General features: G+C 42.5%; 5 protein-coding genes and 1 long non-coding RNA gene across 11 annotated transcripts; 4 read left to right on the top strand and 2 right to left on the bottom strand.

The window, feature by feature from the left end:
- The first annotated feature begins 4,109 nt into the window (after positions 1 to 4,109).
- Positions 4,110 to 6,417, top strand: LOC142379430 (caspase b-like). The gene is made up of 3 exons (XM_075464587.1): positions 4,110 to 4,249; positions 5,326 to 5,592; positions 5,672 to 6,417. The coding sequence occupies exons 2-3, from the start codon at positions 5,328 to 5,330 to the stop codon at positions 5,830 to 5,832; spliced, it is 426 nt and encodes a 141-aa protein (XP_075320702.1). The 5' UTR covers positions 4,110 to 4,249; positions 5,326 to 5,327; the 3' UTR covers positions 5,833 to 6,417.
- A 1,448-nt stretch (positions 6,418 to 7,865) lies between these two features.
- LOC142379429 (uncharacterized) lies at positions 7,866 to 9,977 on the top strand. Its single transcript, XR_012769683.1, has 4 exons — positions 7,866 to 8,457; positions 8,532 to 9,109; positions 9,205 to 9,549; positions 9,637 to 9,977. It is a non-coding gene; the product is annotated as an uncharacterized LOC142379429 (long non-coding RNA).
- A 745-nt stretch (positions 9,978 to 10,722) lies between these two features.
- On the top strand, positions 10,723 to 21,250 carry gpr108 (G protein-coupled receptor 108). The gene is made up of 18 exons (XM_075464032.1): positions 10,723 to 11,108; positions 11,346 to 11,465; positions 12,920 to 12,970; positions 13,144 to 13,235; positions 13,327 to 13,397; positions 13,519 to 13,790; positions 13,882 to 13,944; positions 14,035 to 14,136; positions 14,214 to 14,347; positions 15,176 to 15,251; positions 15,359 to 15,432; positions 15,518 to 15,635; positions 15,718 to 15,848; positions 16,271 to 16,314; positions 16,397 to 16,446; positions 16,791 to 16,874; positions 17,231 to 17,352; positions 19,639 to 21,250. The coding sequence occupies exons 1-18, from the start codon at positions 11,013 to 11,015 to the stop codon at positions 19,724 to 19,726; spliced, it is 1,788 nt and encodes a 595-aa protein (XP_075320147.1). The 5' UTR covers positions 10,723 to 11,012; the 3' UTR covers positions 19,727 to 21,250.
- A 1,835-nt stretch (positions 21,251 to 23,085) lies between these two features.
- Positions 23,086 to 28,475, top strand: soul5l (heme-binding protein soul5, like). The gene is made up of 7 exons (XM_075464031.1): positions 23,086 to 23,188; positions 24,043 to 24,102; positions 24,901 to 24,982; positions 25,082 to 25,202; positions 25,299 to 25,438; positions 26,254 to 26,417; positions 26,849 to 28,475. Coding segments are annotated over exons 1-7 (1,059 nt in total). The 5' UTR covers positions 23,086 to 23,186; the 3' UTR covers positions 27,339 to 28,475.
- A 1,046-nt stretch (positions 28,476 to 29,521) lies between these two features.
- LOC142378989 (calmodulin-regulated spectrin-associated protein 3-like) lies at positions 29,522 to 46,315 on the bottom strand. Of its 5 annotated transcripts, none has more exons than XM_075464023.1 (19): positions 46,079 to 46,315; positions 42,164 to 42,441; positions 41,793 to 41,933; positions 40,502 to 40,591; positions 40,114 to 40,149; positions 39,521 to 39,568; positions 38,430 to 38,568; positions 37,926 to 38,065; positions 37,365 to 37,458; positions 36,992 to 37,043; positions 36,689 to 36,750; positions 36,567 to 36,597; positions 33,962 to 36,413; positions 33,569 to 33,690; positions 33,156 to 33,442; positions 32,954 to 33,053; positions 31,642 to 31,754; positions 31,402 to 31,520; positions 29,522 to 31,291 (listed from the first exon to the last, which is right to left on the bottom strand). In XM_075464023.1, the coding sequence occupies exons 1-19, from the start codon at positions 46,212 to 46,214 to the stop codon at positions 30,959 to 30,961; spliced, it is 4,773 nt and encodes a 1,590-aa protein (XP_075320138.1). In that variant the 5' UTR covers positions 46,215 to 46,315; the 3' UTR covers positions 29,522 to 30,958. The 5 variants fall into 5 exon arrangements, with proteins under 5 accessions (XP_075320138.1, XP_075320143.1, XP_075320141.1 ...); XM_075464028.1 differs by having other exon boundaries at positions 33,962 to 36,311; XM_075464026.1 differs by lacking the exon at positions 39,521 to 39,568.
- Positions 46,316 to 49,370: 3,055 nt separating this feature from the next.
- lpar2b (lysophosphatidic acid receptor 2b) lies at positions 49,371 to 68,518 on the bottom strand. Of its 2 annotated transcripts, none has more exons than XM_075464029.1 (5): positions 68,134 to 68,518; positions 60,118 to 60,601; positions 58,889 to 59,383; positions 55,072 to 55,331; positions 49,371 to 51,399 (listed from the first exon to the last, which is right to left on the bottom strand). In XM_075464029.1, exons 2-5 carry the CDS (start codon positions 60,371 to 60,373, stop codon positions 51,298 to 51,300), a joined length of 1,113 nt encoding a protein of 370 aa, XP_075320144.1. In that variant the 5' UTR covers positions 60,374 to 60,601; positions 68,134 to 68,518; the 3' UTR covers positions 49,371 to 51,297. The 2 variants fall into 2 exon arrangements, with proteins under 2 accessions (XP_075320144.1, XP_075320145.1); XM_075464030.1 differs by lacking the exon at positions 68,134 to 68,518 and adding an exon at positions 61,528 to 62,039.
- Positions 68,519 to 69,668: the final 1,150 nt, after the last annotated feature.

Raw genomic sequence — 69,668 nt, 5'->3', positions numbered from 1 at the left:
GATACGTCCAGCACATAATTCACGAAGTCCTCATGGGCGCCCATCCATAATGTACACAGTACCTCAGGTGTATGGAACCAGAGACTATCTACACAGCATGTTTTTCCCAGCCAAAGGCAATGATTCGGCCAATGCTTTCCCATTGTTGCTGTCCAAAATCATGATGCAAGTAGGGCACCTTAAAGTTATTGCCCATTGTGCACTGTTCATAAAAGTCCTGCCAAAACTCGGAGAGGACATCCCTCAAAACTCCACCATCATCAACAGCCTTTTCTCGCCTTCCATCAGGAAGCACCACTTGAATACATATGTCCTCCTGAGTGACACTTGGATCACAAAAATGTGAAATTAGTTCTTTCAGGATTTGGCCACGGTGAAGAACAAGGATTTTTTTAATCCCATCTCTCTGAACAATGGGCTCCTCCAAATAATCAAAGTGTGAAGAAGAAAGCACTGGACTAGATGACTGTGGAGACAGCGGAAGGGTGTCATCAAGACTGAGACTATCTGTGTTAGAAATGTGTCCTGTGAGAAAGGTAACAGTGCCACTGTCTTCTAAAATGTCAACATTGATTGCTGCATCTAGCTCTTGGACACTGGACAAATCACCCATGTCAACAGTAGAGTAAACTAGGTGAACATTATCACTGCTGCTGTTTGTCAGGACACTGCTGTTTCCAACATATATGACATCAAAACTTTCTGGTGCTTTGGATTGAGTCAGTGGTGTGTGAACCTGAGAGTGAGTAGAAAAACTTAAAGCTTCTTGGTCATTTCCACTGGGGTTGTCTGGTTCTGAGTCACTGCCACTGTCCTTTTTTTTGGTTGTTAGGTAAAATCGCAAAAGAGGTAGTTTTGTCTGCTCATAAAGTTCTCCAACGGTAATATGTTCATCGAGTGAATGTTCCTGAAAATCTGTCATATCAAACTCAAAATCTGTGATTCTTCCCTGTGAATTTCTTTGAGACGGAAAAAACAAACCCACTGCCTTTTCAATTAACTAATTTTTTCTACAGTCCTTTGACACATTAATTTTTCTTGTTCCACCACCTTTCTTTGTCCTAACTTGAAAAAACTTCCCATCTCGAGAATTCAGCCATCCTATCTCAACTTTTCGCATACTTTTTTGAGCATTTCTGATGGTAACATTTTCTGAGACCTGCTTCTGATCGTTGCCTTTGTTTCTTGAAATCTTGGCTCTCAGTCGGTCAAAAAGTTTTGATTTCTGGCCAGCAGGATCATTTCCCCTCCTTCTGCAATATCCAAGAAGCGCCAGTCGATTGCCATAAGATGGGAGATACTCCTTAAGCTGCTCATCTGTCATGAGCAGAAGGACACTGGAGTCAATCTAGAAAAAAAAAATGTTAAAACAGTTATTTAACCTATAAATAAAAAAGTTTTAAAAAAAAGTAAAAAAAAGGCCAAATGATAAAACTTATCTTTCTTCACCATGTCTCTATAATAGTGTTGTATGATAACTGCTAAATGGTACTGATTTCCTCAACAATCTAACTACCTTATCCTTTTCCAGTCGTTGTATGACTTCCTCTGAAACATCCCGTGATTTTAAGAAGTCACATATCTCTTCCATCCTGTGACAGTTACAAACAATAAGTAATGAATAACGTCTAATAAAATATAACATTGCAAAAGATTTATTATGAACATGATAGTAGAGTTGGATGATATTACTGAAAAATGATGCAAGCATTTCATATCAGTTTATTATTGATTAGTTGTTATTTTGTTTTGTTTTTGTATCTGAAATGCTGCCAAACTGGTGATGTTATCTTTCCTCTTTTATCCACAGCTTTCACACCTTTATTTATTTATTTATTTTTTAAAGTTATGAGGCACGGTGGCGAAACATGAAACTGCTGCTCCGCAAGTTACTCAACAGCTTGTTGCTAGTTCACCAGTGAGTGAGTGAGGGAGTTGAATAATGCCATCAACCTAGCTTAGCTGGCCTTGAGAGGTTGAGTGGCTAAAGCCTTTCCTCTGCCTACATCCTCCAGAATGCTCTGTGGTTCTGGATCAGAGAATATTCTATATATTGAATATTCTATCAGACGCACCATCTATTAATATTGATCACGTGTCTATCGTGATATATATTATTGATTTATTGTCCAACCCTACATGATAGATAGAAATATTATTTCAGACTCAAGATCCAGCCAAAAAAAAAAAACAGGATAACAGACAACCAAGCAGCTATACAGATCTGCAATCACAAAGCAATACACAAAGAAACTACATAAAAGTCCATCCATCCATTTTCTATACCGCTGAATCCGTCGGTCGGGTCGCGGGACTACATAAAAGTAATAAAGAAAACTCTACCAGTGTCTCCACAACTAAATGGTAAAGTGTAGAGCTTAAGTTTGAAAGTTCTGTGTTTACATTTTTCCCCTGAAACATTTTAATGGTTGAACACTTCCCAAAATGAAATTCTCATCGTTGTAAAACGATCAAGTACATGAACATCATCAGAATTATCTTAGTTTTGATCTTAATTACTTTCATTTAAACACACAATATGATAAATTGTATTTTTACAAGAGTTGCAATTTACCTCTGTTTAGGTTCACGTCAAAGGAACCTCCTCTGTCTGTCTCTTTAGGCCCTTCAGGTATCCTGAAAGTTGAGTAAAGTTAAACAGTTAAAATTTTCAACAGGGCCTGCCTGTTTTTATTTTTTGTTCTTTAGTTCCTTGTTTTTTAATTTCCCTTATTTTTAATTGCTTTTGTAAATATTGTCAATCTAAAGCTGTAGACCTCCGGCATTAGCTTAGCTTAAATGTACATGAAACTGTTAAGAAAACAGGCTGAAAACTGATGCATATCACTTACATATTTTACTCTTGTCTATATATTGACAAAAACAATTTAACGGGGAAGATAGTGAATCACATTATGCATAACAAAACATGTGCATACAACAAGCTGTGGGGTGTGTTACCTCCTAGCTCGTGCTTGTATTTATGCCGCAAAATAATTACTAACTTGTTGAATTCTTGGAGAGCATTAACAAACTTTTTTTCACACTTTGAAATAAAAACGATCTAATTAACGGACTACTTAAAAAAAACAATTAAATAATGTCATATAACAAGGTTAACGCGCTTTGACGGTTAACCTGCGGCTAGCTAACGTTGCTATGAAAACGACCGCTGTACACACCACCACACGATCAAAAAGCATTTAAAACGAAAGAACCTTAGAACCTGGCAACACTAACCGAAAAACTATCCAGCAGCTTTTTTTCTGATACTTACATTTCACTCGTTTACATATTTGATAAAGCCAGTCTGCAGGCGTTTCCGTGGCGACACAAAACTAACACAACTATAACCTTGGAAATCAAAGAAGGCGTACCTAGATCCTATGCTTACCTTGGATTTAGGAGCATATAACTGGGTGCTGGAGTACGCTGTTTTTCTAAGGAGACTTGTCTCTCACTGCTCCGGTATCGTGAGATAGAAAGTCGAAATTATGACTTTGAATCTCATAATTATGACTTTCTATCTCATAATTATGACTTTGAATCTCGTAATTATGACTTTCTATCTCATAATTATGACTTTGAAAGCCGAAATTATGACTTTGAATCTCATAATTATGACTTTGAAAGTCGAAATTATGACTTTGAATCTCATAATAATGACTTTCTATCTCATAATTATGACTTTGAATCTCATAATTATGACTTTGAAAGTCGAAATTATGACTGAATCTCATAATAATGACTTTGAATCTCATAATTATGACTTTGAAAGTCGAAATTATGACTTTGAATCTCGTAATTATGACTTTCTATCTCATAATTATGACTTTCTATCTCATAATTATGACTTTGAAAGCCGAAATTATGACTTTGAATCTCATAATTATGACTTTCTATCTCATAATTATGACTTTGAAAGTCGAAATTATGACTTTGAATCTCATAATAATGACTTTCTATCTCATAATTATGAATTTGAATCTCATAATTATGACTTTGAAAGTCGAAATTATGACTTCCTGTTGGTCTTTTATTTTTTCTTTCATGGCGGAAATGGGCTTCCATATGTTTGTCTTTGTTAAAGATTTTTTTTTTTTTTTTTTTTTTTGTTTACGTGGAGCTTTCGTTATGTGTAAAACTGCCTTGAACGGTACAAGTTGTACAACCCAAACCTGAAACCGAAAGTGAACCAATACACCATTCTTCTTTTTATTCTTCGTATCCGCGGCTTGGCGGTGATTCGGTAAGTTTTGCCTATTTTTGACCACAACGCTCATCTTGGGGCAATCTGCGATTTTATGAGTTATGAATTTTATATGTTTTCACAAAATGAATCGGTTCAAAGTGCTGCTGAGCTGGGCTGAGGTGCAGACAGTGAACCTGACCGTGGAGGGTTCCACAGGCCTCGAGCTCGCATCACATTTGTATTATTTGTATTAAGTTTTTATTTGTAACTTTGAACTTTGGCACAAAGTAAGTTTAAAAAAAAAAAGTCCATCAGTCAGGCGTCAAGTATTTAATGATAATAAAAGGTTATGTCGTCAAAACGCTTAAAACCTATAAGTGTGGACTAATGTGTGTGGCAGATACAGATGTGGCTTTTTTAAAACGGTGAATACGTTGTTATTACGTTTGGACTCCTCTGTACTTCCTGATTCTCACAGCGCGTGGCAGATTGCATAAGAAAACTGCAACAGTCCAGCCACATAAGTAACCCTGCTATTTGCTACAAACTACAAAAATGAAAAAGGGAATCCCACAAAATACGATTCTCACGCCACAAATGTGCGAGATATCCCACCAGCGGAGGAGGGCACTTCTGCAGGAACCTTTTACACAAGCTTGATCAGGAAACAGCCCCGAAATAGCTTTCATTTTAGACTGCTTATTTATTTTTTTAAATAAAATGTTATATTAATTATTAAGGTTTAAATTGATATGTATTAATATTCATACATTCTTTACTTTCTGAAATTATGGATGGCTGCTTAATCTTGAGTGCAAAACCTGTCACCTTATTACATCTCTTGACTAATGACTTTGTCATGCTAAAAATCATGAAAACGTGGTCATCTACTGTACAAACATTCATCCCTGACAGAAGGCTGAACACTGGAGAAGTTATTAATGACTGAGTCATGTTTGTAACTGGATGAATGTGAGAAACCCTTCTTTTGCGTGAGGAAATAATGGCTGAAAATATTACTGCACAGATATGAGAGCGGTGTCAATCCTCTCAAATCCACTCGTATTAATCAAAGTATGTTTGAGGTGTTAAAGGGAAACTAAAAAACGAATGCCTCCCTTCTGTCTGATCAGACATGGTGCCTCAGATGCTGCTCATTGAAACTCTGGAAGGGATATATGAAAACGACTTCAAAAAATTTAAGTATTATCTCACGCTCGAGGTCCTGGACAGCTGTCGCCCAATTCCAAAGGGCCGTCTAGAGACAGCCAGCCGGACGGAAACTGTGGACCTGATGACACAGGCCTATGGTGAAGAGATGGCTGTGACGATCACCGTAGAGATCCTGAGGAAGCTGCTCATCAACGACGCTGCAGACAAGCTGAAGAGGAAATATGCAGGTAGTTGGGACTTTTATGGTCAACTTCAAACCAATATGCAATCTTAACTAATTACCTGCATCTGTCTTTTCACTCACAGCGGGGTTAAAACCTGAATCCTCCTCCAGCACTGCTGCACACCCACCTCCAACACCCCCGTCTTCCACAACCTCAGTATCAGCTCAGGATGGAGCTGTGGTCTTCGCCCCGATGATCACCTCTAGCAGCCCTGGAACATGGAACATCACCATCAACAAATAAGCTTTTTTTTTTTTTAACACAGTGAAATTACTTAAAGGAAACAAGTCATATTTCTAACTATTTTGTTATTCAGAATTAATTTTAGCACTTGCTTTTGCATAAAAACCATCATGTAAGCTCCTTACCTCTGTAAATTGTGTCAGATAACAGCTGGCGGCCAGTCAGACAAAACTGCATTTTCTCACAGTCTGGTAATAGATTTTTTTTTTAACATGCGTCATTTTTCAGAGCAGATTAGCTTTTCTGAGAAATATATACATACAGTATATAAGAAACCATTTTACAGATGAACTCAACAAAAGGCCTCACAGTTTTATGTTATTTTCTTTATTGCCAGCAGATTGGCTCCAATGTGCAGGATATGCAAAAATGCTCCTGAGATACATGATAGAAGGGTGTAAGATGCGAGCAGTGACAGTACACAGATACAGGGATAACTGTGCCAAGTGACAGAAATGTGTGATATGTGGCAGTAAAGTCTCTGTCCAGAGGAGTGCAGTCCTAGGAAAACCAAACAAACACCACAGACCATTTAAACTCCAAACTTCAACCCTCTGTTTTAATAAAAAAGGGCATGACATCAAAGCTGAAGCCAGTTTCTTCTTTTAAATTCATGTGACTAAAATATCAAACACCTCGGTTTTTCTCCCTATTGAAGGTGGGACTTTTTTTTACTTGTCACAGCCCTAGTGACTGCAGTACAGAAGATGCAGCTTATAGAAGATGTTGAAAGCTATATTCTGGTCCATTTTTACCAGAGAGACAGTTAAAGGACCGTAGATCTTGATCGAAGACACTTAGATTATCAGAAGAAAGGCACAGGGGTTATCGATGACAGTAATGATTTTTACTTTCTGTTTAAATGTCGGTGAGAGCATGAGCAACAGCAGCTGCCATATAGAGATCTTGCTATGTTGTATTAGACTTAAATCTTCATCGAGCACAAAAACTTTTTGTCTTTTATTTTTCCTCCTGTTAATGCAGGGTCCTCTGATGAAATTTGTGAGCTGGGTGAGTTGAAAAGGTTTCAGTGGAACCCCTCTGTGCTGTTGCTATAGGGATGTCAGCCCATTCATAAGGGCTGTAGTAAATGGAGTAATCATAAGAGACACCATAGGAAATATGTGTTTGTTTCTGCCAGTGGTCTCAACACCTGCAGAAGACCCTACCTCTGCCACTTCTGGGGTAACCCCTGCACATAAAAACTATATAAGTACCATCGCGCGAATTCGCGTCTTGTCATTCGCGCAGCGGTATTCGCGCCATTTGCGCCACCGGCTCGAATTCGAGTCTATTCCCGTCTTTGCATTGACTTTGTATGTAATCACGTCGCAAGAAAAATTCGCACTGCGTCCGGTCTGAACGCACCGTAAAGGCTGATTCATACTCGGCGCAAACGCGCAACTGTTCTGGCTCGAGAACCATTAATGACGTCATCGAAAGCGCCCTTCACAGTTCCTTCAGCTCATAAGCGCAGTTTGCGCCGAGAATGCGTCATATTTGCAGTTCTCTCCAGACCAGCGAGCGTCACTGTTGAGGAAACAAGCTGAAAAGCACACGAAGAAAGCATACACAATGCCACCTGTGGTGTCACGTCAGCAGAGGCTGGCACATCTGATGCGGAATGAATTTACTCTGGGTGTAGAACTGTATATGTATCTCAGAGCTAAGCGGCTGCGGCAAAAACAGAAGAGAAGGTGGAATGTTCGTCCTTTGCAACAAGACGAACTTTGTCAAACGTTGTCCCAGTGTAACTTCATAGACGTGTCGTACAGATGTTTGTAGAGGCGCACCCTCTCGGTCACCGCGGTCTCTGCAGTGTTCATTTTTTCTTTTTCTTGGTCAGCTGTTTCTGGTTGAGCGCGCGCGAAGTCAGAAAAAAAGTTGTGTGCGCGACCTTGCGCCGCGCGAGGATTTTCTAGCTTGCGAAGGGGGGCGTGGCGGAATTTTGGGACACGTGACCGTTTGCGCCATTTGCGACCAGCTAGTATGAGCGAGGTTGCGCCGAGTATGAATCAGCCTTTAGGTGACGTTTGAGGCCTCGCGAACCAGTCTCACCACGTGACCGGTTCAGGAAGCGTTCGCGGCTTCGCCCGTAATTCGAAATATAATTGCCAGCGAAACGCAATGGATCTATCCTCAAATTTTGGACCTTATTGTGCGAATTTATTATCCACAGCTAGCTACCTTTTTGTCATGGCTGCAGCAAAAAATATATATATTTTCTTCTGTCTGTGAGCATTTTGAAATGATTTCTCCTCATAAGGTAGGCACATAATAATAATTGTGTGATATAGAATAGAATAGAAATACTTTATTAATCCCATAGGGAAATTCTTGTTGCATGGCAACAAGAACAAAGAATAAATAGCATATATATTAAATATTATGAATAAAATAAATAATATTATTTATTATGATTATTTACTTATAAAATATATAAATTATAAATTAATATAAATGTGATATTGCATTGCATAACCCTTGTACTAATATCCATATTCCACATTCTGTCATTTTAAAAGTGTTTTATGTGTTTATACAACAATAACACCTCATCTATGCTGAGGCATTATAGAGCCCTGCCTGAAAGCAAAGAGACCAACATCAATGAACCAAGCTCAGGTAAGCCAGGTAGCCTAAGTCTCTTTACTATATTAATGTATATACTATACAACTGTATTTTTTTTTTTAATCAGGAGAGAAGAGTACTGTGGATGAGGCCTTGGTTGATATGGTGATAGAAGACTCACAGCCCTTCTCTATTGTGGAGGATAAAGGGTTCAAAAAGCTTGTTAAAGCTTTGAACCCTAACTATGTTCTCCCCACAAAGCAGATATGTATGTGAGCTCATGAAGCATTTCTTCCATTTTACCGATATTTACCAAAAATGTTCTTTCTTTCAAGCTATGGTGGACGACAGATACCAGAAGTCCAAGGAAAAGGCCAAAGCCTCTGTGTCCCAAACAACAGCAGTTAGCTTGACAGCAGATATCTGGACCTCAATAAACACAGACTCAAATCTAGCTGTGACCTGCCATTTTATAGATGCAAGCACCTCAGTCACATACGGCTTAAAATAAAGTTACTGGCCTTGTGACTGACGGTGCAGCAAACATGGGTGCTTGTGCCGAAGCAAATCATTTGCATCACTCATATTGTGTGGAACATTGTTTGAATCTAATTGTTAAAAAGGCTCTTGAACAAAACCCTGTGTGATATCTGGCCACAATCTCGGAAAATTGTGAGTTATTTCAAGAGCAGCACCACTGCAACGGTGAGTTCTTTATCTCACTGATGTATTCCTGATGGCACACTTGTTTAAGTTGCTGCTGCAGTGACGCTTGAATCAATCACTTTTTGTTGTCCCAGAACTAACATTAATACAAGAGGTGGATACCCGCTGGGAACGCACCTACCGTATGCTGCAATGCATTTATGACCTGAGGGATCCTGTTGGAGCTGCTTTGGCTGGCTTACGCACAGGCATTGTGCCACTTTTATCAAAAAATGATGTGAGAATCGCAGAATGTCTGAAAGTTTTGTCACCATTTCATGATGCCACAGTGGAGCTATCTGAGGAAAAAAGGGTCTCAGGATCCAAAGTTATTCCCCTGTTGGCTATGTTACACCATGCAATGGAGGAAAACTCCAGAGAGACTCTCATCCTCCTCATCCTCCTCCACATCATCCTCATCAGAAGCTTTGGGACTCAAGGTAATCGATGTATTTTAATTGGTGTATTGCATGTATTTTCATTGTGTCATTATATGTAGTCACTTACAGTCGGCTTGTCTGTTTTAGGAAGCAAACTCTGGCATCGTTTGGACGCCACAGTCCAGCAGAGAAGAATCCAAAATGAAACCGCGGATGCAACAGTGGAGGTCAAACACACCCTGCGGAACCAAAAGTCAAGAGATCAGAGGACCCGCTACAATGGGGAAAAATATAAAAAATGTACACTACAACTTGTATAAGCTTGCTGTGAAGATTCTGTGTACCCAGCTTCATATGTGCCCTGCGAAAGGGTATTTTCAAAAGCAGTTGAAATAATCTTAAAAAAAGAAACCGCCTGAAGCCAAGCATTGTTGAAAAGTTGCCGTTCTTAAATAAAAATGACTAAAAGTGTCCCAGAACACAAGAAACACACGCTCATTTTTTTCTATTAGTATAATCATTTAAGCACAAATTATGTCGACGCTTCACATAGTGAAGCCACGTTATCGTTTCAATCACCACCTGCTTTACATTTATTGTCCACTTGATGGCGCAGTAGAGCAAATGAAGCGCCATCAAGCTTCGGCCCATGTGTGAACTACTCGGATGGAAAGCTTCAGTGCGTCACGAGGCTTCATCTCGTCATCACTTATTAGCTATCCAATTGAACAGGTGCACCTAATAAAGTGGCCGGTGAGTGTAATAAACATGTTTATGCAGAAAGACAGAATATGACTTTTTTTTGCTACATTCATAAAGCTGTGTGTATATGGTCCTCTTTTGTAACTCTTAAACATCAATAAACTATACACACGGGCAGAAACCTCTTGATATATATCTATCTATATATATGCGCAGCAACATGGCAACCCCAGAGATCTCATCCGACGTGGAGGGTCATTCTGTTCATGTGAACGTCTACAGCCGGAAGCTCACTGGCAAAGATGGACCACGTGACCAAACCTAGGGCAATTTTTCAAAGGTGCAGACAGATCGCCTGAGTGAAAACCTCGTTTGTTTGACAGAAAAGTCACACGCGATTGGTTGATTTTTCGTGCGAAGAGCATTTATAACTCATGTCTGTATTTCCGTTGACTTCGCTGCACATTTATGGCAGCTGCAAAAGAGAATAAACGGTTATAGGCGTCCTGGTTGACGAATTTGTCCGAACCCTGTTTAACGTTCTGCTGTGCGTTCAAGACCAGGAAGTGAGCTGTTGCACTCGTCTACAAGCTAGCTGTTTTCTTACGCGATGAAAGCACAAAAAAAAGACAGAATATAAAATACGCTGTTATCATTTTGCAACAAACAGCGTAGGCTAAGTGCTAATACGTTGTTTTTCAAGCGGAACAACATTGTAGGTGACCTCGGATACAGTGACGACTGCAGGCCAGCGTACTGTTTAGCCATCTGGTAGGATTGTCGATCGCTAATATCACCAGTTACCGTTAGCAAGTTTGGTGATGGCCGTGGTGCACAGAGACTGTTGTGTGGCTGGATTGTTACTGTCGTTACTGTTGTCTGTGTGCTACGCAAGAATACACAAGCTCACCCTGAAGGTACGTCGACGGTCGTGTTATTATGTGTTAGTAATATCAGCGTTAGCCAGTCAAATAACGTCGCTCCTCCAAGCGGCATTTTACCAGCTAGCACGTAGGTGTTGATTAGCTTCAATTATGTGAAATGGGCAAACATCATGCCATGTTGTTGTTACAGTGTTGAACTTTGGTTGGTTTGCAGACAGATCTCAGTAAAAGCGTATGAACGTCTCTGCTCTTGTTTGCATTTCTTCTCAGAATGAAACCCGGTTTGCCGTCGACCTCAACAACTTTGGTTTCTACGCTAATGGGACTTTGGATGTGAGCCTCTCCTCCCTGTGGCTGAAGGAAACTCTGGTGAACTACAGCACCTATCCGGTAAGGAGTGTTTTTTTTTTTGTTTTTGTGTGCATCTCATTTTCATTTGAAGGAGTGAGTTCAGCTGCCACTGAACATGTCAGAGGTGCATTTGTGTTCCTCTGGGTGGTTCATAGTGAAAACCGGTGCAAATTGGCTAGCTTGAACAAATAGAAACCACTTTGTGTAATAGGCAGTAATATTCAATCCATTAGCAAAGATTTTTATCTTAGCTAAATGTTCAAAAATCAGCATTTGTTGTCCAAAAAAAAAAATCATTTTTATTCATAGTAAAGCTCAATGTGACAAGTGATGTTGTTCCAGACTACATTATATTGATAGTTCTTGATAAACATAGTTTTATATATATATTTTTTTATTTTATCATTTATCAACTTTGATAAACACCAGTGAATATAACCCAGTACAGGACTGTTAAAATTGGCTTTGTTCTTAGACATTATGAATGAAATAGTCTCTGTACTTTTCCACGATGACCTTAAGTGATCCAGGCATAGTGAGACAAAACAATTAGCCTGGGAAAGCAGGTGCAAGATTCTCACACACACATTGTTTGGCTGATCCAGAGAATATGACGAAGCATGTTGAACCTACTCATGTCATGTCCAATCCTACTCGGTTGAGTGTGAGTCCAACCTATGTGAAATAATGAGGCTATAAATACAAAAGATACCTGGAAATCGAGGCTCAGTCTGACAGATTTCCTGCGGGAGCTCTGTTCCACTGAGCCCAACGCTGATATGCTTGACGTGTGACTACCAATAAACACTTTATTTAACTTGAGATTCCTCCGGCTTGTTCTTGAGCTTCCAATGAAAGAATCGAGCTAACAGGACCATAACTAACTATGACTTCCCTAACTAAACATGTAATTGGATCACTAGTTCCATTACAGTATCAATAAAATGTGAACATTGTAGGTTTTATGGCACATTAGATTTTACCAATGTTTATATAGACTATTGCACTCTATTAGAGTTTTTGCTGCGTTCTGCGACACATCCAGATGTTGAGAACAGCTTTATGATGCGTTCCTTTGGTGCTGCATTCAGCTACCTTCCCAACTGTAAGAAAAAAAGAAAAAAACGCCACCAGAAGTCACGTTTTTTTGCTGGATATCCTGACTTCATGTTACCAAGTGCATGCCAGAACTTTTCATTTGTTATGTTATCTTAATCCAATAAAACATTGGATAAAGCACTTTTAAAGAAATGCCAGCTAAGTTCTCGCTGATGATACGGCAACTTTATAAATGATGAAGAGAATTTGTTGACAACAATTTCTTTGAGCACATAAGTGTTTCCAGCAAGCAGTAAAGTGTCAGTCTAACTGAACAAAAACGTAACGCATAACATAAGCTGCCGCTCTAACTGCAATTCCATCTTGTGGGAAAAGTGCTTTCAACCGAAGTGCTCTGGCAGTATAAACTCAGTCTACATTTGCACTTTCTTTAGGTTGGTTTCAGCCTGTCCAGGTCACGTGTTAACGGCGTCTTGTCCTACACGGTAAGTACTGCACCTTTTTGCCATTATGCTTTTTAGTAAATCATTTTCCATATATCATTTATTATCATACATTTATTGCTAGATATTCTTATTAGATTTTTGATTAAAAACGGTTGATATCGGGATGATTTGTTCATATGTGAAGATTTGACTGTTTGTTGTGTTCCTTGTAGGCAGAGGAGACTGAGACATGCCCACTCACTCTGTCAAGGCCGACCAACGACGAGCCTCTCATTCTTTTTTTTATCGATATCAACACCCTCAGGTGTGTACATATTTCACCGTCACCATTTATTGATATTTAGTACATTGCCCTTAGAGCCTTTTGTGAAGCTTGATGATTTATATTTGCGTAGTGTCAATGTGAGAGCTATGGGTGTCCAAGACAACGTCTTGACAGCAAAGGCAAAGGCTGAAGTAAATAAAGGTCGGTGCTGTTCACACTTTACTCTTCCTCAAAAATCTACAGCAGGATGAAGAATGAAATAATTTGAATCAATCTGAGATTTGAAATTTGACTGTTTTGAACTGACGTTTGTATCCTTTAGGTCAGAGGAAAGTCAGAGACGCCCCTAAAGATAATGCTCAATCATCAGAGAATGGAAACGCAAAGCCACCCCAGTCAGATGATGCATTGAAAGGCGGCAAAAATGAAGAGCTGTCCTTCGATAAGAAGAAGGAAGCTCAGCCAGATGAGAAGAAGGAAGCTCTGCTCGATAAAAAGAAGGAAGCTCTGCCAGATGAGAAGAAGGAAGCTCAGCTCGATGAAAAGACGAGTCCTGATGCAGAAGCTGAGAAAGTTGAGGGAACTAGATTCCTGGTAACGTACCTTTGTGTTTCTGTACTTGTTAGTCGGATCTGTTCATGGAATCGCCTGAATGAACTAAACAATGAACTGTATCCTCTTGTAGCTGGATAAGTCTACCCCGCTGACTTTAGCTCTGGACAAAGTAAATGGCTCCTACAACTTCAGTGTAAGTGCACCGATCTCATCCTTTATGTCATGTGACACAGTCTTTGATTGGCTATAGTTGTGTGCAAAACATCTCGCCCTTCCTGCACAGTTCCACATCGAGGTCGGCCCGAAGGCGCAGGGTCTGTACACCCTTAAGTTCCACTACTGTCACAACAGAGTGCCTGGATACAAACTGCCTTACTCGTTCACGGTGGGTTGAGTCGGTTTCTCCTTAGCGCTCGTACACTCAGGTGTACACATATCTCACTGTGAATGTATCCCTTGCAGGTGGAAGTGACAGAAAAGAATCCAGGAGGCTACCTGTCTGCAGCAGAAATTCCATTGTCTCGCCTTTACATTTTTATGGCTGGAGTCTTCTTCAGTGCTGCCATGGTCTGGGTTTACACGCTCATGAAACACAGGTACATGTGCACACTGACTTCAGTGCTTACCACTTTGTTTGTCCAGCTTTTTGCAGAGTCATGTCCTTTGAATATGCTGTGGGTTTGCTCCAACATCAATTTTATAACGACACTAAGATGTTGCTCATCTCCGTTTAAAGCGTTGGGCTCGGATTCTTTGCCAATTAGCATTAAATTTGTGAGGAAGCTGCAGCTCACTGTGGCCTGTTGGCAGTTAAGACTTGCTGTCTGAAACCGCCAATAGTCAGACCCTCAGCTGCCGGTCGCTGCCTCTAGATGAGCAATAGAACTCCTCTGCTGACACAGCGAGAACACAGTGCTTTACGTGCAGAAAGTGGTAGAAAATCGACTTAAAGCTGCATTTGGATTTTAGCTTTACATCTAAAATGTTATCTTTTTGTGAGGCTGAACTATCATGCACGGGAACAACGTTTGGTGTGTTACTGTGACCTCATTATTTTCATCCTTTTAGCTTTCTAAATGGTCTTCTTATGCTAAACTCTCTGTCCCTCTGCCTTTTTAGTTTAAAAAACAGAGAATGTGGTGAACGTTTCCATGCATGGCAGTAATGATCGTAACATGAGCCTACTCTAAATTTGACGAATAAAATGTAGCAGCTGACTCCTCAACTGCGCTCTGTTTAGTAAAGTAGCAGATGAGGAGCAGCCAGATGGCTGACATGGACTTAATGTGGTGAGACAGAGAGTGGACTATAGAGGCATCATGCCGCTGTCCTTAAAAACTCCCAGAAGATGTAAACGCTCCTTAATTAACGGCAGTGACACGGAATCGGCAAAAAGAATTGAACCGTCTTTCCCTCGTCTACAGGTACAGCGTGTTTAAGATTCACTGGCTGATGGCCGCTCTGGCGTTCACAAAGTCCACGTCCTTGGTTTTCCACAGTGTAAGAGAACCACAGTGCAGACTTGATTCTAATTTTGTGCACCATATCTGTGTTTGAGTCTTGCCCTAAAACAAACTTTATGCATCCCTGCTCTGTTTCTCTCTCAGATCAACTATCACTTTATCAACACTGAGGGGCATCCCATCGAAGGCTGGGCCGTCATGTATTATATAACACACTTGTAAGTACGACGTCTGCACGATATGTCTATTTATATATTTAAAAAAAAAAAAAAATTAACATGTGTGTCTACATTTCCTTCTCAGGCTCAAAGGGGCTCTCCTGTTCATCACGCTGGCACTGATCGGCACGGGCTGGGCTTTCGTCAAATACATCCTGTCTGACAAGGAGAAGAAAATCTTCATGATAGTCATCCCACTGCAGGTGCTGTTCTGTATGCCAGTATGAAGTTTACCCGTTATATTTCCCTTTTCTTTTGACGACTCACCCGCCTGTCTTCCCCCAGGTTCTGGCTAATGTCGCCTACATCATCATTGAATCCACAGAGGAAGGCTCCAGTGAATACTATCTGTGGAAAGAGATCCTCTTTCTGGTTGACCTTATCTGCTGCGGAGCCATCCTTTTCCCCGTTGTCTGGTAGTGTTTGCACGTGGTCTGTCTAAGCTGTATCGGTTACGGATTCCATCTTTTAAAATCAATCGAAAATTGAATTAAGACCCGGGCTTGGACTAGCGCCTAATCTGCTTCAACAGTTAAGATAAGAGGTGTCCTTCATATTCCATGCCTTAACTTATTAAAAGCCTAAGGAAGGATGGAAGTGTCAGGAGACCAAAGGTAATGTTAGATTGGATGATCCATATTCCACCAGTATAAGACGATTCATCCCAAGGAATAGGTTTCTTAAAATTTTCTGCATAAAAGCTTCTGTTATGGAATTTTCCGGACATCAATTGTATGGAGGAAAAAGTGCATCTGCGGTCAATATAGCATTTATTAGGTGAATTTGCCATTCCCATAGTGCACAAATGCATTCTTAAATCTAAACCGTGTCTTCACAGGTCAATCCGTCACCTGCAGGAGGCTTCTAGCACAGATGGAAAAGGTGGTGAGAATTTTGATCAGCCACAAGGTTGCTGAGCTGCTGTTGGCCATTTGTGTACTAAATCTGCTCCATCTTCTTTCAGCTGCCATGAACTTGGAGAAGCTCAAGCTCTTCCGGCACTATTATGTGATGGTGAGAGACTCTAGCTCAGCTGTGTTTTTCTTGCTATATTTTTGAGCTGAACTTGCAGAGTGAATGTTGACATGGTTATAACGCTGAACGTTCAGCGACGTTGCTGATTTCTGGGTTTGGTATTTTTTATTTATTTTTTTACATAGTTTTATGTAGATTATACTGAGTCACAGCATTTGATAAAGAGTCTGCAGGCTTTTCATTCAGCAGTCATTGCTGTAGAGCCAGGAAAAAAAAAACACACTTTTTCTTTCTTTGTTTTAAAATACTTTCTTTTATTTATTTATTTTTTAAACAGTCTGTCCCATTTTATGTGATTATTGAAATTGTTTTCTCCGTTTTAGATTGTGTGTTATATCTACTTCACAAGGATCATAGCCATTCTGCTCAAGATCACGATGCCTTTCCAGTGGCAGTGGTGCTATGAGGTGAGACAGCGACGGTGTACGGTAACAGTCTGACTTTACTGCAGAGCACCGGTTTGAGAAAGGTCAAAGCCATTCTGGAGCTCACTCTCAAGCAACCATGACTAGGCGTTACTGTCTGATGTGCATACTTCTAAACGCATTACTTCTTTAGAGCCCTGTATTGCTTTGTTACAAATGGCCAAGAATGCTATTCTTATGTTTATTAATCTGTAAGCCAAAAAAAATAAATCTAATAAAAAGTGTGACGTAGCTGTCGGCTTTCTGCTTATAGTTGAACGCTGTGGACCTATAAGCCAGCTGCGAGCAGGATTCATCTTTGTGTTATATTTGACGTGCACACTCTTTTGTTTCCTCAGTTTCTGGTGGAGGTGTCTACTTTGATATTTTTTGTGTTGACGGGCTACAAGTTCCGGCCAGCGTCCAATAACCCCTACCTCCAGCTCCCCCAGGACGAGGAGGACGTGGAGATGGATGAAGTGTAAGCGCACACCTCTAGTCCACAGCCTGATTCCAGCATTGTTGAATTACCGCGTTCCGCTTTAGTCTCGCTGTTAAACGGGAGATTAAAAGGAGAAACGGGACTAAGCCGACTACGTCAGTGAATAATGTGCACAGCCCGCAGAGAGGGAGAGAGAAGTGTCATGGTAACAAGTGTCTTCTAAGTGGTGAAGAACCCAACTCTGTGTGGCTTCTTCTTTATTATTCTATCGAACCTTTCACTCTTTGTAAAGTTCCTGCTGTTCAAACAACACCAAACTGTCTTAGAGATAATCGAAGAAGTGCTTGAAAGTGTGTGCAGGAAGCATTAAGGCCGACAGAATGGTTCTGCTAAAGTTATTCACGCTATCTGCATAGATACTCGTGTTATCAGCCGTTTACTCGCCAGTACAGAAGAAAGTTTGCCAGTTAAACGTCAAACTTTTATTATTTTGCTTATCAAACTTTTCTGTCTCCAGAGGTGGAAAAGCAATGTCACTGTTTGCTCTTGTTTTGCTGAACAGTCTCTGCTTCCAGTCAATATTCTTAAGTTGGATTTAGTGGAGACTGAACGCTAAAGTGACTAACTGTCGGATCTCGAAGTACAAAGTGGTATCACACTGAAGTACAGCCCACACTTCTTGGAAAGTCTCTGCAGACCAAGGCTGTGTTCGAAACAGCATACTTCTCCTACTACTCCTAACTTTTTGAGTTGGTATGTGAGTTTTAGTATGCGAGAAGTTCCAGGATGCATACTAGATTCACTGAAATGTTGGGTATGCATCATGAGGTTACTACTCATACTCAAACTACCCAAGATGCAACGTAACGTGACGTCACCGATCGTCATTTCCTGTCAAAACGGCAGTTTCAAGCTAGCTACAACGAGGGTAGGTTCACTTCCTGTTTTCAAAACGAAAGCACCAATTGTATCGTAATGGCTTTCCCTATGATAAAAAGCAACGGGTATTTTATTTTTGTGAAAATAACCGGAAGTGCGTTGCTCACTACGGCTAGCTTTAGTAGCGCCGAATTCGTGGGAACAAAATTGTAAATAGCCGGTATTTTGTCAGATTTTCACGTTGGGGATCTAAACGACTACTTTCTCGCCTGAAAATGTTTCAAATGTTGCTAAAGTTTACAGAGTTAGAGCTTAAAGCGATACTCCGGAGTAGATTCAACCTGGGGTCATTTGAACCGTGATATCCAGCCAAGTAGCCCACCCGAAGTTTTTCCGATATTGGCTGAACATCAGCTGAGTTACTGAGTTATCCCGAATAGCTTCGTACAAGGGTTAATGGATCCTGGCAGTATCTCCAAAATTACCACACTAAAATCACATGCCATGACACCAAACTTCTACAGTAGTACAAATATGGTCTGTACTCACAAAACGATGCTTTTGGAAGTTTGAAAATAGTCCAGGAGTTTATGATTATCAACACAAGCCTGATAGCTTTTCTGCTGCAAAAGCTGCGTCGACGTCACTTCAGAGAGCTGGGAGCTTCAATGTAAGATGAGGGTTGATCTACTACTGTAGACAACAAAGCATATGCTATATTCTACATGATTTTTTTATGAATTTTTATGTTGTAGAGTTGTGAAATTATTTTATCAATGGAGAAATTGAGCAGCCTTGCTTTGTTGTCTACAGTAGTAGATCAACCCTCATCTTACTTTGAAGCTCCCAGCTCCCAGAAGTGACGTCGACGCAGCTTTAGCAGCAGAAAAGCTATCAGGCTTGTGTTGATAATAATAAACTCCTGAACTATTTTCAAACTTCCAAATGCATCGCTTTGTGAGTACAGACCATATTTGTACTACTGTAGAAGTTTGGTGTCATGGCATGTGATTTTAGTGTGGAGATACTGCCAGGATCCATTAACCCTTGTACGAAGCTATTCGGGATAACTCAGTAACTCAGCTGATGTTCAGCCAATATCGAAAAAACTGCGGGTGGGCTACTTGGCTGGATATCACGGTTCAAATGACCCCAGGTTGAATCTACTCCGGAGTATCGCTTTAAGTGAAATCAGCTTCAGGCCGGCTGATTTTGGCTCGGGCCGGAGCGAAATGCATTGTGGGTAAACCCTCTGCATACTGTCTGATCGATGAGTATGTAGTATGGAAGTATGCGGTCTCGAACACAGCCCAAGACCTGAGATGTTTAAAAAAAAAAAAAAAAATGGCCACGTGTCGATCAGTTTTGTCTAAACGACCCGCCTGTAAACTAAAATGAATATTAAACGACAGTATTTCTTCTCTCTCTGTTCCGATCACCGTCCAGGGTGACTGAGTCTGGGGCACTGGAGGGTATTTCTAAAGTCAAGAAGACGTCCAACGGACGCGAGCGCCAGAAAGAGCCCACCTTGTGAGCGGGAGGCTGCATCTTTGGGAGTGACCAACTAAACGCCCCCCAGGCCAGCTGGTATGAAGGGGTACACATGGACCAAGGCTCCCCACTTCCACGGATAGCTTTTCTTTTAAAACTCTTTAAGTGGTTCCAGTGGTCATGCCCACTGTCTGGCTATGCAAAAAAAAAAGAAAAATAAAACAAAAAGAAGACTAACCGGTTGGACACTCTCCATTTCCCTGGAACACTCCACCCAGAAACTGAGAGGTTTCAGGAGGCACCTGCCACATGGATGGGTGAAGAAATGGAAAAGGAGCTCTGATGTTCTTTATCACTTTCATTTCTCTCCGTGTCTCTCCAAAGATAATGATTATTTTAGTAAAAGACTTGTTTTTGAGTGTGTTTAATTCTGCTATTTAAACTGGTACTTCTGCAAACCTCTTAGCTAAATGTGTGACATGACAACACAAGAGTGTTAGTGTGTGTGTGTGTGTGTGTGTGTGAGAGAGGGAGAATATGAGGCACCACCAGATTTAAACAACAGATTTTTCCCTTTGGAGACGATAGCCCATTCTCAGGTAAAAGGCTTATCCGTGCTTTTCAAATTGAAGCAACAGCAGTTTCTGTCCCACTATTTACAGGTTAGTAAATTCCCGTCAATCATCACAGAACTCTTAATACCACACAGTACCGCGCAATTGTTTTTCTTATGTATTTGATTTGTATATTGAAATATATTGATTTAAGAAGTTGTATATTTCAATATATTGACTCACTGCATATTGAAATGTTTGTATTTCAGTATCATTGTCGCTGTTGAAGGGGCAAGCGTTCCTCCCAGTCTTGTCGTTTGGACCGCTGCTGTAATTTAGTGCTTTAGTGGTTAAGGACACCCCGCGTCTCTGTGAACTGAGCCCATGTGGGTGACATGTGGACCTCTCCTTGGAAGAACAGGTTGGATCAGGCTCTAAAATAATCTGAGCAACGGCCTTGTTCTCCTTTTGGCCTGGCTGTGCCAACCTGGGCTGAGAAGTGACCTGATGGATTTTTGAATTTATCTGCTTTTGGTTTTTACCTTTTTTATTTTTATTTTTGCTCTTGATGTGAAGCTTCTTTGATTAATTATTAATGACTTCTCGGTTAATGGCAGACCAGCAACGTGTGCAGCCAGGCAGGGTTAGATGGACATTTGTAAATAAGACTGATACAAGAAGAGGCGTTTTAACTATTAAAGAACTTCATAGTGTTTCAGACGGTGTTGACAGTTGAGTTTCAGTGAAATTTATTTTATTTTGTTTGGATTCTCTGTAATTGAAACAGGTGAGAACAGGATAAAAAGCTACTGAGATTTAGTGGCTCCTGTCCAGAGAAGATGGAGCTGCACAGTGTTTACACACAGTTAACATGTCTCCAAGCGTACCTTGGAGGAGCTTTGGTAATAGTGTACATTTATTTCATGTGGTTGAAGAAGGTCTTTTGCTTGTTAAAGGAGGCTGTTTGATGTTTGTATGAACTGTCACAATAAAGCTGGACTTCTGGAACGGTCTCAGATACACGGTTGTGTATATGCACCACATGCACAATTATGAGGTGAACTGTGTTCCTTTACGATGACTTTTACCCAAAAAATAAAATGCTCCGTCAATACGAAATGTTGCTGAACCTTTTTTTTTTTTTTTTTTTAAATCAAAGGAAAACTGAGAAAAACAAACGTTTTCAGTTATTAACAAATCAAAATATACAAAAACAAATTCTCCAACTGACACAAGATATCAAACATTTAGCCTTCCAAAAACAGGAATTATCTTTTTAATTACTGCCATGAGCCCTTTATCTATGGCGTCTGTCAGCCTCTTTAGTCTGTAAATGTTTCGAAGGGCTGAAATATCTCTGGTGGATGATGGGTCGTTATGTATATCTTGAAGCAAGTTTTGGTTCATTTCAATGAAAAGATGGAATGTGGAAAAAAGGTCTCTGAACATCACAGGAGGGAATGACCAGCAAAATCCTGACTGCCATTCCCTGGTTTGGCTCCCTCTCTGCCTGGTAAATGCTATTGTCTTTTGAACTTAACAACCACTGTAACAGGGCTGCTGTTGTAGCTGCTCAACTATAAATCACAGCTCAGTCACAAACACACTGGAGGCTTGTCTGCTTTTTGCTTTGAGTCATGTCAACATCATGACTGGCGGTCTCGTTAGTTATTGCTAATACTGCAAATGTTTCGAATGAATGATGAAACGAGGACAATAACCGTGTCCCGTCCTCATTCTGCTGTGTTGCAACATTTCAGCGGCCATGAGAGGGCCTAATCAAGGCAAGTTTATTTGTTGAGCAAAATGCGTACACAAGGCAATTCAAAGTGCTTTACAGCTACATAAAATCACAAGAATGCAAATAAAATCATTCCATAAAATGAAAAATAATCATTAATTCAATTAAAAGCGATGAATGCAGATAAAATACTTTCAGGTGTCATGTGCACAGCTAAACAGAACTGTTTTCAGCCTGGATTTAAACATTGTCAGAGTTGAGGCCTGTCTCACATCTTCTGGAGGACTGTTCCAGATGTTAGGAGCATCAAACTGAAACACAGCCTCACCTTGTTTAGTCCTGACTCCAGCAGGAGACCCCTCCCTGAGCTTCTCAGAGCCCCAGTTGGTTCATATGGCTCTAACATGTCAGAGATGTACTTTGGTGCTACACCATGAAGAGACTTGTCCACGAGCAGAACCGTTTTAAAGTCAATTCTCTGAGCGACAGGAAGCCAGTGCAGAGACCTGAGCACTGGACTAACATGGCCCTATTTCCTGGTTCTAGTCAGGACTCCAGCAAAGTCAGGACTAGAACTCGGTTCTATAAATCAGTTCATCATTTGTCCATTTTTTGGCTATTAAAATGTCAACAGAATGATTGGATAGGCTGCTTATCGTTTTTCTCACTTTTGGTTGTTACTTGAAATTAATTTGGGTGTGAAGACGTCCCTTTGGACGGCCAGACATGGACAGATTTTATTTATGGAAGAGGAAAAATAATTAGAAGTCGAAGCATGAAAATGTATACATAAGATAAAACTAACATTGCAACATATTTATTTCAAGTCGGTTTCTGAGGAGCTTGATAAGTATAAATCATAAGTAGGATGCAGCTTGGAGTGTCTCAGCTCTGAGGAGTGTAGATTCGGGGCTCTCACATCCTCATCCCCTCACATCCTCATCCCCTCACATCCTCATCCCCTCTTTGATGTTTGATGCACAAGGTGTTTCAATAATGATGGCGGATTTTGGGCAGGCACTTGCAGTCTGTATCGGTAGTCGGCCCCTCCTTCCTGTGGGCTGTGGGCGGGTCCTGGTCCCCACTCCTCACTGCAGTAAATCCACCGGCTTCCATCCGAGTGCAGCAGTCTGCAGTCTCCACCATCTGCTCCGCCCTGCGCTCCACTGGCAGGTGGAAAGCTCCCACACACACACGGGGCCGCGACAATGTGAGTAATTGATCTAAATAACACAACACCGATGACTCCTTTTGATAGACTGTCATCTACAGCTAATTTCTAACGACTTTTTTCTCTCAGCCCCGATGCTCAGGTAAAGTTGATCTTTGCGTCTTTCTTCACCGGCCGTGCATGTAGGAATTTAATTGGCACTCATTATTTTTCCAGGCTGTTGTTGGACTTGAGCAAAATCACAGAGTCAGGATTTGAAAGTGACTTGATCAGGTTTGACTGTTGTTTTAGACAAACCGCCCTTTAAATGAGAATATTCTTCTTAGAAATGGATCAATTCATTATAAAAATAAAGAAAAGCGCTTTCTGTTCTTAACCAGATGTTTGGTTTAAGAGGTTTTTCAAATGTCCCAAAAGGCTGTGATCAAAAGAAGGCTTTCAGCGCTGTCCCTCCTTGACCTCAAAACGCCTTTGATTCAGAAGACCCAGCCTGATGATGCAGCAGATCTTTCCTGTCTCACCTCTGTGCGTCGCTCCGGCAGCAGGAAAACGTGTCCCGTTTCATCTCTGCAGTACCAACTCCGGAATGCTGCATCCTGACGCGCAAACTGGCACAATTACAGTCTGCGGATCAGGATGCCTCACCTGGCGTTTTCACATTTTTCAGATTGGTATTTTTGTTCATTTTCTCTCAACGAGGAATGTAATATAGTTTTTTGTCCTCCATCATACACCTCATCAGAAACCCATTCAGCATTTTATTCTCTACCTCGAGAATTTATTTTCTTGCCGCTCCTTATTTGCAACGTTTGTTTTTTTCTTCTCTCTCTTTCTATGGCGCATGAACAATAGATGCAGTTCAAATTCAAATTTGTGAATTGTGTCTTTTCCAGGGATTTCATCTCACTCTTAGCCGTTTTGACCCTGGTGGTTTCAGCTGAAGGGAGTGTTGGGTAAGTTGAATGTGTCAGGTGGCTAAATCTACATGTTCCAAAGGGATAGCATTCAAATCCATCTGTGACACTTGGGCTGCTCTGTTATGGCAGCGTTTTAAACTGCATAGACCCGACACCAAAATTTGACAGTCATGGTTTTTCCTGACTTTTCCTCTTCCATCTGGTCGATATTTTTGTTGCAGAATGATTTGACAACTTGATGGATCAGTATTAGATTTCACTCAAACATTCACGCTCCCCTTGGGAATTATTCACAACAGTTTTGATTGTGATCAATCAGAACGGCAATGACATTCCTATCAGCCTCAGCTGTTTGTTGTATTTAATGCTAGTCAGTTCAAGTTAAACTAAACTGGTTAACATTTTAACTGTGAAAAGTCTAATCACTGTCAGTTTAACTGTGAGCATGTTAGCATGCTGTATGTGAGCTTCAAACACTGGTGCACATTGCCCTAGTTTTTAAATGAATTGTAGTACTTTTACAGCTCGTTACATGTAGACTTCCGGTTCATCCCAAAGGGTTTGGACTGGATTGAGGTCAGACGAGGCTTACAACAATCAGTTAGGTTGCTTTGTACCACAGTGGGAGAATAACTCTTTATAGATTTGGTTTTCTGCATGAAGTGTTAAAAGTGACCTTCTCTAAATTCGGAATATTTCTAAAAGGTCTTTACATGTGTTGACAATAAGGTTTTCTTTAAAACAAAGAGCCAAGCTCAATTATTGAAAAATGGAAATTTGCAGTCGTGGTGTTGCTGAGAAATAAATGTGAATTCTTTTGTCACTCTGTTATAGACTAAGTACCAACACCAGCTTCTGCACAGAGTCCAAGGAGTGTCTGGAATATGATCTGGTCTGCAAAACAGATGAGTATGAAGTGAGTGCAAACCTCCATCAGCCAGCTCAAACACTCACATTACCTGAGTGCTTATCTCTCACTCACTGTGGATGCGGGTGTGTGTTCGTGCATGTTCAGGTGCGACACTACAGCCCCACTCGCTGGGTGTCAACAGATGCCGAGGCCTACTTCATGGGAGTGGGTGCAGCCATGGCTTTTAGGAGACTGTTTCAGTACATCACCGGAGCCAATGAAGGAGGTCAGGAGAGGACTGGGCGGGAGGGGTAAATTCCACTTTGACCGAGTGTGTTTGTCTCTATTTTGTTCTATTTTTAATTGTGTGTGTTTTGGACAGGCGTTCAGATGGAGATGACCGCCCCTGTCCTGGTTAAGATCCCAGAGGAAACCAAGATGTGGGAGCCGGCTATTTACACGTTGAACTTTCCGCTGCCTGCAGCTTATCAGGACAAACCGCCTACACCCACTAATGACAAGGTGAGCTGACAGGTGGTGCGGGATGTGAGGAGCCTTAACGTGCTTGGTGAAACAGTTTTGCTTAGGTGAAAAGCTACCCTTTCCTGTAATCAGGTCAAACGCTGCTTATCCTCCCACCATTTTAGTGTAATTTGATCAGTGATTTTTGCTTTGAGCTTAATAGAGAGCAATGATAAATGCAGAGTATTAACAGCCTCTGACTCCAGGACTGCATAATGAAAATTTCTAGTGCAGACTCAGGTGGATATCCAATATTTTATGATTGCAACATCTAAATGTGGACTTCACAAATTACAATGAATTGATAACTTGAGAATATTATACCTGGCCCTGGATTTCTGCAGCTTTAAGGACTATTTTAAATGGGTCTACCAAGGCACATTTATAGTCACTCATATTCATATTCACTGTCGAATAGAAGTAACTTTTCCTGTTCAGTCAGTTGAGTCATCCCTCTGGTCCATTTGTCTTGTTTATTTTTTGTGGCAAAGCAGCCTCTTGCTTAATATTAACCCTGATAATTAAGCTCAGAGGACATACGATTTCAGATATTCTTATTAGCTCAACGATTCATATGAACTAAAAGGGAAATAATAATGAAATATTTTTACATTGTTCAAGGGAATCGGAGATAAGTTTATGATTTCTTGCTCCTAACTGCTTCTCAGTTCAATACTCTGCTTAAGTATACATGGTTTTCTGTGTATTGTCATATTTCCCATGCTGTGGCACTGGATTTTAAATTGTCTGCAGCGTATCAGTGATGTACTGTGGCTGGTGTTCTTCCTGATGTTTTGTCTGTGTTGCCTGCAAAGCTGTATTTCACCGAGATGCCGGAGATGGACGTGTATGTGAGGAGTTATGGAGGCTGGATGCTGTCGGTCACCTCCAGGCTTCACGCTCACCTGCTGACTAAAGAACTGGAGAGAGTGCAAGCTTCCTACAACCACAGTTATCACTATGGAGTTGGCTATGACAGGTAGGAAAAGCATCCGTTTGTCCCCTCACTGCTTTCTAACTTTGTCCTTGTTTTCTGGGAATTACTCGCAGCCATTTCATACATGAACTCTGCAACACAGTCCTCCATCTTTCGTACTCTTTATCTGCACTTAAACAAGTGATCGAGCAAGATCTATGCGAGAGATTTAATGTTTCACTTTGGGGATTATGTATTTTCTAAAAACAACGGGTGCCATCAATGTCACTATGAGATCTGTGTGATTAATGCCAATCTGTATTTGTGAGCAAAACTTAAGTACAGCTATATAAAGTCATTCATGTAGAGAATTGTGGATCAGGCTTACACTTTACATACAACTAACCTGTGTCCATTGCTCTGTTGCTCTTTCCTTGTGTGTGTGTGTGTGTGTGTGTGTGTGTGTGTGTGTGTGTGTGTGTGTTCGTGCGTAGTCCCTTGAAGCTGTTGAACAGGCACAATGAGGTGTGGTACGTGGCCGAGGGGCAGCCAGTGTGCACAGACCCACAGGAACCGACTCCTGCACACATTCCCCGGCCAACTCCGTCCAATTTACCCGCAGACTCCCCGTCTGACCCTTTCCCGAACACACTCTCTGATTCGCCTTCATTCACTCCCTCCAACATGTCCTCAAACATGACATTCAACTCTTCAGCACAGCTGCCTCCTGACACACCTTCTGTCGCCCCATCTAAAACTCCTGTCAGTCTTCCCTCCGACCTGCCTGCTGAGCCCAAATTCAGCCATCCTCCACCCTCCGCCCACATCTCACTGGACCTTGTGACCAACTCGTCCGATCCCGTCTCTGTGAGCCTGTCACTCGAGCCGCAGCCTGATGCGGGCATGTGGAACAGCACAGCCCACAGCTCTGTGGACACGCAAGCAGAGCACAACACTGAGGTTGAGCCAGATAACACCCAATAGCAACAATCAGATCGGATTTGAGCCCCATTCTCGGTATAACAACCTGAAATCTAAATTCAAACCAAACACTGGAGGTGTCGTGGAGAGTGTTTGATCGATGCACATGTTGCTCTTTTTGTCCTGTCTCTCTATTTCTGTGTAATACACCAACTCCTCTTTATAGCACTTAATGTTACATAATGTTCAGTCACAGCTTTGCACCTGCAACTTCCTGTATGGCCAAACATACACCCTTCTACTTTGTCGTCCTGAGGTTATCAAACAGCTGCATCATAGAATTAAGTAAGCTTGTATGTGTTAGTTTAAAAGTTAGTATTCAAAGTTATCATGTTGATTAATGAAGCTAGCACAGAGGGAAGGAACAGATGTGTTCGTAACAGCAGTTTAACCCAAAAACTGATTTCACTTGAAAACTGTGTGTAACTGATAAACATAATGCTGACCAGATTAGGCCACACTAGTAGAAACTGAAGTATCTTTATGTGGAGTTTGACACAATAGTTAGTGATTTCTTGAAACTTTCTGTCCAGCCTTAACCTCCTCTAAGCTTAATCGGTTACTGTCATGATGCTGTATGTGTAGCAGCAAATTGGTGAATCTTAATCAGTTTAATGTGCATGTTCGTTGGGATCTTGCCACATCATGGAAAATGCCACAAGTTAATGTAAAGGCTGCAGGTATTTGGCTTCGGGGGCTGCTTTAAGGAGTAGGAAACCGATGTTTTCAGGCTCTAAGAAGATACCAATATTCTTTTTTTTTGGGGGGAGTTGAATGTTAGCAAAACTGTGACAGCGTTAAAGAAGTATCACAGAATAAATTTATGTAGTTTATGCCCAGAAAATAAAGCCCTAACTATACTCTTCCCCATATAAAATCTGTCAAACTTTTTCTGCAGATCTGCGAGGAGAAAATTAATCCACATTTCCTAACAGAACAGAAACTGTTCAGCAAACAGTGTGACACTGTAAATCATTTTTAGTAGGACTGCACCAAAGATCCCAACGAATCACGCCTGCCCAAACCAATGCAATAACATTTATGTATAGGCCTCCTGGTAAAAAGACGTTCTCTACAATGCATCTCAGAACTATATACTGAATGTTCTGAGGAAGGCGCAATAAAAAAACAAAAAACAAACTCTGATTTGTCTCATTGTGTTACTGCTTGGTTTTTGAATCATTCTGATCTATAGTATCCTATTGTCATAGCTTTTTACGAGTCTATTTCTAAAATTCAGCTCCCAATGCTGTATCTCACCCCTCACTCTACCAGGGCCTTAAAGGGATAGTTCGCCTCTTTTGACATGAAGCTGTATGACATCCCATATTAGCAATATCATTTATGAACATTGACTTACCCCCTGCTGCGTCCTGTGAGCCGAGTTCCAGCCGAGTTTTGGCGTTGACGAAGGTAGTCCGGCTAGTTTGCCAGGGTCCCGAAAATAAAGCGTTTTGCTTCTCAAAACAATATGCGTTCAAAAGAGTAATACATTTGCATCACAAAATCGTCCATCCAGAAAAAGTCAGACCTCACAATCGCTTGGCGCTATTTTTGCCTCCCTTCATATCAATGCGTTCAGCCACCTAGCGATAGCCGCACCTGTTACAGGGTTTATTTTGTGATGCAAATGTATTACTCTTTTGAACGCATATCAATCAAACAGTAATAAAGTCTGACAACTAATGCAGGAATCTGAAACCACAGCAGCACTCCTGGTCATCTTTCATGAAGAAAATGGTTGAAACCGAAAAAAAAAAAATGAAAACTGAGTGCGAATGTTTGTTTTACGTTTGACAACTTCCTTTTACATGAGGTCCTAAAGCGGAGGAAAAGGAATGGAATGGGGCCACAGCAGTAATCCAAATGGTAGTAGTTTCTTCTTTTGATGAGCAAAACATTGCAAAGGCAGTGACAGCAATTTCATCTTTACAGTTACCCCCCCCCCCAAAAAAAAACTTAAATACTCTATTTAACCCAGTTTGCAACAACAGGACAGGGACATTTAACACCTTTAATTATTTAGGTGTTTTCCATATAAAAGAATAAAACAGCCATTTAGGACTGATTCTTTTCCCCAAGGCTGGGCCCTATCAGAGAGCAGCCACATGGGTGAAGGAGAAAATATCAAGAAAGAGACGTAAAAAGGTCAGAGGAAAAAAAAAAAAAAAGACAGAGAGAAGTCGCTTGATCATTTAAGTTTAATCCTGTTTGTCATTTCATACATATATACTGGTCTGAAACACACCAGTTAACAGTGTGCACTCCATCAAAAGTGGGAATGGGCTGAAATAGAATTCCATCAAATCTGAGATCTGCTTATCAAATTCTATCTAATCTCTTACTGAGTCTTTTAAGATGGTTTGTTTAGAAAATATGAACTGTTTTGATTTGACTCCAGCGTGTTATCACTGCTCTGTGACATTCACTAACCCTGTCCTGATTAGAAATCCCTCCCCACCAGAGAGCACGACAATCCACCTCGAGCAAACAAAATGAAAATGTCATTCACTTACACTTAACAGGGACTATCAACATTTTAGTTTATTTCCGCCCTGTTCATTCATGCAGCGTTGTTGACAACCATTTCCCTGAGTTAGCACTTGTTTGCACACTGTATATGTCACAGTTTCCTTTGCAAATGACTAATGTCAGAGAGAGGCAAAAGATCACTTTTGAAAGAAAGATTAATTTGTGGATTCAATAGCAGCAGACTTAAGAGCTATTTCAGAAATAGAAGAAGCTATCAGCGCCCATCCCTACCCGGCAGTATGACAGTCCAGTTATCTCTAAATGTAAGCATCATTCGTCTTCTGCTTTCTTGTCATTGTACAAAAGTTATTTAAATAAATTGGCATCTAATGTTCACATACCATCAGATGATTCAAACTACAAGGTTTTGCTATGATACTATTTCAAATGAGCTTCTACCAACACACAGTAAACAACCATTCATGCTGTAGTCTTCATCTCAGAAAACCACTCAGATATACTGATGCTCAAAAAAGCAAAGTCTTTTTAATGTCCGACAAAGTGTACCTCTGCATCACATGTTTATGGCTATCTTTCATTTTTCAAAACAAATGTGCTTTCATCCACGTAACTAACAGTTGCTGATAGAAAATAAATGTCCAGCCAGTCACTCTGACATGAAGGTACTTTCTCTTTTGTTTGGCTTTCTCTATAAAGGACCGTACTGAAGGACTTCACAGAACCAGAGAGGCGTTCTGTGAATGTCTCTTTTTTTTTCCCAATGCACAACTGAATGATGTTTAATTTTCTTTAAAAGAAAAATCTAAGTTTGTACTTCAAACAATTAAAGTATATTGTAAGTATGAGGCCTTTTAAAAGGATCTCCCTTGTGTGATTAACAAAAAAAACCCTCCTCTCTATGAGTTTGGATCTAATCTCTGAAAGTTGTGCGGTAGACATTTCGATGGGCATAAAGGGAATAGACGTAATCTTTTGCATTTTCTAACAAAAATCTGAGGGCAAGAGAAGTAAACTGGCTAAATCACATAAATCAGGCTACTACTTTTATGTTTGACTGTTTTCACTTTAATTACATTGTAATTATAGTGTTTAATTTAATGATAAGCCAGCGAGATGTTGTTTTCTCGTCATCACTTAGAAGAGGCCGCCTTCTTACTAACAATGCTTGCTCTCCTGCTTCCTCCTCCTCCCCCTCCTCCTCCTCCATGCCAAAGATGGCTGGGGATAGTGAAGGCGTCTACACTCATTCCCATGGTTTTCGAGGGGATGGCACTAAACTGCTTCCTATCTGAGCTGTATTTGTAGATGGATTCCACCTGGGTGGAGCCAACTGTCCGCGGCCCCACTCCAGCCAGTCGTACGAGCTCCTGGGAGTCGGCGTTCATGGTGTAGACGCCTCTGAACTGACAGCTGGAGTCGCGGAAGAGAATAAGGAAGTGGTTGGCCGGACTCTTCTCCATCTCCTGAGTTGGTGGCAAAATGAAAAGGACAAAGAAAAGATCATACTGGTTGTACTTTCCCTCTGCTTGTATGGTTTTCAAGCACAAATGAAAGCTCGGAGGCTTTCCACTACCTCAACTATCTTGCTTTTTTGTGCTTCGTTGACTTTCCCAGCAAGGCAGCAGCGAGAGAGAGCGTTGTGAATGATGAACTTGTTGGACTTGAAGCTTGGTTCTTTGAAGAGTTTTGGACCTGAAAATAGTAATACAGGTACAGTCACTTCACAAACTCAATTAAAATGCACATAGGCACTGCAAACAAGTCTTATAGAGCCAAAAGAGATACTGCAGTGTTTACAGCAGTTTATGTGCACCTGTGTATTCTGGGGCGGGCGAGGTTCCATTGGAGCCAGACTCCCAGTCCTTGTCTCCATTCTGGTTTGCCAACCTGGTTGGTGTCCCACTTCGTGAAGGTGAACCAAGATGGCTGCTCGGGAGACATCAAACAATGATTCAGTGAGCCCTCACCTCATTACACTTGACAGCTGACTATAGGACAGTAGGCAGTAAGTGGAGTAACACTCTTGTTGCCCTTTTAAAAATACAGCCCAGACAGCTAAGCAGAGAGCTTTAATAACCACCATCGTGCCAACACAATATTCTTCACTATATAATTTTTTCTGCGGCCAAAAACAGTTAAAAACAATGTTATCACTGCTACTATACTTTTATAGTATGTGGACATCACAGCAAGTTCCCTCCAGGGTACGACAAATAAAAACAAGTGCTACATCTCAGACTCTGCAGGCCTCAGTTAGCATGTTAAAGGTTAAAGTTCATGACAGCACGAAGAGAAAAAGACTGATCAAGTACGGCTTGTTTGGAAGAGTCGCAAGAGGAAGCCAGGGGTGGAGGACTGATAACTTGGGCCTTTTTTATTGTCACAGGACCAGGACACTTTGCTGTCATTGAGTCGACAATGAACTCTTCTCTATACCAAAGTATTCTAGAGTCAAATGTGAAGCCATCTGTCTGAGGGAAAGCCTAGTCTAAATTGGGTCATGCAACAGGTCAATGATCCTAAACACAGCAGCAAATCTACAACAGTATGGCTGAAAAAGAAAAGAATCAAAGTGTCTCAATGAAACAGCGACAGTCCAGAACCACAACCTGATCGAAATACTGTGACAGAGGAGAGCTGTGCAGACACAAATGCCCACAAACCTCAATGAACTGAAGCAACATAAAGAGGAGCGAGCAAAAGATTTCTCCACAATGATCTGAGAGACTAGTGACATCATACAGGAAATGAATAATTGATGTTATTGCTGCTAAAGATGGTTCTATAATCTGCTGCCATCTGCATTTTGGCTTACTTTTTGTTAAAAACTGTATATATTGACATAGTATAACATGTGTTGTTGTTCATCCAAGGCAGCATAAACTTAAGTTTTAGACCCATAGAAAAATCATCATTTTTCTTGAGATCCTAAAACAAACTTGGCAGTAAAAGACATTCATGGGGATCCATGACGGTCCGTTCCTAATTTTAGATATTTGGTTTTGATTATCTAAAAAAAAAAAACAAGACCGCTAACCAGAGCTGTCAAGTGATTCAGCTGTGGCTGAAACAAAGATTACAAATGAGAGTGAAGGGGCACAGAAATGGCCTACACATCGGTATACCTGTGGGGTTTCTTTGTGGGGTCATTATTATTGTTTCCAGGCTCATCTGTGGCTGCAAGGTTGAGTGAGGAGTGAGAGTAGACTTTTGTCAACTTAGAGCCTGGGGAGACAGATGTTAAGATGTTACAGTTAACATTTATTTGATTAAAATAATGTACAAATATCATTAAGTTGAGTCACCCTGTTTCACTCTTGAACTTACCAATTGCTCCCTTGGCAGGACTCAGAGACAGCTTGGTTTCCTCTCTGGTCATGCTGCGGGGCCTTGAGCGGGATTTTTTAGCTGACGGTCGGCCTTGGTTGGTTGATTTCTGCCGAAGGACTTTGTCCAGGTCTTCCATGATTCTGAGCTGGTGCCGTCGCGCGTACTCCTCCCGTGTGAAATCTCCACGGCGAACCGGAGTAGCTGGAGGTGTGGGGGAAGGCGAGGCAGTGCCCGCAGGAGGCGTGCCGGAGGGAGATGCTGCTCTCCTGTCTGAAGATGCCGATCTGAAACCAACCGAGAGGAATTAGACTGCTTTCACATGTGCGCAGCTTGACTTTTCCTTGGATAACTGACAAATTCATGCACAGCAAAGTTTGGATGCAGGATGAGGAAATAAAGGTGTGCGTCACCTGTTTTCCCTTTCTTGCTCATGCCACTGTCGCCTCCTCTTCAGCTCTTCCGTCCTCTTCTGCTGCCTTTCCAACAGCAGCGCTCTACGCTGAGCCATCTCCCCTTCACTGTGAACCACCTCCTACAAAAACACAAGCACACCATCACAGCTGACAGGAGTGCGGTGGCCCTGAGGTCCAAAATACGACAAAACTGGATGAAGCACAACAGCAAAAACAAAAAAACAAAAACAAGTCAGTAGTGTTTTCTAAAATGCTGTTTTGTATTGTTATTTTTTTTAAAACATTGTTGAGTTTTCTTTCTCTGACTTTTTTGTTTTGTTGTTGTGTTTTCACCTCAGTGCGACTGTAAATGACAACAAAAATTCTCATTCATAATCCCCAAACACTCACCTTGAAGAAGAATCCAATTCCTCCTCTGTCACTCTGCTCTCCGCTTGGCTCCGGGATTTCGGTGTGCATCACATGTTCTTCTTTGGATTCAGTTTGCTGTTCTGGCAGATCCCTTGCTTCTGTAGCCAGATTGAGTCGTTCGATAGGATCCAAAGGTTCTGCAGAGAGTCCTCCGGCGGATTCTGCGTGGTCGCTCATAGAATCAGAGGCAAACTCTTGGCCCTCATCAGTTGGTTCATCACTGACCTCCTCCGGCCCTCCAACAGATGCTAATGACACTTCAATCAGGCTGCAGGGTTTCGTGGTGTTTCCACCTCGTCCTTCTTCGCCTCCTGTGCTGTACGCAGCAGACAGGGACAAGGTGTCACTCTCAAATGAGCACTCAGAGGGAGCACCAGAGCTGCTGCCTCCAGCAGCTCTTGGTCGCTCATGTCTGAACTGTGGGAAGACTGGCAGCCCTCCTACTGCTTCTACATCCTCCTGCTCCAACTCCAGGCTGAACTGGGTGGGCGTCTCGCTTGAGCCTGTGTCTGAGGCGCTCTCATCTGGCTGTGGCTGCTGGGCAGGCTGAGGAGACTCTTGAGGAGTCTTGGGTCCACCAATACGGAAGGAAGAGGAGGTCTGGACTTGACACTTGCTGGGGGACACGCGTCGCAGGTGGGGGAGTGTGTCTACATTGTGGGTTGGTGTCAGGACACGATTGAGCGGAGGGAACTTGAGTTCGGAGGGTCGTGGGTGGGGCTGATGCTGGGGGCGTGGGTGATGTTTGGGGCTGCGGGGAGTGGAGGAAGAGGGAATTTTAGTTCGAGGGGCTGGGCAGGAGGAGGAGATCATAGTTTTTGGAGAGGAGGAAGAACAAGGAACGTGAGAGCGCCGTGACGGAGAAGAAGCAGGCGGGTGAGTGGGTCCGGCAGGAATGACCCAAGCTTTAGTGGTGCTCCTGGTAGGAGTCCTTGTTGGGGTTCTTGGTGGTGTTTTTGTTGGGGTGTGAGGAGGGGTTTTTGGTGTTGTTTTGGTACTACTTCTTGGAGCAGATTTTGGAGGGGGTTTGGGTGTATTTCTGGGTTTTTGGTTGCTCATGAGCTGCTGTTGCTGTTCTGTAAGTTTCTGCATGTCCTTCTGTAGTGATTGCAGAGCTTCACTCAATTTCTGCACCACTTCATTGTATTCCACTATGACAGATTCGCCTGCTTTTTCGGCTCCTTTTTCTATCTCTCCTCCTTTTTTACTTTCAATGGAGAATGTGACTTGTTTTTCAAAGCGAGGAGGGTTGGAGGCAGATGGCTTCTCTTTCTCTTTCTCTTTTTCTCTTTCTTTTTCCTCCTCCTCCTTCTCCTCCTCCTTTTTCAGTTGTTCCTCCACGTGAGTGAGACGCTCCTCGAGGGTCAGATTATCCTCCTCTGCTCCCTCCACTCCTCCTTCTCCTTGCTCTCTTTTCAATTGAAGGAAAGCAGTTTTTCCAAGTCTCTGTCTGTGCTTGGCAAAAATGGCTTCAATGCGCCTTTTTTGAGCTTCAATGCTTTTGCGTTTCTCCTCGAGGCGAGCGCCCAGCTCCCAGGCCTCAGCGCTTGGTTCAGGGCCTCTGGGACCCGGGCTGCCCTGGTGACCTGATGTGCCTGCTGGTGTGGAGGGCGTGTGTGGAGTTCCCGGGGTTGTTGGGGTCGGTGAAGAAGCCGACTCTTCCCCGGGAGCAGCAGGATGTTTTCTTCGGTTGTCTCGTCGCTCAGCAAAGCTCGTCATGCGTGGACTATTGTTGGTACTGTGGTTTCCCTGGCGACCGTTAGCAGGTCGAATGTTACCCGGGGCGTTTCTAGGTATATCATCGGATGCTTCAGAGGAGTCGATGCTGCCATCTCGTAGAACAGAGTCATCATCACGTGACATATCAGCACCCTGGCCTGATCGCTCCCTCCTGCCTTGCCTTTCAGTATCACCAGCTTCCCCTCCGAGTGGCCTATAGAGGCCTCCTGAGCGGCAGGGAGCAGAGCTGCTAAGTTGAGGATTGTTCTCTTCAGGGCAGTGCAGAAAGAAACCTGCAGGTGCTCCCTCAGGACGCAGCCTCGGCTCCGGCCTGCCTGCTAGCACTCCTCTCCCGCTTTTCTCAGCGGTTCTCCCCTTCTTACGATCTTTGCTGCCAGACGTATGAACTACCTGTAGTGCCTCCTCAATGGTCGGCAGTTCTCCCAGTGGTGCATTGTGTGCATATGGTCCCCAGGACGACCGCTGCGATGGGGCCGACGCACTGACCAGGTGGCTGAGGTCCTCTGGAGGGCTGTACAGGGCATGAGTCATCCCTGCTGCTGTTGCCGGTGAAGTCATTGCAGGGATACCAGTGGCGAGGTTGTCAGTGCTGACAGAGCGAAAGACAGAATCTATTGGGTTTCCCATGACAATGTCAACATCACTGTCCAGGCCAAATGGGATGCTGAAAGTCACTGCAGACAGTGGACGACTGCAGAGAGGTGGGTGACGACAGAGAGATGGACAAATGGATGGCAACAAGCATTGAAAAGCAGAAACCACAGAAGCCAAAGTAAGAAGATTAAAAAATTAAAATATGAATGCAACACAACATTTATGATAACAACCACACATTTTCATCTACCTGATTTGTTTCTTTGTCCAACTTTTATTTTCTGTAAAGAAAATAGAAAATAAATGAGCAAATAAAATAAAATGTAATCTTTAATTGTAATCAGATGCATTATGAAGACGCTTTCATCCTACCTGTTGACACTGGAGAGGAGATGGACACAAAAGGTTGTTTGAAGATGAAAGAAGGACAGCCACTGAAAAAGAAATCTGTGTTTTTGATTCCAGGTCTGAAGAATTGAGCTGCAGTCTACATTGATTTTATTTTCCAAACGTTTCCCTTGGTTTGACCAGGTTCCAACTGACTATCATTTGTTGTTTTGTTATTGTTTTATTGCTACTGTTTAAGCCTTTATCTGGTTTAGCCTGATTTTACAAAAATGTGTGTGTGTGTGTGTGTGTGTGTGTGTAGGCTTGGTTTTGTTAGCGATCTGGTACCTGTTGCTGTTACCACTGACAGGACTTGTACAGTCAAGTAATCCTGAGACATCTGAAAGATACAGAATAATTTCAGCTTCAGGGTCTGATGATCTCTAGGCAAGGCAATTTTATTTATAGAGCACAATTCATATACAAGGCCATTCAAAGTGCTTCACAGCTACATAAAATCACAAGAAGGCAATTAAAAAGAAATTAAAAAAGAAATAATAATAATAATAATAATAATAATAATAAAAATAAATAAATAAATAAATAAATAAATAAATAATAAAAAATAAAAGTAAAAAAAATAAAAATAAATATCTCTATGATGATATCCAGCCAGTACAACAGTGGTGGAGGTTCTTGTTAACATGCTGAATTTACAAACCTGTTAGGTCAATAGGTTGCATTGGCTCGACAAAATCTGGCTTCTTAACCTCAAACCACTCCAACAGTTCTGCTATGAAGCTCATGATGTTTAGCTGAGGAAAAAAACATGTTCAGGTGACCATGAAGCTGACGCATATCTGAACATATAATGACGGGACCACAAGCATTCATGACTGTGGTGTAAGGGGACATTAAAAGCTAACAAACTGTCACTTTAAATGAAAATGTGACAGATTAGCACGAGTCCAAAGCGCCCGACATAGAACATGCAATATTTTCCGAAGTGATGACTGTAAAATCTTGCTTGCAGTGTCATCTAGTGGCTCCTCTGTGAGCCTTAATCCATCACAGAGCACAAAGAGACTATAGTGAACCTGCCACACCAAACTGGAATGGTGAATGAAATCAATGTCTAACCTTTCCCCCCCACAGACATCAGTGCAAGACTATTTTTCTCCAGTGTGCAGAGAGTACAGTTTCTTTTTAAACTGAAGTGCACACACATGAACATGTCTGTATGAACCACCTACAGAGTAAAGTCACTGATCATTATGCCTACATGTAGGGCCGGCGGAGCGTAGAGTAGGTCCTCCACAGCGAGGGGACAGCAGCTCTGTAAACTGCTCTCACAGAACTCTTTGATGAGCTGCAGGTTGTAGAGGCTGTCAGCCACTGACATAGTGTCCTTCAGACACACATCTAAACACAGCAGATAATAGGACATATCAAAATGCAGCTTATGCTTTTCATGCAAGTCTGTACATGTCTGCTAGTAGTTATCATATACCTGTGCAAAAATGGGTTGAACAACAAAGTTCTCTAAATCTAAGTGGCTGAACGTAAATGAAGACTCTGCCGCTCACGTAACTGTTTTGTGAATCCCAGTAGAATCAAGGAAATTTCTCAGAAAATAATTTATTCAAGATTCCTCGTTTATAGAAAACATTTCCCACAGTGGTTGCCCCTCATTTACACTGTACATCAGCCAATTCTAAACTCTTTCCAACCGGTACATCCATTTCTGTGTATGTGGTAGTGTTTAGGTTTAGGTTTGTGTGTGTACCCTCAAGAGGCAGCAAACTGGGGCAGTAGTAATGCAACACAGCAGCAATTGCGCAGCCATTAGATAGATCTTTGACCGCAGACACCAGAGGAAAAGTGGGAGTCAGCTTGGACTGGACTTTGTCCTTCCTATAGCGAATCTATAGAAGAAAAAATAGGGAGGGCGGAGGAAGTTGAGACAGTGACAAAAAGATGAAAAATATTTTTCAGAAAGGAAAAAGCAAATAATTAAGAGAAGCTGTGAGATAAGCAGACAAGACAATATAAAGGAAAATGTTCAAAATACAAGTCATGTTTAAGATAATCAAAAAGAATTAAAAGTGGGAATCTAAAACCAGCCAGGACAGTCTTTCTGTTGGACAAAGAAATAAAAGTGTTGGCTCAAACAGTGAAGCCAGCCAAGTTGCAGAAAGATGGAAACCAGCAGAAACAAAGCACATGACCAATGATGTCTCAATTAATAGAAAAAACATTTAAAAAAATAAATATTTGCACATATATACGTACACACCAACCAAAGGGTGCAGAGCAAAGCTTTAAAAAAATGAAAATACAATGAAAATAAAGCTATGGGTGGAAAAATGAGGATATTTGTCCTCCGGTGTCCATGCAGCAGAAACAGGCACTGATGACACTGTGAGCCTTCACTTCTGATCAGTAAAAAAACTACACAATCAAATACAAATCCGTGAAATTTACAGTGCAAGTGCTGTATTGCCATTTGACATCCAAATGACATAAAATACAGCCAAAAACAAAACCAACGCTGCCTCTACGGCTACGCAGCTATGTTGGAGGAGGGCAAAGATGGCAGGTACAGTGTCAAACATTCAGCTGTCCACCTCCTCTAACATGGCTTTGTAACACAAAACATAAATGTGAATAAACAGTGTTAAAAGCGGGATGAGTTTGGATTGATCCATCCAGCCTCGGGGCTGGAGTGGAGATTAGATTGCAGTCAGTGAATCGGTCGTTCGACAGCCTGGGTGAGGATGAGGTGTGGCGATTGATCAGTCTGTTAGTCAGTCGAGTGCGTTGCTACGGGAGACGAGGAGGATGGGGGTGAGAAAAGAGCGAGGTGTTATACGTTACCACTGGTGGCTTATTCCCCGACTCCTTCAAACAAAAAGCGATAGCATGCTGGATGGGGGATGGCAGAGAGAGGGAAACAGGTATAAATGACAAGGGGGCTGGTCATCATGGGAACCGCCACACCACAAAGTCACATGGCTCTGCTCAGCGAGAGAGGAGCGACGGAGGAGGAGGAGGAAGAGGAGAGGAAGAGGACAAACAAAAGAGGTACATAGGTTGTTTTTTTTTAAACATTTCACCTCTCTCTGCTCCTCTCCAACATCCCATTCTCCCCCTTTTCACTGATAATCTGTGCATTTTGAGATGAAACCGATGACTGAAGGTAACAGTCAGAAACACCAGTACAAAACATCCGTGTCCAAAGCATCAGCATTTGATAACAATAAGCAGCTATAGGACATGTGAAGCATCTAACTGCTCAGCTTATACACACAGCAGGTATAAAAACAATAACCTTCCTACCTCAAGTGACTTTTTACAGAAGAACACATAAGAGGTATGTGTGGCATTTGTGTGGCAGCAGGCACAGTAAAAGTCAGCCATAGCAAATGGACAGACAGAGAGAAGAACAGACAAGAGAGGAGCACACTTACGGGAACTAGTTTCCAGTACCAACGGGTGGACTGACACTGCCAGAGAGTGAGGAGTGACAGAGGCAAACCAGGGGAGAAAACAGAGAAGCAGACCGAGGCTGATATTAGGAGCTGCAGCATCACAGCAATGAGACACAGTGCTCGTACAGAAGATCATCATGCGTATTAGTATTGGAGTAGTTAAGGTAGGTTGAATAGGGTGACCATACGTCCGTATTTCCCGGGACATGTCCGTATTTCACTTCCTGTCCCGGGCGTCCCGTGAAATACGGACATGTCCCGGGAAATACGGACGTATGGTCACCCTAAGGTTGAAGGACCCACAAAAATGCAGTATGTTAATGAAATCCCCCACTGGGATAAAGAAATAAAAAGTATGCATTTTTACCGTTTCTTTAATAGGCTGCAGGTCTGTACATGTCTGTGACTTGGGGGGTTCTTCTTCTTCCTCTGTGCTTTCTCTCAACTTCTGGTTCAACTGAAACCACAACAGAAATGTTGTGTAAGGAAAACAGTACACAGTACTCCTTCTCAGGAAAGTAGCAGGGAGGTATTTGCCCAGTTTAACCAAAAAAAAACTTTATCAACATGATATGTGATGTGAAAAGTAGACAATTTCTGTGAATCCAGACTTATGAGATACATAGTGAAGACTTTGAGAAAAATCAATAAAAGCACAGACAATATACAATCACATCATTTTCAAGGTTGGCGCCCAAGACAAGTGACACCAAAATATGTAACAATCTGGCTTCTATTCCTGGAATTGGTGTTGAATATGAATTATGAGGCTACAATGAAGCGGACTATTAAATGTAATCACTTCTTCATATCATTCCACCAGAGATGGGTGTGAAAATGTGCCATAATCAGCAGATGACTTCATGAGTCATGGCCCTTGTTTTTGTGACGTTAAAGTGACTTCCTCTCACCAAAAGTTCGTCCTTGCATACATGTTGACATTTTTCCCAAATCTAAGGATGTTTGAATTTGAAGGTGGTTAAGAGATTCAGAATAAGGTGACAAGTCGAGCGTATACATTCAGGAGTAATTCGACTCCCAGCTGCATTATCGAGGTGTATTAGTCCAGTTATGAGAAGCACGATTTTGTACAATTTCAGTGCGTTTGCATTCATTTTGAAAGTCTGGTTTTGGTCGGGCTAACACAAAAAGTAACCTTCGTCTAGCGTTATGTAGACGTACTTTGCATGTGCAGTAAAATGAGCTGCTGTGCTCTGCAGTGTAGCAGCCACTCATGTGTACGTGGTGGTGCGTGTTTTACTGTCCCCCTAAACCACGTGTTGGAGTCGCCATACGTCCACAAACCTCCATGATTAAATCAATTTGTTTTAAGACTAAAACGTGTCAAATATTGCAAACATGTCTGTGGGTTCTGTTTGACAGAAAATAAGTTGTTTTTTATTTCAGGTTTTATTCATTGTTTTCTGGCTTTATTATAAACATCCAGAGATGCAAATAATGTCACTAAACCCTAACAGATTACATTTTGTAGCCCTCACACAAAACTTACCTTTGAAATCAATTTGTTGGGAGATTCTAATTGAAAAAAATAAGATTAATTCCATTTATTGAAGGCTCGGTTGCTCCCTGAGTTGCAGCATCTAAAGATGCTGGCTGTCAGTTGACAGCACTGTTATATGATTGATTTTCGGCCTCACCCTGTTGACCCAGAAGAGCAGAGCGTTCTCCCACGGAGCCCCGACACCGATCTGCTCCGCCTCCGCTGCCATCTTCACATGGCCCACGGTCTCCTTGGCAGCCAGTGACATCAGCGAGTCAATGAGGGCGAGATGGGCCTTCTGCACCAATCAGCGACAAAAGGAACACTTTTAGTAGCTCAGCATAGAGCGGAAGGCAATTTGATTGAGAATGAATCATTTGCTTCCTTTTTATTTTATAGTATTTTCTCTCTTTGCAACTCTCCTTTGGAAATATGTTCCTTTAGCTTCAAACTGTGTTTTTAATTCTCATCTGAGTGGTACATGCAGTGAAGTAGTGAAACTGTCTGACGGGTTCCTGCTGCACGCACCGTTTTGATGGGGGTATTGCAAAGGTCCTCCTCTGTGACATCTGCATCCTGGACCTTTGGAGCGAAACCTTTCTTAATGAGGAACTGCAGCAGGGCCGAGTTTTCTGCCGGGGACCCCTGCGACGCCGGCAGAGAGACCCCGTGTGCCTGTGCCAGCAGGGCCTGAGCCCGGCAGTAGATCTCTGGGGACAGAAGCAACTTGCATACGGACGGTTTGAGGTGCTCTTGTTCATATTGGTCTTTGTAAAGTGGCTCCCGAAGCTCCACAGGGACGTTTTCTGAAAGAGACAGAACAAGACTCAATGAGCTGTGGTTCTACAGAAGCTCTGTCAGAATTACTGTTACAATTATCAAAAGGAAGAAATCTCAAAGAGACATGCATCAGCTTATATGGGCGATAAATGACTTTGGCAATCCGCTTATCATCATGATATTTGGACACACTTTCACTTGTCTCCAGAGATCCTATTTTACTTCCCATTTGCACCGTCTGCGGGTCAACTTTTTTTTTTAGCAATTTTGTTAAATGCTATTTATGAGATGGACTATGACTCACTTTGGATTTGTCCCCAGATATCTGTGGCACCACACGAAAGTTCACCTTTGGGGCTTTAGGTGAAACATCTGAACAACTATTTGAACAGGTTTTCCATTTAGTACAAATATCCACATGTAATGGCTGCTGTAAGCATTTAACCTTACACCGGGAGCTATCTAGTGTTCACGTATTCAGTTTGACCAATTACATGCAAAATAAATTACATTGCCATCAGCTGCTGGGCTTGCGTGTAGAGCTAATTAACAAACCATACTGAAACAAGGTGATAATAATACAAATGTACATCTGGTAAGCGTTAGCATAGTATCACAGATGCTGTTTGAAAGCTGAAGAAAGAAACAATTATTGACTAGAGTGCTAACACAATGTCTCAGAGGGGATACTAATCCACTAAAAGACATTCTCTGAGGTGTAAGCGAGCAGAACCATGAAGCAGATTAAGATGCAGTTCTAAGACATTTCTGGCCTTACTTCAGCTTTGTTGCCCTGACCTTTCAGATACAAATCTCTTGTGTAACTCTGCTGCAGAGAACTGATTTTATCAAAGAACTGTCCCTTGTAAAAGACAAAAAAAAGGTTGTTGTGCAAGCTGCTGCAAAGTGAGTGCAGCCTGACTATATTAAATGTTAAAACTAAGCAACTTTTCAACAAACCCGAAGGCATTACGACTGTAGGAGAGGATAACGTCATCATCTGCATGAACAGCTCAGCTAGGTTACCCAGACAAAAAAGTATGTGTGCGTGTCAAGTCATCTCAGACCAATAGGAGTGGGTCATTTCATAGACACACACACACACACACACACACTTACACACACTATAGGCACAAGAACCCACACTTCCAAGGCTGACCCATTTTCCACTCTGGATAATCCTGAAAATTGGAAAGGAATTCTTTAAGGAGATATCTGAGTGGACATCTCTCCCACTCACTCTGCAGTCAGTCTTAATTCCCTAACTGTTTCTCTTCTGCTGCTTTACATCTACAAACTTCCAACTATGACGTGTAATGAGGGCCACAGCTGCTTTTGCTTTCTGTCTCTCTGTAAACCACTGTTAAAATGCTTTCTCATGGAACCCCTTCCTCCCTTCCACCCATTTCTGTGTACAGCCTAGAGGAGAAAATCTATCCATGTCATTACTTCAGCAAGAGTTTAACTACAGACTGCACTGCAGTGTGACACTCACTGGGGTTGAACCCGTGCCTTTCATGCTCTGCTCCGTTGGGGGGGAAAAGGGCTGCCGTCACTATGGGAACGGTGGAAATGGAGTGCAGCCATTTGTCCCAATCACGGCAGAGGCAATGAGACAGGACTGCAGAGCAGGAACCAGTGAACAACCCAACATAACGCTAATTCTATTGGGAAGAAACAGAGCAGGCCTGTGAGGCTGAACAGCAGAAAGGCATACACTGTGTGGATGTTGAGATAATAACTAAAAATATAATCTTATGGCACCTATTCTAATGTAAACATTTGTTTCCTATTGAGCCAACAGGTGTTTAGCAGAGCAGATATTCCTTAGTTTCACCATAGATTAATCTGCTGATTTGTTTTTTTTTTTAATCCACCTTAACATTGTAAAGCAAAGTAAGTGTTACATTCCCCCTCTGAGTATATGCTGTATATTTGATGATTGTTAATTAATCAGTCTCATCTATAAGAGGTATCTGATGCAGTCAGATCTGTGTGTATGACTGTTAAAACTTTACTTCCCCCTACTGGGAAAACATATACCACTGACATAATAAAACGCCTCTGATTTCAACATATTCTCAACAGCAATAGGAACAGGAAATTTCATGTATTTAGCTAATTTCGATAGAAGCCAGCCATTGGCTATGACAGGCCGACAAAATCCCAGCCGCTTCAGAAATATGTGTGGGAAATTAATTCCATTTGTGACTATATTAGTAATATTTTCTTTCGGGCTTCCATTAAAATTCACAGAGGCAGCCAGAGGGCATTTTCCAGTCGACAGATAACAATAAAGCCTCCCTTCTGGAACATTTTCAGAGCCGTCTCTCCTCTTGTCTCACTGACTGGCAAAGAAAACATTGAAGTCTGCCTGAAGCCATAATGACAGCAAAATGACATAATGAGCGAACATGCAACTCTTCAGCTGTAGTGTTAGATCAGCGGTTTGACATCCTGGTGTTAGTCAGCGGAGCTTGAACTTTGACACACACAGCTTTTGTGTACAGAGACAGGTTACAGTATTAAACCAGAAAAAACACAGAGCTGAACAGACAAAAAAAGAATTTGATGTGAGGATTTGCTGCTTTTCTCATTATAAATTCAATGAAACTGGATTTTTGATGGCAGGACCAATGGTTTTGACAATGTGATGAATCGATGATCTTGACATATAGATTCTTCAAACTGAACAAAATCAATGATTGCTGCCCCAAGTGGGAACATCTAGAAGAATGATGTCATCCAAATCTAACACATTAGTGAACAAAGACCACAGAGATGACTTCACATTTTTGTCACTATGTCATCAAAATACTCTTAATGTACCTCAACTAAATGAAAGGGGACTGCAGTAAATCTGAACAGCTTTAATTTGCCTCTACCCTGCATGTCCCCACACCTGCTTGGATATAGGTAGATTTCTGTGGGCTTATAGAAAAATATTTTCTTGCATTGAAACTGCAACTCAGATACTCCAAAAATATTCTTCTGCACATGACTGAATAGATGCATATAGGGCATCTGCCTCTAAAAAATAATTAAAAAAAAAATACTCCATTGTCTTATGAGATCTACTGTGTCACCTTCACTATACCGCCACGCGCCAAAAGCACTGCGTGCGTGCGTAACACTGACACAAATATTATGTGGCCCTGACCCATTTACATCCGCCTCACACACAAGCAGTGTATGTATCTTTGCCAGGAGAAGATTTACCCCGCTGAGAGAGATAAACCTTTTCTGTCCTGGTTCATTCTGCCCGGTGGAAATCTATCCACGGGCCTGATGGAGCCCGGCTCTGACAAAAGGCTTTGTTGCATTGCAGCTCTGGCAGCCCCCGGTTCCATCATGCATCACGCATGACTGAGGAAACTCCTTCTGACAAGCCTCAAATTCACATCAAATAACGGGCCGAATATCCTCCTCTGTGGAAGTAAGCTACGTGGCAATAAGCTGCACACCTGGATGAGGGGGCGCAGGTTATCTGCGAGCATCAGGCCAGCGACTGATCAGGATGGATGCTGGCAGAAGGATGCTCGTGGTTCTCCAAGATGTCAGATAACAAATCAAGTCTACAACTGAGAGCGCCATACACAGCTGAATGAAATGCTGAGCGCCCCACCCAAGCGGCGCCTCGGTGATGTGAGGACCGGAGTCTACCTGCAGAGCCGTACGATTTCGACAGCAGCCACCGGACGCTGGCGCAGATCTTGGCCCGGTTGAAGTCGTACTGGTCGAGCGGCTTGATCTCCGGCACCGAGAAGGTCTTCTTCATCGTGCTGGGAGAGTCCACCATGGCTGCGCTCTGCCGCACGGAAGATACGGAGGAAGCAGCAGCAGCAGCAGCAGCAGGACCGCACCGGGAAAATGTGTGGAGGAGGGATGGAGGAGGGATGGAGGAGGACCCAGTGATGTAGGCACAGGCTAAAAGATATTAATAGGACACATCATGTAAACATTTAAACAGCTTTTCGGAGAGGGTGAAAACAGATCAATATTCTTGTAAAATAATTTAATAAAATGACTTACTTGTGCAAAAAAAAAAATAATTTAAATCCGGCCCCACGCTCCCCCACCCCCTCACGTCCCCTCACGTCATACGTCAGGCAAAGCGCACGCCGCAGAAAAGAAGTTTCAAAACCCTCATGTTCGCCGCTGCAGTCGCATCTCTTTCAGAAACCCAAATGTAAGAAGACGCCATTCACCAAGAGGAGTTCGAAGCAGGGGGAAGACATCCGTAACACTTCACATGCCCTCCACATGGTGGTGCCCTCGAGCAAGGCACCAACCTCTGGAGTACAACGTTAGGCTTAAAAACTCACATTCTGATCATTTAACTTCAGTTTTTACTCAAGACTTAGCCTCAGTGATAATGAAACATAAATAAGTAAAAAAGAAAATTGAAAAAATACTTATGTTCACTGAGCCTGTGACAGACTGGTGACCGGTCCACGGTGCAACCTGCCTCTTGCCCAACAGCAGCTGGGATTATGAAACTAAATGAGTCCATGGACTCAGTGCCATAGTGCCACACCTGTCCCTCAGAAGGCCAAAAGTGAGAGAAACAAAAACCAACCACAAATGATGCACATACAGAGTTTTCTGTGCGTGTTTTTTGTGTTATTCTTTAGTGATTGTATATATTTTCATGTAAATGATTCCCTTTCTTTTCTAACCAAACATCTTTTTTACTGCAGCAATTTAACATCTCTTTGTTGTCACTTTCAGTCTTTCAATGGTTGTTTTGTGTCTCAAGTGGGCACTTTGCTGGTCTTCATGGTTGTTTGTCATGTTGTTATTTTTGTCATTTTACACCTCTCCACATTGAGTTCGTCTCTCATTGTTGTCGTTTTGTATCTCTTAGTAGTCATTCACAGGCACTTTGTGGTAATCTTGTGTCTTAATGGTCATTTTTCATCTCTGTGTTGCCATTTAGTGTCTTCCTCGTCATTTTGAATCTTTCTTTTTGGCTTGTTCACAGGGATTCAGGCGCATGACTATGACTTTCAGTTTTCAGTCATGTGACATATGACATTGTGGTTATATAACCTACGTGTGCCTCTGTTATCACTTTCTAATAACGAACCACTGTGTACCTACACTACTTCCTAGTTGGCCTGTAATCTCCCCCCTTTGGCAGGGATGTCCACTCTCTAATATCCTTTTTTTTTAGCAGATAAACAACGTTGGTCTATTTACAATCAGCTTTCTTGCTGGTTTACAGTCCGTGTGAACGAATCTATGTCCTCCAAGCTGTAATACTGTGAGACATAAAGCTTTCCTGCTGTGGATGTCTAGACAAGATGTTTATTAAATTAAAAAGAAGGGTCTGGCACCATTCATTTTATGAAGCAGGTTTTTAAGATTCATGGGCGTTTTGGGAGGCAAACTTGTTTGGTGTCTCTGAAGGATTAGAGAGCATCAGGCTTGGAGAATGTCACAGAACCAGTTTGATCTTCCAGCCAATTCCTTTTGCTATTGGTGTACGACTTGTTATGGTAAGGAAAAAAAAATAAAAAAAATCAGGAAATTAGGTCTAAAAGTCTTGTGGCTGATCTTTCCATTAGATAACAGGTAGATGGTGAAACTAGTGCGATCTGATCCGGTTCTTCAGATACTTTCCATGATGGTAAAGGTAAGAGCAGACTCATTATCACCAGGGTAACTGCGCACAGAAGGCTGTTGCTCCGACTGGAAAGAGGACTTGAGCAGAGTAAGTACCTTTATGTGTAAGACGGTGTGAAAATGCTTTGAAAAACTTTATTTTCTTTACCTGCAATTGACATCTTTTAGTCAAGTTTTCATCTTTAGAGGGCATACAGGAGCCGTTTGTATTAATCGTGCCAATGAGTGGTGACTTCTGATGATTCTTAGCCACCTGAAGCTTGAAAATTGTTCTTCACTTGTGATTCGCTTTGGATAAAGAATAAAACAAACTGCAAAGTGACTAAATGTAACGTCGTTAAAGCAAATCTTTGTAGCACCAGTGAGAGGCTTATGTGGAATCTTTCCCTTTTTCATACACCTTCATGTTAAAGCAACAGAGACATCTCTGATCCAAATGTGAGAGGAAATCTATAGTCAACTGTGAGATGTATCCAACAGATTTTTTTCTTTTTTGATTCTTTTGACATTTTCCAAAAGTGCTTTTCAGAAAAAAAAAAAAAAAAAAAAAGAATAAAGTTTTAAATATTCCAGTAACTTTCACATCCCGACAGGTTCAAACTGGGTTTTAACTGAACAGATTTTTCTTCCTCCAGCAGGTCAACTAACTATGGGTGGCTCCTCCTCGAAAAGGATCTTCTCTCGGAAAAAGAAGTCGTCGTCGCCTCTGAACGAAGCCTTGGGTCAACTGAAGAGGGTGCTGCCCAAGAAGAAGAGCAAGAGAAAGAGCATCCTGCAGAAACTGAAGCCGGATAACCCGAAGAAGGACAAGCACTCCCAAAAGAGATTCTCACTGACGACAGACAAGAAAGCCTCGACGCCGCTGAAGAGACTCTCTCTGGGCAACATAAGGAAGGAGTCTCTTCTAAATGCTCCAGCAGGAAGGAAGGAAAAGGACAGAGGGGGACTGGGCCGAGTCGGGGAGCAGATAAGAAAGAAGTTCGCCCAAGAGAACAAAAAAGACACTGCTGCTCAACCCGAGGCGGTTCCCCCTCCCGTGGACCTGAAGGAGGGGAATAAAACGTCTAAAAAGAAGCTGAAAGAAATCTTAAGAACCGGTTGCCAAACAGAATCCAAAGCAAACTGACACCAACCTTAACTGAGGCAGGAGGGCGAAGGAGAGTCTGGAAGACACATGGACTCAAAGCCTTTAATGTCATTATTGTGAATCACAACCAGTGTCCTGCTTGATAACAACAAGATGTCAGCTAGACTTGATATTGACATAAATGAACTGCTCTGTATTTAAGTTCCATCACTTCTGTTACTTACACATCCTCTTTGCTCAAAAAAAAAAAAAAAAAAAAAAAAAAAGTATAGAATTAAAAACTAAAACAAGATTTATGCTCGATCGCCATTCGTGTTGGATTGTTTCTGTTACGTCTGACTGAATGCACTTAAGGCTCAATTTGATATCTACAATGTCATAAATAAAATACTATATATAGAGAGAAATGTAAAAAATATATTACAGAAGAATGTGGTGCATAACTCCGGCGGAGACAATTTAAATTGTGAAACAAATAACAGCAGCACATGTGAGCAAAAACAACAAAACAAAAACAAAGCAGACCCAGGAGGAAAACAGCTTATAAAATGCTGTGATTGTAAAAACAATTTAAAGAGAAATAAAATAAATATATGGCATTATGTCACAAGCCTTTTATATTCAAAAGCAAAATCCAGAAACATCCGCTCATCGATTTCTTAATCCTCCATTTTTAAACTTAAAAAAAAATTCCCATTCAGCTTAAGAGGAAGATTCTGATCGCCAGCAAACCCTTTTATAAAAAAATAAAAATAAAAACATCGACTGAAATTGCCTCGCTGTCAGCAACTTTGAAAGGAGTTCTTACTCTCACGGCGATATTTCTGCTCCTTTATTGAAGCTTTACTGCAATTTATTTTGCCGATTAAAGAGCAGCATGTAAGGGATCACGTGTTTATCACTTAAACCTGTTGGTGCAGTAATCCATTGTGCTTATAAAGACAAAAGGTCTGATGAGATGTAACTGAAAAATTAAGAACCGACAAGCAGATTCAAGAGGGTCAAAAGCACTGACGGGACGAGTACACAGTGATCACAAAAATAACATCACTGCCAAGACTAACAAATGGTACGCACCTTAAAAGGCTTCAAGTAAAAAAAGCAGCTGCTTTAAACTTAATCTTTTTAAATCTATTTGGTGGTCTTCAAGGGACAAATCTGTCCGTCAGGTTTTCCTTGAGTGAGTTATAGAGCTGCTTACACAAAGGTTACAGTTAAAAAGGCTACAACTGATCAACGAGGCATTATTAGACTTTTTAAGAAACCATCAAAATATCAATAAGTTACAACTTGTAATTATTCACTGAATTTAATTAAAAAAAAAAAAAAGGGGGGTGGGGGTTTGGTGTCACATTTCCTGCTGTTTGACGTGCACTCCACTGTCAGTTCACCTTCAGCCAAAGCAAACGCAGCCAGATACCACCGCACCGCAGTCAGTCCTCCTGTGAGGCTGTCACTGAGGTTCGGTTTCCGTGGAAACCGTTTTTTTTTTTTGGTTTTTTCATGGCTGGGGTTGAGTAAGATATTTTTCATTCTGCAGTGTGTAAACCTTTGCGTTATACATCATCACTTGTCTAGTACCCAGAGATTTGTGTCTCTACATAACCAGGAGACCTCTAATTGCATAGTTGGATCATTACAGTCGAAAAACAGTTTCGGTAAAAACTGACTAACAAAAGGGAGATGGATTGCAACTCTGGGCTCGTGTCATTGCATCAACTGGAACATCTTGCATCTGCTTTATTTCAAGCCAGGCTTACCCGACAATCTGGCCGCAGATGGAGCATCTACACACATAAAACGCATTTTCAGTCATTTCTTCTGCACACCGTCAACTTGTTCCAGGTGTTCTTCTGCCACATCCTCCTTGGGGGGAAAAACCAGTGAGTCATCGAGACCAGCTGGGGCTGGACGGTCTCCTTACGCCTCCTGAAGCCTGATTATGAAGCAACATCTGCCATCATGATGGCCTGCTAATATAAGATGTTGTTTGTTTTTCCCCTTATAGATTTACCAACAGTGTAACCCCTGCCCACCAACAGAGGAGGTAAAAACTCTTTTGGAGTCCTTTCAGTCTGCCGGCTGGCAGAAGACACCTCGAGGGTTGTTCTTGTAATTGTTTGGTGTGAATGCGTGTCTTGAGCACGCCGAAAATGTTCCGTTTGCCTTAATTCCACTTTTCTGAAGAGGCAATGGTGTCCTCCTTGCCTGCATGTATGAGAGGTGTCCCGTTGCTCCCTTCTATCCTCCGGATTGTGCGCATAGACTTCTACAGACAGTGGTGGAGAGACAGATGAGAGAATGAGCAGAGTCAAAATGAGGTAAAGGACCAGGGGAGAGGAAGAGAAAAGTAAAGTGAGGATTAGGAAACCAAAAGAGAGACAGAAAAACAATAACGAGCGGGTTAGTCACATTCAAACCAGCAAAAAGAGCTACGTTTGCTGAGAGGAGAAGATATGAAACAAATGTTTATCCCACAGATATCATTTCCACAAAGTTTGCCATGTTTCTTACTGCAAAAGTCACCGGTTATCACAAAGAAGCAGTCGCAGTGGAAAGCAGACAAAGCAGGCAGGCAGAGAAGACCCAACAAATCACACGTGGTCAGATTGTGCATTTATTCTCATTATTGTAACAATGTCTGTACAAAAATAAACCCAAAATGATATGAAAATATTCCTGAACTGTCAGATATATACCAAAAGTATGCCTATAATAGGAAAATAAGAGTTAGCACAATGAATTATTTGTAATCTAAAGGACAAATAGCTGGAATACAGATACACCCTTTAAATAGCTTCTTTTAAAAGAATTTTCTTAATAAGTATTCATAGTTAATGACTTGCTGTTACCAATAAAAGCAAAAACTTTCTTTGAATTACATGCCCCACTGCATATCTCACTATCACAACACAGTGAGGACAAAGGCTCTCAGTCCCGCCTTCCTGCCCCGCTCCAGCTTCCCTTTTGATCTTAATGTCAAAAAACAAAAAAAAAAAACATGGAAAACAATGTTTCTGTGAATCACTGCTCTCCCTCAAATATGCAAGGGCACACATACGAGACACTCGTGACTGCACTTCCTGTGTGTGCGCGCAAGTGCATGCTTCCAACATGCACACATGCCAGAGTAACGAGTCAGAGGAAATGTTGCAAAAAAGCATGAGCTGCGCTAACCAACAGCGTGCATCTGGACTAGCTTAAGACTTTACAACACAAGCACACAATCTAAGACGCGCCCAGTAACCAAGCTGCACTGAAGATGCAGAAATACTGTGGTCACAATAAACTAAGTAACAACTCAGGGGGCAACCGTGGGATTCCAGGCACTGAGGCCATTAAGGGCTTGTTTTATGAGATCTGAGGACTCTGATCAAGGTCACTCCTTGATGTTTTGCAAAACTTTGCCTCACGGAAAGTTTGACTTCTGGCTGGATTGGCTTACATATGCATCGAATTATATTTTGCATGAACACTGGGACATGTGTTGCGCACAGAAAAAGATTATTTGCACAAACATGAGCTATATTTGGCAGAGAAAATAATTAGCAAATAGGGCTGTCATGAGAAACAATGATTTCCACACGGCCGATGCCAAAACTTCTGAAAAACACGACAGCATTTGTAAAGCCAAAGTATACAGGGGATGCTGCAGACACACATTAACACGCGGCAGGTGCAGCTGCAGCAACAGGTGAGCTACGACACATGGAGGGGGAAAAAAACCCAAAAAAAACCACACAAACACAAAACACCCAGCTGTCAGAGAACTTTAGTGTCGGAACTGATCGGATTAAGACAAAACTTAAAGTTACAAACTTTTGCTTCGGCATGAAAATGAGGCCCTCGTCGGCCAGAGAGGTCACAGAGGAGAAATGTTAGCCGAGTTTGGGGTATTGTCAACTACAGCAAATACTTCCAGCAGGAAATATACGGTCGTTCTCTTAAAGTCGTCGCGATTGTGCCATAAAAAAATGCTAAAAATGACAAGGTTCAAGTCTTTGTTTGCGCTCACAAATGTCCCGTTTTAGTGCCTGAAGTGAAGCAAATATCAAATGTCAAACACATGGCGGGGAAATGAAAAACACGGCACTGAACCACAAATAAAAATTAAAAAAAAGTGCACCGAGTTCCTGGTCCCCGGTTCACTCAGAGCGCACAGATCGACTTCCTCTCTTAAGATTTTATGTGCAGTGAGCGGAGCATGAAACGGTAAATAAGCGTTTGTTTGGAGTAATGGTGATGTAAGCCACGAACCTGCCGGTGTTCCAACAACACCGAGGGAAGTTTAACTTAAAAAAAAATAATCTTAAATTATTTTCATGAGCTGCAAATGCTTCCTGTTGTTCATTCAAACCAAATGCCAAAGTGTTACATAGTTGCAGGACTGTCTCTTTGGCCATGAATCCAAATTTTAAAGCACTTTCTGAGGCTACTTAACCACGCGCCTCCTTATTCCCCTTTTCATCCTCCTCGTTTCTCTCATCAATGCAGCAGCAACAAACACTGGATGCACCACAAACACAGATGTAGCAGTTAAGGCACATACAGTACACATAAAATACGGATAGTTCACATTCAGACATGTAGCGTTAAAGCAAGTTACACAGTTTTCACCATAAATATAAACTCTGGCTTCAAGCTCCCAGGGAGAGGAATCCGCTTTTCTTTTGGACATCAATGAGCAGAGGTCATCGAACCCATCAACTTGGGTGTTGGGTTTTATTTGCATGACGAGATGACTTCTATTCGTTGACCTCCAAAACAAGAGTGGCGCCTGATCCTGCGAAATGTTTGGGCAGGGATGGGGCACACATTTGTTCTTGCCACATGGCTGCATACACAAATGTCACCTTTTTCACATGAAAGTTTCATGTGACACAGTGAGTGTGTCCGAGGAAAAGAAAGAGGGGAAAGCACAAAGAAAAATCGCCAACCAACAGATGCAGGGGTAACACAAGTGCGGGCTGTAGTGCATCTGTGTTGAATGAGATGGCTTTCTGTACCTCTTGTATGAACTGAACGTGTTCTCTCATTCACATGCAGAATGTGGCTTTTTGTAAGAAAAGGGGAAAAAAAAAAAAAAAAGAGAAAAAAAATTAAAAAATACATTGCTTGCGTAAACCTCAACTGAAAAGTTGGCAAAATTCCCTGTGACATGTCGAAATTTCCAGAAGTGCTGTCATAGAAACCGACCGATCAAGTCAAATGAACGAGTCTCTTGCACAAGTCAACACAGTGACAAGAGAGTTGGATGCCCAAGATATGACAGCGCCTTAGGGCTCGTCCACACAAACACGGGCATTTTGACAACAAACAAAGAAGATAAATCTACAGCGCAAGGTGAAAGTGGAACGCACCTGAATCATTATCCTCCACACCATCTTGGCTGTAATACATGACCTCCACTCACTTCAGGTCGCCAACCCCCCCCCCCCCCACCCCCCCACCCCACTCTGTTACTCTGCAGCAGCAGCGACTTTCAGCTCATGGTTGCCTCACAACTAGAGATCCGAACGATTGTCTGGCGAAGTAAGCGGTTGGTTCTACATTTGGGTTGTGTGACACTGAACTCCGCAGCTCTTTCCGATGCCTCCGCTCTGTGATACGCTCAAGGCTACCCCCCCCTTGAGGTTGCATGATGTGGACAATGTGCATAAAACTTAAAAAAAAAAAAAAATGCATTTGTTAAAACACCCGTGTTTGTGTGTACAGTACTTTAATTCCTTATGTACACTAAAACTACAAAAGGACAGAATGTGCCCAGCTAAGCTGTCAGATGGATGTCGAATAGCTCTCGAGAATAAACAGTAAACAGATGATCATCATCTGTCTAAACTCGGTGTGATTTCAGGGGTTTGAAGCTATAGACTCGTCTTTAGTGCGAGTGGTTGTTTTGTTTGTGATTGCCGTCATCGGCTCCGTTGCTCTCAGAAAGTACCTCGTGCTCCATGGTGCTAAAGTGGACTTCAGAGATGCCTCTGTGGTCCGAGTCCCGACTGCACAGGCAGGTCAGGATGTCCTTGAAGGTGCTCCTCATGTCCTTGTCCCTGAAGCAGTAGATGATGGGGTTGACGAAGGAGTTGCACTCGGCCAGCACCAGGAAGTATTTCTCAACGCGCAGCACCTGACATCTGTCGCAGCCGAGGCCGTCGAGCAGCAGCACGACCAGGCCGGGCGTCCAGCAGACCACGAAGCAGCCTGCCGACAGAGAAGAGAGCCGAGCTCACGTCACAGGAAGATCTGAAATGATGCTGCACTCAAACAAGAAAAGGAACAGATCAAATAGAAGTGAACCAGAAGGGGAAAAATACTTATTTAAAAAAAAAAAAAAAAAAAAGGTTTGTAAAGAATGTGAAGAAGTAGGTGGTTGTTTGAGTGGAGAGGGAATGAACTGTGAAATCCCTCGTCGACACACACAGACACACAGTCGGTATGATCAGCTTTCATTATCATAATATTTGATAGGGCAGCTCAGGAATGTACACACACTTGCTAAGCTAAGCACTCATATATGCAAAAAAACAATCTGTAGACGGAAATGGTAAAAATGATGTGGAAGTACAACGTGTCACGCATTCCTGAATTTAAAAAGGAAAACATCGTCCATGACAGCAGCCTGAAGAGATGCCAGAACATGCTCACTCCGGGGAGAGAGAAAAAAAAAAAAAAGTAGAATAGCAAAGTTTCCCTTACGCTCAAGTTTCAAACCACACACACACACACACACACACACACACACACACACGTGTATGAGTGTGTCATACGTGCACAGATGAGGCAGTTTTCTGCAGCTCCCTGTCAGGGCATGCTCGGTGTTTTCCTTTTCCTGCCTCGCAGGCCAAACGGCATGATACTGGCTGCTGAGCGACAGGACAAAGGCATGTAGCATTTTTGCATTTTTGAGGAATTTAATCCAAGATTCATAGAGCGTGAGCAAAGGCAAGGGAGGATTTCATAGAAACCAAGTGAGGCTAGTTAAGAAGAGAACAAAGGGGAGGTCATGTTTATTGTGGGAGGTAAAAGTTGGGTCTGACGAGTACAGGCGAGCTGTGACAGGAGCCTGCATGCCAGCCTGTGACCGCATTTGTGCGGGTTCCAGCGGCTCTACAGGTTTCTCAAATTCTATGAAATCTATTGGACTGGCACCCAGGTATGGAAGAAGTTAGTCATATCAGGTGACCAACTGACATACCGATTTGGGATCTTTATTGTTCCACGGCAAAGCATTCAGCCTAATTTTTGCTCAAAAACACGACCCACCCGTGAGCCCCTCCTCTCGTGTTCGGTCGGAGGGATTGTGGGTGGTACATTGCAGAGTTTATTCACTCACATTTCTGACACCTATAGCAACTTCTTTTCTAAAGACGGCACCTACTGATGGATCTAGTGATGTTTTTGAACAAGCCGTAGCTACTCTCCAATTACAGCGACACTGTCAGCTCTGAACGTTTCCCATTTTACATGGAAATGTGGTTAAAAGTACAACACAGTATAGCCGTCGTTTCAACTTTTACCACATGACTTAGGGCAAAATTATGACAATGTTCCTTTAGGGGAAATAAATCCCAATGATACCGACTTTACGATCCACAACAAGTTGGTCAATTTCTCTGAAAACACTTTTTTTCTCCTTTACAAAATGAAAGACTGTTGTACACTGCAGTTTCCTTTAGGAACGTGTCTGTCAGGGTTGTTTTCCAAAGACTGCAATCAATACAGCAAGCATACGGATATAGGATGGATCAACTCATTGGCTTTATTTGACAAAACCACGAGTTTACCAGGCAAACTTAGTGTAAAGCATGTTTTTTTAGAAACAGTAGTAAATGCTGAGTGTTTGCAGCAGGGAGTTCTGCAGGAATGTCCTGGGTTGAGATAAGAGGATCAGGAAGGAGCAGCCGCAGTGTCAGAGAGCAAGCTGACCAGTTCGACTCCAGGCCAGCCCGGACTTCCACTGCATGGCATTCCCCACTCTGTCCATGAAAGGCAAACTGTACGGCAACTGCATCTGAGAGGGATTCTGAAGCATGAGCACACAGCATAGCATGACTGCTCAGCGTTCCTTTACTTGCACTTTAATCGCACCCCAACCACACGCGTGTGCGCTCCACAGTGAGTTGGGAATAAAACCACCAGAGATGGACTAAGCACTAACACAATATGTGTTGTGTGCTGTTTTCTCTTCTCTTTTTGCTGAAAAACTGCAGCTGCATCAGTTTGTTGATATATTTAACTGTTCCTCATTTGAAAGAGCTCTCTGACTTTGATGTTGACGTTTGCTGCCTAATAAGGCTCCTCAGCTGCTGCCAGTGTTTCGTGGCCTTCTCTGTAATAACTTAACATTATAGAGTATAACCATCATAAATTCTAAAGAGCAGGGGGCAGCATTTTTTGGCAACACCCGTTAGAATCCATTTGTCATGATGATTTCTGTGTGCCCGAGCACGAAACAATTTGACCGCAAGTATGCCATGTTGCCACTGTGACCGTTTCATTGCAATGCTTTGATTCTTTTTCTTCTTCAGCCACTTGGTTTTAGATTTGCATCTGCGTTTGGGATTGTTTTCTTGTTACATCACTCAAGTCGAGCCAAGTTTTAGCTGTTAGACGGATGAGCTCAGTGACTGCAAAGTGTCCAGGTCCCGTGGCTGCAAAGTAAGCCCAAATCATCAGCCCGCTTCCACCGTGCTCAACAGCTGGAATGAGGAGTTTGTGCTGATATGCTGAGTTTGGTTTTCACCAAACGTGGTGCCGTTTCCCCTTTGGTCGTGTTTGTCCAAAGGACATTGTTCCACGTGTCCTGTTTTTTTTTTTTGAGAGGAGAAGCTTTCTCCTGCAATTCCCTACAAACAAGACATATCTGTTCGGTCTTTTTCTAATTGCACAGCTGTCAGAAACTTTAACAGTTAACATGCAAACGGCTGCAGCTTACTCTCTTAATTCCTATGAGAGCAGTGAGGGTGCACATTTTATTTTATTTATTTTTTAAACAGACTGCTTCTGCTTTTGGCTTCATTTCTGTGATACAAATAATAATGCTGCATACGGTAACATATCATGTGGGGTTGTTCATCCGAGGGTGCATTCAAATTTTGTTCAGACCCGGTATGACCCAGAGGATTTTGTATCATGCCTTGATATGTAAAAGTTTAGAATTGAAAGCAGGTGTTGTGGCTTATGGCTGTTAAACATTTAAGTGAGCTAATTAGTCTTTCTCACTGCATGACTAAGGGAAACAAAACCGGCAAGACGGGAAGTCATGTTCCATCGTCTCTTTTTTCATAAAAGCGGGTCATCTCACAATAAATCCTCTCTGCTTTGAAAGCCATCATACAGGTTAGACATGAGTAGAGAGTCATGATTTAAGAATTCATTGCATCAAAAATACGTACCATTATGCTGTAATACATATTTAGATCACTTAAAGCTAATTTGTTTCACAGTCTCATCAGTTTTAAGTGGCAGAACACCCCAATCAGCTGTAATTCCTGCTCACAGATCAGAATAGAGGAGAAATGTCCACATCAGGAAAGGTCTCCCATGCCAAAAAGCATCTCACAGGAGCATAAAACTGAAATATCAACAAGTGATACTGACTGCCTATTTGTATTCCGAGGTGAAACACGAGGGTAAAAGAGATAAGATCATTTGCAAACATACCTTTGATCCATGTGATCTGATATTCATAATGCAGGTTTAATTAAGTTTAAGTGTAAAGCCTTTGATTCGTGTGTGTACTGTGTGTGTTTCCTCACCCAGGATCATGGAGACAGTCTTCATCAGGCTCAGCACGGTCTCCTTGTGTCTAATCTGGGTTGTGTGCTGCGACATCTGCTTGCTTTTGTGTCTCACATAGAGAAAGATCCGAGTGTAGACAGCCACCATTATGGAGAAGGTCAGCAAGTTGAGAATAGCCCAGAACACCAGGTAGTTGCGGCTGTATAGCGGCGCCATGGTGGAGCAGTTCAACAGGTCACACAGACAGTGCCAGCCCATGGTGGGAACCAGGCCCATAACAATGGACACCAGCCAGATGAACAGTATGATGACGAAAACCCGGCGGGTGCTCATATTGCTGTGCAGCTGCATGTTGAAGATGGTCTGGTGTCGCTCCACGGCCACCGCTAAAAGGTTTAAGACTGAGGCTGTGAGGCTGGTGTCGATTAGCCCCTGCCGCACAAACCACTGGTACATAGACAGCTTAATAGTCCAGGGACCAGTATGAAACATCAAGTGGAGGTAGGAGACACCTGGAAAGAGGGCAGCAAGGATTTAAAAAAAACAAAAACAAAAAAAAAACAATTTGACATAATGTTTGCTAAAGATGTAGTTTGGGTTGGACGCTGAATAAATTCCTGGTCAGACTCTGAGTAAACTGGACTTTGTATTCTCGGTTTCTGTTTGTAAAGTTGCTGAATTCACTACAAGGCACAACTTTTAACTCCAGAGGAAACAGCGGTGCAGACCCAGAAGTGAAACTCTCAGCACAGGTGGAGCACATGCCTGCTACAGCTCTGATGACCCAAAATACACTTCAGCTTCCGCACACACACCATTTACATTACGCTGCATTTACGCCCATCAGCTCTCACAAGACCCCTCAAAGACGGAGACATTCAAGCTACTGCTCTCATTTCTAACTCAGAAAGAGTCAAGGGTTTCGGTTTTAAAAGCACCTGTCTGTGCTGCACTTCACCCCCACGGTTTGATAAGATGATCTTTATTACAGAGACGGTCTGTGACGCAGTTTCACAAAGCCACACATTTTTATCTGTTAGACAAAGAGCTGTGTTCAAACTGTGTTGAAACTCTTTAAATACCACTTGGCTTTCAATTCATGGCTGTCTCAAAATACATGATGAGGTTTGAAACTATGATGGAAGTCAAAAGGGACATTTCCCACATTTTTTCTGACTACGTGTTTACACGATCTTCTCATGATTCCAACAGTAACAAAGAGACAGATACAGTGAAGTAATGTTACCTGAGAATAGGTCCGACAAAGCCAGATTACCCAGTAAGTAGTAGATGGGAAAATGAAAGCGTCTGTTTTTTAAAATGGCCCCAATGACCAAAAGGTTGGAAAAAATAACAAAGAAGCAAACGGCTATGCCCAAAGAGACGATCACGTAGTCACGATTGCTCCAGTGGTCGCTGATGTTCTTGCCACTATGCTCATAGAAGAATTTGACGGAGCGGTTGTAGTAGCATCCCTCTTGGTCAGGACTGACTGTATCCATGCTGAAACGGCAGGTGGGTGAGGGACCAGAGAGGAGCCGAAGAGGAAGGACTGGAGGGAACCCTGTCACACAAGGAGCGAAGGAAGAGTTGTAGGGCGGAATTCAGACTCGCCCTCTATGATGGGCGGGGGATCGGCATGCCATCAGGTGGACAGATGAGGACCGGAGGGATCCAGTTTGACGTCGAAGGCCTTTACTGACGATAGCCGATAGATTCACGTTTTCAGCCTGCGGAGAAAACGGTAATTAGTTTAAGAAAACAAACACAGACTTTATGTACGACTTAAATACAAAGTTCAAGATGATAGTGCCAATCAAAAACGTTGCCAACCAATGATATGCTATTCAGTGCTGATGCAAGGAATCATTAACAGCGATAGCAACGAACTGAGCAGAAGCATCATAAAGCGATCAAATCCTCCAAGTCCTTTCCATGTGCATAATGTGAGGAGAACTCCAACTATTGAGCCTAAAGAGTTTAACAAGACCGCTTGTCATTGAGGCTAATTGAAAAAGAAAAACTTGCAGCGGAGCATAAAGATCAGACTTTGGAGTAACAGATACAGGTCATGCGGTCTGATTTATACAGGTTTACTCCATTTCAATGCGATAGTTGTGTCCGAGTTGGAAGCGCAGCGGATGAAGTTCTGCACCCATCATGCCTCATTCCTGCTGTACAAGCCTGTGGGGGGAGTGGTATGATCTGGGGTTGCTCCAGTTGGTCAGGTCAATGTTCAGCAACACTATGTGCCCAAAGAAAAAGGTCAGGTTTTTCCATCAATACCCCCCACCTTTATTTCTAATGAGACTGATGACAATGCCAGGATTCAAGGGGCTTAAATTGTGAAAAAGGTTCAGAGAGCATGGAGCATGAGTTTGACACATGGATTGGCCACCACAGATTCAAGGCCTCAACTACACTGAGACCCTTTGGATATACTGCATCAGGCAGTGCTCCCAATCTCCCCTCATAAAAAATACAAAAAAAACAAACAAATAGGCTACAGTGTAAATACAGAGAACTTTTTTCTATAACTTTTTCTCTCAAGAAGGCAGAAACATTTTACTGGGGAGTCAATAACAGGCTGACAAGTCCCAGCAGGAACTTAGTGGATGTGTCATTGTAATCAAAACCAGTTCAGAACAGAACTCACCCTTCACGACAAGACACACGTTCAAAGCGAGGCCAACGGCAACCGACTCGAACCCTCCATTTACGGTAAACTCGCCGCGGTGTGCATTTGGTCTCCCCCACCGTATAGACACCAATTTAACACTTCATCACCGTCGTTTCCAAGTTCAACTCGCTCAACAATGGAAACACCGGAGCAGCTCTCTGCAGCAGAGACACACCTCACAATTACACAATCTTGCTATGTAACCCAATCTCAATCCAAACACGCACGATGCAGCACACACAGGGAGGAACATCAGTGACCCTTTCTCCTGCCAAAAGTGTGGGGAGGGAAAGAAAAAAAAAAAAAAAAAAGAAAGAAAAATGTGGGAAGAGTAAAAAAAAAAATCCAAAGAAATGAAATGATGGATGAGACAAATGTGAGAAAAAATGTTTGATTACGGCATCCGCCTAAAACACGAGTGGAGAAAAAGCAACAGTGAGGAAAAGTGAGAGGACTTTAAGGTTAAAACCACAGCATTATGTGGCCAAACATTATCACATACACTATATTGCCAAAAGTATTCACTCACCCATCCAAATGATTAAATTCAGGAGTTCCAGTCACTTCCATGGCCTCGGGTGTATAAATTCTAGCCACGGAGTGGCCGGCCAGGTAAAATGACAGAGCGGGGTCAGCTGATACTGAGGTGCATAGTGTGCCGAGGTCGCCAACTGTCTGCAGAGTCAATCGCTACAGACCTCCAAACTTCATGTGGCCTTCAGATTAGCTCAAGAACTTAAGAGAGAGCTTCATGGAATGGGTTTCCATGGCAGCTGCATCCAAGCCAAACTATACCAAGTGCGATGCAAAGCACACAGCCACTGGACTCTAGAACAGTGGAGACACGTTATCTGGAGTGAGGAATCAGGCTTCTCCATCTGGGAATCTGATGGACGAGTCTGGGTTTGGCGGTTGCCAGGGGAACGGTACTTGTCTGTAGCCTGATTAACATAGACTTTGAAATCTCTTCGAGATTCTGGTCTGACCAAGACCATAACGAATACGATTCGAAATGGCCTGGTCAACCCGCCTCCCTCGGGTTGCTACTGGTTGTGGCCAGAAAAGGCTGTGCCTAAGCTTAAGCCAATCACACCACTCTTTCCTCTGACGTATGATTTAGCTACCAGCGGGGCTAACTGGTAGATTAAACTCTTACCAAAGCCAGTAGGGAGCAAGGCGAAAACGTCTTTCCTGTCAAGAAATGATTCAAGGGCTGTTCTTTGCTCGATTTTTAACGAGAATCTCCCGTCGAACACTTTCATTACAGCATCTACAGCAGTGTCAAGAGCTTGACGCTGCTCCATGTTGATATTGAATGAAGCGCTTCCGTGTACAATCCATGGGTTGAGTGGCAGTTCAACCACGTCACTACCTTGAACACGCCTCTACCCTGGGCCGTTGGCGCTGCTCAAAGTTGATTGCTTCCCGACAAAGTGGGTGGAGTTCCCATTTTTTCGGGAACTCGAATCCACCTGAATGAGCAGTTTGCCTGAGTAAGTGTAGCAGAGCCGAAGGTGTTGCGTCACTGCGAGGGCGGAGCCTGGGTAACTTGTCTGACTGCATTGTGCCGAGTGTAAAGTTTGGAGGAGGGGGGATTATGGTGTGGGGTTGTTTTTCGAATTGAAACGCTAGCCCCTTTCACACTGCGACCCGCTATCTTAGCGGGTCCAAATTGCACCTTCAACCCGCGTCGAGCAATGTGAACGCTTGGCGTGTCAGGGTGACCCGTGTCGCCTGAAGCCGAGTTCAGGGGGAGTTGCCTATCGCAGAGCGTCACACGAAACATATAAAATGCTGGGCGTGTACAATGACGTAGTCACAAGCCATGCGTCGGAGGTAGGGTGAAATACACCTGTCTGCATCAAATTTTTCAAACAAACGATGGCGGGACACCTTGAGAACTCATTTTTGCAATGCAGTTCATGGAGATGTTACTTTACGGTGCGTCTTGCTGCGTGGGAAACCGCGCTCTCCCATCTTTCTCGCCAGCCCTTCCAGCAGAGGTCCATCTTTCACCGTCCCCGAAATGTGGCGGAAAATAACGTCCTCTGCTCGGAGGCTGAGGAGCTCGCGGACCTCCTTGTCTCCCCAGTTGGCCATATTAAAAAATGTCTCGAACTTGATGTAGGCTAAAACAGAGTAAAACTTGTCCTCACCTGTCGCTGTTGTTCTGAATCAGCTGTCCATTCTGTCTTTTAAACTCCTAACGTCACGCCCACGTCCGACCCGCGTCGATTGCGTTCACATCAAACTCGGCTCGGCAAAAAGACTAGGGTCAGACGCGGGTCGAAAGGCAAGTCGAGTTGACGCGGCAGCCCGGGTCGGCAGTGTGAACGCAACAGCGGACACGCTAAATTCGCGAATTAAACGCGGGTTATTCGGCAGTGTGAAAGGGGCTGCTGAAAAAGCACAACGCATCTATGAAACACATTACCTGCTCAGTGTCCTCTCCCCCCGCAGCCTTTCAGCGGCAGGCAGCAGCAAATACATCATCGGACGAGGCCCAGATGATGATCAAGTTTAACGTTGCCGACCATATTGCAAAAGTTCCCTTCACTGAGTTTAAGTCCGAAATAATTCTTCAGAAGAAAAATGGCTTGAACATAAACCCGACGAACAGCAATGATGTCGCGTGCGCGCAATTTATAGGAGTCATCACAGATACATTGGAAAAAAAGACGTCTGTGCTAATTGAACAGTGAGTACATGGCATTCCTGATCGTTCAGGAATGCGTCAGTGTTCGGCCGTATCTTGAGGAGAGGAAGACCGGAGAATATACTGATACATATATTTAACCCAACTACAGGAGTTGGCCATCCGAGGAGCATGTGACTGCAATGGAGGATAGTCCATAAGACATTGAGCCATGAGATGTTCAGTTTGAAGCCCTTAAAACACTTGCAATTTTAATTTAGATTTTCTTTTTATTTATCTTGAGATGTTTCAAGTTCAAATTTCGGGCCAGTGAAGCACTTTAAGCACCAACACTTTTTCAGTAAGTTTCAGTTAGTAGTTAGTAAGTTAAGTTCAGTACGTTTGTAGAATTGTGCTTCAAATAAAGAACTTTATTTTGACCAGATTGCTAGTTAATAGACATATATGGACAGCGATTTTAAAATAAATAAATAAATAAAGTGAACCTGTAAAACTGCGGTGTTAAATGGAATGCGTTTGAACATTTGGGTGCACCTAACGTTTGTGCTGGTGCACCTAAGAAAAAAAGTTAGGTGCACCAGTGCAACCAATGTAAAAAGTTAGTCTAGAGCCCTGATGAGCCAGTTTGGTGTGGAAGAACCTGACTGGAAGCAAGCGGCAGCGGGGTTTTTTGGTTTTTTTTTTTTTTTTTTCAGTGAAGGAAGTGCTGGTTTAGGTTTTGACGAAGAAGACTATGAACTCAATAAATCAGCTGCAAACAAACCGGAGGACACTTTTAAAGGTAAAATAAGGAGAAGAGCTGGCATCTCGACTCTTTTGCAGACGGGATCATTGCACTCTTTATCTTGATGTGCATCGTCAGGGTAAATCCTCCATTTACACCAAAAAAAAAATAAATAAATAAAAAAAAAACTATTTTAGAACATCCTGAACTTTGCTAAAGTTGTTTGGACTGAAGCGCTTCACAGATCCCAGATTGTTGTGGGAAAATACATTTTAAATTCCTCCCGAAAGAAAGCTGTTTGAAGGCCAAATAGAAGAACTTCTGACAACACACATTTCCTCCGACCTTTCGTGATCCGCTCCGAGGTGTCTGCAGAACAGACAATCAGGGCGGCTGCACAGAAGCAGCGTGCATCTGCAACGTCTGCAATAACGGTCGCAATGCAACGCAGCTCGAGTTCGCAGAGCACGACAACCTCGGAGCAAAACAAAGTCAGATGCTGCACACGTAAGAAGAAAACAACCCGAGTGAGCTTCAGGTACGGGAAGAAACACCTTTGCGCTCACTCTGGTCGAGCAAAAGACAGAGTTCGGTGGACTGGCAGAGAGTTAGTTAAAACTTTAAAGAGGAGGACCACAGAAGAATGTACCACAAGGAGGAAGACGTGCGGACAGCAAAAAAATGAAGAAGCTGGACCATCTTTACTATTTTTAAAACTTTAACTCCACCACAGGGAAGCTCTGTCGCCACGACCCTACCTGGCATGAGCTGTGCGTGCAGGAGAAAACACAACTTTTGGAACTGAAGGTCCGCCATACGAAGCTCCCTCCACTGTGGGAACACGCAGGCCAGAAGCTCTCTTCATGGGGACATACAGCACGTTGGGAATGGGCCAGCTTCACTGCCGACTTCAGCACGGTAAAAGGTGCAGGAGCACCGGAGGGAACTCCTTTTTTGATTCCTAATAATTAGTGGTGGGTAATGAAAACCGAAAGTGAGCTGGTTGGGGACCAAACCAGAGCTTAGAGGAAAGTGAAGATTGGAGTGCAGCTGGTTTTTTGGGGTTTTTTTGCACCGACAGCTTCTATGAAATTTAGATGCACATCAATACGGCCGAATTTCCGACAAAGCTGCCCCCATTGACATATTTTCACACTTCTTTTTGGTCAAACACCTCAACAGCAGGGAGATGTTCAGCCACACCTAATCTCCACCTTTCCAAAACATAATCTTAGTGAGCTCAGCATGCGGGGGGGCCTGCATAAAAGATACGACCTCAAAGCAAGTGGGCTCAACAAGGTGTGGAAGCAAAATAGTGACTCCCCATATAAACCCAAAATTAAGCAAAGAGCAACGTCAGCTTCACATTCTCTTAAAAACATCTGCCTCAAACTCACAGGTGAACCCACTGCATTCAATCCACAAACACACGTCAGTGTCAAGAAGAAGTCCCCCCCCCCCTTAGACTTTCTGTGTGGCCCTGAACCTTTTGTATCTGTGTCTGAGCTGCAAGCATTTACTCCAAGATGTTCCCTGTGGCCCTTCCACCACGTCTGTGTGTCTCCAAACGACCGCATTTGCATGACTGTGTGTTCTCATGCGCCATGTGTCTCTCTTTGTGTGTGAATGGACTGGGGTTGGATCAGTAAACACTGGTTAGAATGCAACCCGGTCATTACCAGAGGAGCCACACCCAGGTCTCCTCTCCCTCCTCCCTCTCAGAAAGAAGAGCCCGAGCAGGCAAACTTCAGCCAGCCCTAAGGGAGAGAACAAGCTTCCACACAGACTATAACCCATGCTTCAGTGTAGAAAAAGACAACTGATCAATGCTCATCTGCACAGGAGCAACCTAATGATGACTTTTATCCATTTAAACACACAAACTCTGCATTTACAGACCATGTCCTCTATCATACTGTGGGCTATCTACCACAGAAGGGTTTCCTTTTTCTTAAGGAATAAACAACATTATGTCCCAAAACTCAAACTTTGGTGCCGTAGAAGTCAAACTGAAATTAAATTTAAACTGAATAGGCTACAGGGGACGTGAAGTAGAGATCATTTCTAACCAATTAGAAAAAAATAAAGCAACGGTGAATGAGTACCTGGAGTAAACAGTTCAGTAGTGCAGTGAGTTTACTTCTGTTTTTGGCTTGCAAAGATAACTGGATTTCAGTAAATGAATAACACTAACAATAATCCTAAATCACTGACAGGAAAGCTTTCTGGGCGTGTTTGGCGCTAGGAGACGAGATAGGATTGCAACCACCGTGTCTACCCATCATTTTAAAAAAAAACAATCTCCAAGTCCTGCTTCTCAAAACTAAAGACTGGTGTTGCTCTGTTGGTTGGACAAAACAAGCGTTTTAAAGACATTCCCACACACTGCACACCTCAGAGTCAGAGTAAATGATGACTGAAGGATGCTCTTTCTGGGCCAGACTCAGGCTGTTTGACTCTTAAAATGAGTGCTCCTCAGATTTCAGACATTGGTTTCAGCTTCTTAGAATAACAGACAAACTCACATCACTTAGCCACCAGCTTAACCGAGAACAAAGAGCCCAACACTTCTGCAGCTCTAAATACAACAGGAAATATCAAACGCCTTTTACTGGGTTTCAGTTCAACTCCACATCTCGCGCATTTACAGCCGAGTTGAGTCAACACTGCAATAATGTGTCAACAAGACCTGAGCGTTAAACCCTCACTGGTTATCTTTAATGCGGGAGCGGTTTGCCTAATTACATCACAATGCAGGTAACGTCTCAAAATGGCCCACATCTGCACTCAAAGTATGTTGAAGTATCTTTTTTTTTTTTTTGACAAAATGCAAAATGTGTAGCAGAGGCATCCAGCGGGAGGGAGATACAGAAACCAAAGGTCTTATCTCGCTCGGAGAGATAACAGCGCTTTTGCAAAGAGTAGGGCAAAGTTGTCTGGCAGGGGCAGATTCTCTAAAGGGGCACGGACAGAGCAGACGGTGCAAACGATGTTCAGATTGCATTGAACTCCAGGCTCCTTCCTCCAACATGAGAGACGGTGCGGATGCCTCAGCACGCTGATGGGAGCGACGACCCCCGGGCAGAAGGGCAGCAAAAAGAAAGAAAAAAAAGCCCCCTCTTCATCCACACATATTTCAAGCTTTCAAATACCACAAAGGATTAAACATATGTGTACAGGATAGGAATTCATATGAACTCACCTTTCTGTGCGTATGAAGTTGTTTGTCAAGTATATCCAGATAAGATCTCGTCGAGGTGGGAAACAATATAGTTCGCACCTGGGATCACCTTGTTGGTGGACTGAGAAAAAAAAAAAAAAAAAAAAAGGAGCGCAAATACAGACAAGTTGTGTCGAAACTTCCTTCCAAGCCTTTTTCTTCAAGTTCCCAAAAAGTGAAACGCGGAGGATATAAGCTCTGTCTCCTGTGTTGGCACTTTGTGCTCGCTTCCGGTAATCTGAGCGGTTGTTACCTGTGCGGAGAGATCCGCGCGGGAGGAGCTGAATATGGGTGCGGCACGGTCCCGCGCGGCTGCCGCTGCTGCTGCTGTAGCTGTTGTAGCTGCTCCACTCTCTGGCCGGCTCGGTTTCACAAAGGAGCAGGTTGGAGTTCTTTGGTATGCTCCCTCCACCAACCTGAGCACTCGGTGTCCGCCCCCAGCGGCCCGCTATTGGCTGTTGAGGAGACAAACTAGCCAATGAGAGTGGCGTTGAAGAGTGACGGACATGACTGAGAGACGGGACTTTATGATTAAAGTAGGGAGCGAATTATTAATGAGTTTGAGCAAAGTCAGGCCGAGGTTAGGGCTGTGTTTCCCCAGCATATGGTGCTGAAGCTGAAGGAATGGTAGCTAAAATGCATCACCCCATTGTCCCTGCTCTGACTCTAAACCAGGGACCTCTGATGAATGTCATGCCCGGGTCTCTTTCGCCTTATTCCTTATAGTCAGTAAAGTGCATTTACTTAAAACTACCATTAGTCTGTTTTCACAGCTGTCTACTGCAGGTTTCCTTTCTCAATATCAAGATGTCCTTTTTCTAGAAGGGGAAAATGACTTCCACCGTCATCCATCTGGCGTTGTTCCTCTTCTTTACACTTGCTTTTGAATTGATTTTGTTGTTTTGTCATTTTTACTGTACCATTTCTGTCATTTATCATATGCTGGACTGCAGGGACAACAGTGTTAGCAGAAATACCCAAATCTCCCTATGCGTTACCAATGCGGCCTGCCCAAAAGAAGCACCTGGGATGACCTTACAGCACGATCACCCCTTGTAGGAGCCAAGGAGGTCGGGTTCATTTAGGATCATGAAACCACCAAAGATAAAGGCTTTAACTGTCCAGTCTGTCGCTGCCAAAACTGGATTTAGGGAGAGTTCCTTTGTCACATTTAAAACAAAAATGATTAAGGAGAACCTGTCTTGGACTATTTCAAGTATAGGTTTGGGATCTCAAAAACTATACAGAGTGTGCATAAATGCATTTATTTGGTGAGGGTCACTGTTATTGTCATATAGCATAGAAGTAGAAATACCCAACCCCTATCTTTAATATTTTTTTCATCTGACCTATATATCTATAGATATATATCTACATATCTATAGATATATATCTACATATCTATAGATAAATATCTACATATCTATAGATAAATATCTATATATCTATAGATATATATCTATATATCTATAGATATATATCTACATATATCATATGACCTATATCTGACCCATTTG

This window comes from Odontesthes bonariensis, chromosome 4 (genome assembly GCF_027942865.1).
Source record: "Odontesthes bonariensis isolate fOdoBon6 chromosome 4, fOdoBon6.hap1, whole genome shotgun sequence".
NCBI classification, from domain to species: Eukaryota; Metazoa; Chordata; class Actinopteri; order Atheriniformes; family Atherinopsidae; genus Odontesthes; species Odontesthes bonariensis.
Note: the sequence above shows the minus strand (reverse complement) of the source record. Positions and strands in the feature narration are given on the sequence as shown.

What these genes read in the sequence shown, in the direction of transcription:
- LOC142379430 (XM_075464587.1), top strand. Translation starts at nt 5,328, where the DNA reads ATGGTGCCTCAGATGCTGCTCATTGAAACTCTGGAAGGGATATATGAA. An exon ending in GCTGAAGAGGAAATATGCAG is followed by an intron (nt 5,593 to 5,671) that starts GTAGTTGGGACT and finishes TTTCACTCACAG; the next exon opens with CGGGGTTAAAACCTGAATCC.
- gpr108 (XM_075464032.1), top strand. Translation starts at nt 11,013, where the DNA reads ATGGCCGTGGTGCACAGAGACTGTTGTGTGGCTGGATTGTTACTGTCG. An exon ending in TACACAAGCTCACCCTGAAG is followed by an intron (nt 11,109 to 11,345) that starts GTACGTCGACGG and finishes ATTTCTTCTCAG; the next exon opens with AATGAAACCCGGTTTGCCGT. An exon ending in TTCTAGCACAGATGGAAAAG is followed by an intron (nt 16,315 to 16,396) that starts GTGGTGAGAATT and finishes ATCTTCTTTCAG; the next exon opens with CTGCCATGAACTTGGAGAAG.
- soul5l (XM_075464031.1), top strand. An exon ending in CTACACCCACTAATGACAAG is followed by an intron (nt 25,439 to 26,253) that starts GTGAGCTGACAG and finishes TTGCCTGCAAAG; the next exon opens with CTGTATTTCACCGAGATGCC. An exon ending in TATGGAGTTGGCTATGACAG is followed by an intron (nt 26,418 to 26,848) that starts GTAGGAAAAGCA and finishes GTTCGTGCGTAG; the next exon opens with TCCCTTGAAGCTGTTGAACA.
- LOC142378989 (XM_075464023.1), bottom strand. Translation starts at nt 46,214, where the DNA reads ATGGTGGACTCTCCCAGCACGATGAAGAAGACCTTCTCGGTGCCGGAG. An exon ending in GAATTGGATTCTTCTTCAAG is followed by an intron (nt 33,691 to 33,961) that starts GTGAGTGTTTGG and finishes GTGTTTTTGTAG; the next exon opens with GAGGTGGTTCACAGTGAAGG. An exon ending in CCCACAAAGAAACCCCACAG is followed by an intron (nt 31,755 to 32,953) that starts GTATACCGATGT and finishes TCTCCCGAGCAG; the next exon opens with CCATCTTGGTTCACCTTCAC.
- lpar2b (XM_075464029.1), bottom strand. Translation starts at nt 60,373, where the DNA reads ATGGATACAGTCAGTCCTGACCAAGAGGGATGCTACTACAACCGCTCC. An exon ending in TTTGTCGGACCTATTCTCAG is followed by an intron (nt 59,384 to 60,117) that starts GTAACATTACTT and finishes CCCTCTTTCCAG; the next exon opens with GTGTCTCCTACCTCCACTTG. An exon ending in TTAGCACCATGGAGCACGAG is followed by an intron (nt 51,400 to 55,071) that starts GTACTTTCTGAG and finishes CACTGTCTGTAG; the next exon opens with AAGTCTATGCGCACAATCCG.